This window comes from Camellia sinensis, chromosome 4 (assembly GCF_055761805.1).
Source record: "Camellia sinensis isolate YWXY chromosome 4, ASM5576180v1, whole genome shotgun sequence".
In the NCBI taxonomy this organism is placed as follows: Eukaryota; Viridiplantae; Streptophyta; class Magnoliopsida; order Ericales; family Theaceae; genus Camellia; species Camellia sinensis.
In genome coordinates, this window is record NC_138964.1 from 64,746,357 (window position 1) to 64,818,445 (window position 72,089).

At 39.4% G+C, this 72,089-nt stretch overlaps 2 protein-coding genes across 2 annotated transcripts; one reads left to right on the forward strand and one right to left on the reverse strand.

Annotated features, from left to right (window-relative positions):
- The first annotated feature begins 33,440 nt into the window (after positions 1–33,440).
- LOC145823810 (uncharacterized) lies at positions 33,441–36,863 on the forward strand. Its single transcript, XM_082923331.1, has 3 exons — positions 33,441–34,787; positions 35,335–35,755; positions 36,815–36,863. The coding sequence occupies exons 1-3, from the start codon at positions 33,698–33,700 to the stop codon at positions 36,861–36,863; spliced, it is 1,560 nt and encodes a 519-aa protein (XP_082779457.1). The 5' UTR covers positions 33,441–33,697.
- An 823-nt stretch (positions 36,864–37,686) lies between these two features.
- LOC145823811 (uncharacterized) lies at positions 37,687–42,054 on the reverse strand. Its single transcript, XM_082923332.1, has 9 exons — positions 41,098–42,054; positions 40,868–41,008; positions 39,380–40,229; positions 39,080–39,166; positions 38,678–38,981; positions 38,498–38,582; positions 38,320–38,409; positions 37,946–38,197; positions 37,687–37,830 (listed from the first exon to the last, which is right to left on the reverse strand). The coding sequence occupies exons 1-9, from the start codon at positions 42,052–42,054 to the stop codon at positions 37,687–37,689; spliced, it is 2,910 nt and encodes a 969-aa protein (XP_082779458.1).
- Positions 42,055–72,089: the final 30,035 nt, after the last annotated feature.

Sequence of the window (72,089 nt, forward strand, 5' to 3'; positions counted from 1 at the left end):
CTAAATCAACATTTTGACAACAATTTCCAAAATAAACAACATTTCTCATTTTATTCACAAAATTCGTCATTTATATATAAATGAACAATTTTCAAAACCTCCATTTATTTTGGTACACAAAATAAATATGACGACATCTTCCAAGGATTTTCATCATCTTTCAAAAATACCCAATTTCTAGGTTTTCTCACCAAAACCATTCATCTCCAAAACATTTAGAAGAATCTCCCCAAAATCATCTTTCTTTAATCCATATGGTTCAAAACCCTCAATTTCTATTTTAAAAGGAAAAGAAAATAAACTCTCTTTCAAAATTACGCATCTTCTTGAAATCAACAATCAATTTCTCAAAGCTAATCAAAGGATGATTTTGAAAATCATCTAGATCTTGCAAAAATATATATATAACTCAAAGGAAATCCCTACCTTAAGTGTAGAAGACGGCCAAGCAAGATCGAAACTCCAAAGATGACGAAACCAACTCTTACTTGGATCAACACGAAGCTCTTGAAGCCCTCTACCTTATTCTCAAAGGCACTAGGGTCAAGAACACAACGGATCTAGATGAAATCTTAGAGAAAAGGTGTATTTTAGAGCGAGAGTATGAAAACCTGCATTTTGGAGAGTTTTAGAGAGAGAGAGAGTGAGCTGCAAAAGTATTCTAAAATATCTCACTCACGATCTGATATAAACAGGCTCGCTCGAGCAAAGGAGTTGTCGCTCGAGCGACTAGACACAACAAGTCGCCTCGCTTGGGTGCAAGAAGCGTCGCTCGAGTGTAGAATACAAAGCTTCAGGTCTGTCACCAACGCAGATGCACGCTCGAGCGCAAGAAGTCTCACTCGAGCAAAGAAACAATTTCACAAGGCTCGATCGAGCGCAAGAAGACTCGCTCGAGCGAAGAAGCCAAATTCTGGGCAACAACATTCTAGACCAACTAACAACCAACCTGTTCCAAACACACCCAACATAATCCAAAACTCAAATACAAAATGTTAAAGGAAGGAAATAAGACATAGACAACAGTATACAATCACGGAATCCGAGTCCGGAACACAACGAAAGTCAAGGTAAAAACCTGGGTTGTTATAGGAGAGGAAGAAGAGGAGGAGATCAAGGAAGTTAAAATTTTCCTACCATTTCACTACCCCATTTCAATCCTACAACTAAGTAAAAAAACCCTCTCAACCCACTCATTTTTTTTTAAGTTAAAATTTCAAATTGTGTTCCTAGCAATAATTATAGATAGAATTTTATTTATAGTTGTATATAAATTTTATGATGTGTATATCAAATATTTGAAGATATTGATAGTCTTAAAGTCATGGTATTATTGTGGAAATAGGCTTGCATGTGTAGTTTATACCTTTAAAGAGAAGATTGAAGATTTTTTGTTTTCGCCCTTAAATCTGTCAAACAGTTGTACGAACTTTTAGTTAATTTTATACTCAAACTTTTGAGATGATTTCTTCTACAAAGTTGTTGAAAATGATTTCTAGTTTATCCAGGAATTGTTTGAACAGTTATTGATTTTATACGAATTTATATAAATTTTTAACCAAATCTGGAACTATAGACAGATTTTACTATATGTTTGAAAAATCATTAAAAATTCTATGTTAAACCAAATCTGGTAATTTCTAAATAAAAATTGAAATTTGAGAAGTCTAGTTTCATAATAAATTTTTAGATTATGGAATTGATTTATAAATTTAAGTATATAATTAATTTAAGAAAATGTGATAAATCTGTGTCATAAACTTTCTTGGAATTTTTCAGAATTATTTATAATTTATTTTTGAAAAATACTTTCTGAAAAATGACCATAACATGTTTATTGAGTATTTTATATGTTCATATGAATTTTAGAGTTGTATAAATAATTTATTTATAATTTTAATTACGAGATATACATTCTGAAAATTTATGGCGGATTGAGGAAGAACCAAAATTATCTCTTCAATTGTTTAATTGGACTAAAATTTAATATTGTAGCGATCCCGGTTTTGATCCTTCTTCATGTTTTTCCACTTCGACTGGGCCGATCGGGGATCGAGCTGAGAATGTTTGGTTTCAGAAGTTTGACCCATTTGCAAAAGTACTGGGTTAGTGTATTTGACGCTCGAGCAGGACATTCCACACTCGAGCGGACCATGTAATATCAGTTCGTGAATCTGATATTTCAGATCACTTTTTCAGTCCTCTCTCTCTCTCTCTCTCTAAAACTCTCCAAAATTCCAGATTGGGAGCTTCTGTCTCTAGAAGTCATCTTCTCTCTTTTTGATTTCTCCAAATCCATTGGATTTAGACCTAAGTTCTTCACCAAAGTTGGTTATCATCTCAAGGGCCTCGTTGTGTGCGGTGAATATTGAGTTTCGACACCGTTGATTTTGGGGGTTTCATCTCATTTCTTCTTCAAAACTTGAGGTAGGGATTTTCTTAGAGTTATATGTATATTTTTGCAAGATCTATATGATTTTCGAAATCATCTTTTGATAGCTTTGAAAATTGATTGTTGATTCAAGAAGTTGAGCGATTTTGAAAATGGGTTTGTCTCTTGTTCTTTTAAAATGATCTTACAGGTTTTAATCTTCGTTGATTGAAGAAAAGATGGTTTTGGAAAGTTTTCTTTCAAAGGATTTGAGTTTTATAGTTTTGATGAGAAAACTTAAAATTTGGGGATTTTTTTAAAAGAGTCTGAAAATTCATGAATGATATTGTTGTATTTATTTTGTGTGTCAAAATAAATGGATGTTTGGAAAATTTCTTATTTATATTTATATAAATGATGAATTTCAGGGAATATGAGAATTGTTGTTTATTTTGGAAATTATTGTTCAAAACGTTGAAATAGTCTTGAAATGACTAATTGTTGAGGATACTTGAGAATAAGGAATTGTGTTATTCCTTGGATGATGAATTGGAATAAAAGTATTTATATTCATCTTGTGTTATTGGCATAACAATTCATTTGATTACATTAAACTTTGAAAGTTGATTTGAAAACTTGCATTGAGAAAAGAATGTTGAGAAACAAGTTTTCATGAAATGGTTTTCGGGTAAATATGTTGGTAAGTCTTGATAGGTGGTGTAGATGATATTGAATAAGTTGGCCTGAGAGTCTGAAGTGAAAGACAAAAAACCCGCCCGGATAGGTGTCGAGCCTTCCGGTTAATACCGGTAAAAATGACAATTTGGTAATACTTGTATAGTCTACTTGCAAACACCAACCTAGGGATTACCAGAGGTGTATTTACCGCCCTTGAAATAAATTGTTAAGTTTTGAACAATTGAAATTGCATGACATCATTGAGCATAATGGTTTTCAAAAGATGAAAATGTGATTTATCTTCAAAAAGGGGCATAGCATGACATGTGCATTTCATCTCTTGAGACTTGTATAAAATCTATATACTTTGTTAAGGATTTCCTACTAGGCTTTATGCTCACCCTACGGGATTTTTGTACCGAAAAAGATGTGGTGATGCCGCCTAACTAAAGGTGAGGAAATGTGTGTTGAGAGTGCGAGACTCTCATTTTACTATGACTCTATGTGTAAGCCAAGGGTTGTATGTATGTGGGTTTAAATAACCGTTTTGTATAACCAGCCTTAAGCCTTGGAAACTTGTAAACCCTTGGGGTATTTATTTGTTTATTTACTTGTTGTTGGATTAATGTATTATTGTATGAAGAACTATTGTATCATGTAATGTAAGTTTGGAGATTTATATTCGTTTTTTCCTTAAAAGAGCCATGATAGTTGTATTATCATTTGGGCTAGAAATTTGGGGCGTTACAACTTGGTATAAGAGCTACCCGGTTTGAATACTTGGAGCTCGTGGGAAGTGGTTGTTTAACCACAATGGGTTCGTTTAGCATGCTTAGGAAGTGTTATGCATTTTTGTGACTATGTGATTACATGTTTATGTGACTAAATGGGTATGGGATTGGACTTTTGGGATGTTGTTTGCGCCTGTTAAATTCCTTGAGGTCTTATTAGAAGGGTACTTGATCAATACTCATTCTACTAAGAATTCTTGGTTTTTCATGGGATGAATCTCATCATAAGAGTATAATCCGTATGTGTTTACATGACTAAGTGCTTATGTGGAGTTAAATTGAATTGTGTATATGGTAGAGAAATATGGAATTGTTGTAGTCAAACGTGTGAGTCAAGTTACAGGCACATATGAGTTAATGTGCTAAATTATTTCTCTTGTGTCCTTTATTAGGATGTCAGGAAGGGGTCAAGTCCGTGGTGGTAGAGGCGGGAGGTGTGGTAGGGCTCGCCGAGGTGTGCATGAGGTACCGGTCCATAGGGTTCCAGTACACGAAGAAGGGTTCGACCAAGCTAATATGGCCGAGCAAGCAGGCCAAGCTAATGTGGCCAAGCACGTGGGACAAGCGGGTCAAACCGCAATGGGGGCACTAGCTCAAGAAATGGCAGGGGCTTTAAGAGAGTCAATGAATTTGTTGAGGGTGAAGAATCAAGCCCGAGAGAACACCGCGGAGTCAAGGGCGAGTTTCCTTACTAGAGAGTTCTTGCGGGCCAAACCGGATGAGTTCCATGGTGGTCACGAGCCCAAAAAAGCGAATGAGTGGCTCGAACAAATTGTGAAGACATTTGAGATGCTTTACATCGAAGATAGTGAACTAAGAGTGACTCTAGCAAGTTACTACCTTAAGGGAGACGCGGGTCAACGGTGGAAATATGCCAAGGGTAGAGTGGAGCCGACATAGGAAGCCTTTTGCGGTTGCTTTCCAAGATAAGTACATACCTCCCACTGCTAGGGAGAGATTGAAGCAAGAGGTTAAAGACCTCAAACAACTCGACATGCTCGTGGCCGAGTTTGAGCCATTTTTCGCTAGTTTGTCCAAATTTGCACTAGAGTTGGTGGCAATGGAAGAGCACCATTGCATTGAATTTGAAAAGAAATTGAATACAAAAATTATGTTCAAGCTTGTCGAAAATATGATTCGGGAATATGACCGTCTTGTGGAGACGGCGACACACGTAGAAATTTCCATACAAGCCGAGGAGGAGAGGCTTCGGCGTTCAAGGTCTAGGGGCCAAGAGTCTCAAGGAGACTATAGGCAGAACAAGAAGAGCAGGAACACCTATCCATCCCAGTCCCAACCACAGCAGTCTAGATCCACTTTTCCTTTGCCTAGTGTGGGTCCGAAAAAAAGTGCATCGAGTAGCTTCTCGTGTTTCAAGTGTGGCCAACCAAGTCACAAATCCTTCTCATGCCCACAGAAGGGAGGAGGGCAGTTAATGTTACCACCACCTAACCAATCTCAAAGTCTGTCTCAGCCTCAGAATAAAGGTCAAGGGTTTAATTGTTATCAGTGTGGTCAGCCAGGGCATATGAAGAGAACTTGCCCACAGTTGGGAGGCATATCTAGCACATCAGGGTCGAGGCAGACTCCGAGCCACAAGCAGGCTCAATCAATTCAAGCTTCGCGAGTTAATCAGGAAGCCGCTTCGGCTCAGTCAGTACAACAGGCCTATGCTCCGAGAGGGGAGCAAGTCAATCAGGGGCCACAAGGGCATGTGTATGCTGTTACCGTGCTAGAGCAGTTGCCAGAATCCTCAGTTGTGAGAGGTATTTTTGTTGTGTATAATTCTTTGGCTAATGTATTGATAAACACAGGTGCGCCTCATTCATTTATATCTATTGCATTTGCTTCTACATTGGGGTTAGAGGTAGCACGGTTAGTGCCTCCACTCAGAGTAGAGTCACCCATTGGGGGTACAGTTGATTTAGACCGAGGTTGTCGTGATTGTGAAATAGAAGTTGTCGGGCGTCGACTTTCATTTGCTTTTGTGTTACTAGATATGTCGAGTTTTGATGTCAGTTTAGGCATGGACTGGTTGTGTTCTTATCAAGCTGTGATTGATTGTTACCATCAGAGAGTTACAGTGTGCACTTCGGGTAGTGATCATTTCTATTTTCTAGGGAATCGTGTTGATAGAGCCTTGTCGTTAGTTGTTGACCCTCGTAGTAGGAGCAAGCCCAGTGGCCTTCTTGCAACTCTCTTGGATAGTGAGAGTGACAGGACTCGTGTTGAGTTACCAAGGGTAGTTTGTGAATACCGGATGTCTTTCCAGAAGATCTTACTAGTTTACCACCTCACCGGGAGATCGAGTTCTCCATTGAATTAGTGCCTGGCACGGCACCGATTTCCATGTCATCGTATAGATTTGCACCCGGCGAATTGCAGGAGTTGAAGATTCAACTCCAAGAACTTTTAGACAAGGGCTTCATTCGCCCTAGTACATCGCCTTGGGGAGCGCTGGCTCTCTTTACGAAGAAGAAGGATAGGTCATTGCGGTTGTGTATTGATTACCGCAAGTTGAATAGAGTTACAGTTAAGAACAAGTATCCTCTACCCAGAATAGATGATTTGTTTGACCAACTTAGAGGGTCTCGTTGCTTCTCAAAAATGGATTTGAGGTCGGGGTACCATCAATTGAGAGTCCGGGAGCAGGACATTCAGAAGATGGCCTTTCGTACTCGTTATGGCCACTATGAATTCCTTGTAATGCCATTTGGGTTGACCAATGCATCGGCTTCCTTTATGGATTTGATGAACAGAATTTTTCAGGAATACTTGGACCATTTTGTGGTCGTCTTTGTGGACGACATCTTGATTTATTCAACCTCTAAAGAGGAACACGAGACTCACTTGCGAGTAGTGTTGGGTTTACTTAATGAGCACCAATTGTATGCCAAATTTGAAAAATGCGAGTTTTGGTTAACAGAGGTGAAGTTTTTGGGGCATGTAGTGTCTAGAGAGGGAGTGACTGTGGACTCCTCAATGATAGATGATGTACGGGATTGGAAACAACCCAAGAATGTTTTTGAAATCCAAAGTTTCTTGGGATTAGTGGGGTATTGTCGACGTTTTGTTAGGGACTTCTCTAGACTAGCTGCACCTTTGACTAGGTTCACTAGAAAAGGTATCAAATTTGTGTGGAGTGAGTCTTGTGAAAAGTCATTCCAAGAACTTAAGACTACATTGACTACTGCACTGGTTTTGATAATTCTAGAAAGGGGTTTAAATTACATTGTCTATTGTGATGCATCCGAGGATGGACTTGGTTGTGTCTTGATGCAAGAGAGAAAAGTTGTGGCCTACGGATCACGACAATTGAAAACTCACGAGAAGAATTACCCCACCCATGATTCAGAATTAGCAGCGGTGATTTTTTCCTTGAAAATTTGGAGGCATTACTTGTATGGTGAGAAGTTTGAGGTTTTCTCCGATCATGAGTCTAAAGTATTTGTTTTCTCAAAAAGACTTGAATTTACGACAACGGAGGTGGATGGAATTTATGGAGGATTATGACTTTGAATTACACTATCATCCGAGGAAAGCCAATGTGGTGGCCAATGCTTTGAGTCGAAAATCTGTGAGTAGTTTGGCAAGTATGGCCATTCGGGAATGGGATATGCTAGATGTTATTGGCAAGTTTGATTTGCACTTGGGTGAGTCTGGAGAGAGTGCTACCTTGTTTAATTTGAATGCTCAACCTACCTTGGTTAGTAAGGTCATAGAGGCACAACGAGGAGACCATGATGTGGAATCAATCCGTGTTAAGATTTCCAATGGGAAGGAAGAGAAAGGTTTGAACGTTCACTCGGATCTGAGTGTACATTACCTAGATCGTTTGTTTGTACCAGAATCTTATTAAGAGGAAGTACTTTGGGAGTTTCATCACTCATGCCTTGAGGTACACCCGGGAGGCACTAAAATGTATCATGATCTTAGTCGTCAGTTTTGGTGGAGGGGTATGAAATGGGATGCCGTTTTATTTGTATCGAAGTGCCTTACTTGTCAACAAGTGAAGGCCGAACACCAAAGACCAGCGGGTTCGTTACAACCCTTACCAATAGCCGAGTGGAAGTGGGAGCGTGTTACCATGGATTCTGTAGTTGGGCTTCCTTGAACACAACGAGGCAATGATGTCGCTTGGGTGATTGTTGATAGGTTGACTAAGTCTATCCATTTCGTTCCGATGTGCACCAGCGACTCAGTTGAACACTTGGCAGAGTTGTACATTAGAGAGATAGCTTGACTTCATGGAGTCCCTGTGACTATTGTGTCGGATAGGGATCCTCGTTTTACTGCCCGGTTATGGCAAACCCTTCAAGAGGCATTAGGAACTAAGTTGACTCTTAGCACTGCTTATCATCCTCAAACCGATGGACAGTCGGAATGTACTATTCAGATTTTGGAGGACATGCTTAGAGCTTGTTTCCTTGATTTTAAGCGGCCTTGGGAAATGCACGTACCATTGATTGAGTTTGCTTACAACAATAGTTACCAAGCTAGTATTGGGATGGCACCATTTGAGGCCTTGTATGGCCGACCTTGTAGATCACCGATTTGTTGGGCCGAAGTGGGTGATGCACCGTTATTGGCTCCGGAAATTGTTAGAGAGACAACCGAGAAAGTTGTTCTCATTCGGAAGAGGTTAGCTATGGCCCAAAGCCGACAAAAGAGTTATGCCGATAAGAGGAGATGACCTTTATCTTTTGAAGTTGGTGACCATGTGTTTCTAAAAATCTCACCAAGGCAGGGTTTGATGAGATTTGGTAAGAGTGGTAAATTTTCTCCAAGGTTCATTGGGCCTATTGAGATCTTGGAGCAAATTGGGGAAGTGGCACACCGGTTAGCTTTACCGCCACAACTTTCGGGAGTTCACAACGTATTTCATGTATCTATACTTAGGAATTATGAACCCGACCCTTCTCATGTTCTTGATTGGGTTGACTTGGAGGTAGATGAGGATGCCTCTTACGAAGAACGACCAGTTCAAATATTAGATACCCGGGAGCAAGTGCTACGGGGCAAAACTATATCGTTGGTAAAGGTGTTGTGGAGACACCATGGGGTTGAAGAAGCGACGTGGGAACAGGAGGCAGAAGTCTGCTCCATATATCCGAATTTGTTTGAAAATGCTTAAGTTTCTTTTCTTTGTAATATTCCCTAGTGTTGAGGGAAACATATTTAAAGTTGTTAACCACATGTTAATATGTGCGTTGTTGTTTTAAGCATAAGGTTGTTAAGAGTTGCCATTACTTTTTAGGAAATTTCATGTTTATGCATATTTGGGAGGTTGTTGTTAATGAGATAACCATGGTGGAAATGGTGGAATTTGGTTGAGAGTTAGTATTATGATTGGAAAATGAAATAGCGTGGCTTTGATCGCTAGAAGACCCTTTGTTTGGGTAGTTTGATTTAAAATTTCAGGGACGAAATTCTTTAAGGGGGGAAGGTTGTAGCGATCCCAATTTCGATCATTTTTTCATATTTTGCCACTTCGACTGGGCCGGTTAGGGATCAAGCAGTTGTTTATACGCTCGAGCGGAATGTTTGGTTTTAGAAGTTTGACCTGTCTACAAAAGTACTGGATAAGTGTATTTGATGCTCGAGTGGACCATGTTATATCAGTTCGTGAATCTGATATTTCATATCACTTTTTCAGTCCTCTCTCTCTCTCTCTAAAACTCTCCAGAATTCCAGATCGGGAGCTTCCCTCTCTAGAAGTCATCTTCTCTCTTTGATTTCTCTAAATCCATTGCGATTTAGACCTAAGTTCTTCACTAAAGTTGGTTATCATCTCGAGGGCTTCGTTGCGTGCGGTGAATAATGAGTTTCAACACCGTTGATTTTGGGGGTTTTATCTCATTTCTTCTTCAAAACTTGAGGTAGGGATTTTCTTAGAGTTATATATATATTTTTGCAAGATCTATATGATTTTCGAAATCATCTTTCGATAGCTTTGAAAATTGATTGTTGATTCATGAAGTTAAGCGATTTTGAAAGTGGGTTTGTCTCTTGTTCTTTTAAAATGATCTTATGGGTTTTGATCTTCGTTGATTGAAGAAAATATGATTTTGGAAAGTTTTCTTTCAAAGGATTTGAGTTTTATAGTTTTGGTGAGAAAACCTAGAATTTGTAGATTTTTTTAAAAGAGGCTGAAAATCCATGAATGATATTGATGTATTTATTTTGTGTGTCAAAATAAATGGATATTTGAAAATTTTCTTATTTATATTTATATAAATGATGAATTTCTAGAAATATGAGAATTGTTGTTCATTTTGGAAATTATTATTCAGAACGTTGAAATAGTCTTGAAATGACTAATTGTTGAGGATACTTGAGAAGAGGGAATTGTGTTATTCCTTGGATGATGAATTGGAATAAAAGTATTTATATTCATCTTGTGTTATTGGCATAACAATTCATTTGATTACATTAAACTTTGAAAGTTGATTTGAAAACTTGCATTGAGAAAAGAATGTTGAGGAACAAGTTTTCATGAAATGGTTTTGGGGTAAATACGTTGGTAAGTCTTGATAGGTGGTATAGATGATATTGAATAAGTTGGCCTGAGAGTCTGGAGTGAAAGACCGAAAACCCGCGCGGATAGGTGTCGAGCCTTCCAGTTAATACCAGTAAAAATGACAATTTAGTAGTACTTGTATAGTCTACTTTGTGATGATCGGGATCCTTTTCCCTCTCTTTCTTTTCCTTCTTTTGGTTCGCTCACTTTTGTTCTTGTTGGGTTGGCACCCCCGGAAATCATTTCCAAGTTAAGACTCTTGTCCTTGCATGTGGGTCGGTGTTGAAGTTTCTTGTTTCGGGAGGTGTGGAGTCAGGTCCGGAGTGCCCGAGGGCGAAGCAGAGAAATTTCTAGGCTGCTGGGCAGGGCATGGGTACTCTGGCGAGTAATGATCTCGGCTAATAACAAGACATCGGCAAGTAGGGAATAATGACCTCGGCTAGGAAGGACAACACTTGACTAAGCTGTGCCACACCTTGGCCTAGATGTGCCACACCTCGGTCTAGGTCATACCTCTCTGGGACAAGATCACTTAGGTGCAAAGGTAACATCTCGGCCTAGATATTTCACACCTTGGCCTTGGTGATGAACACCTCAGCCTAGATGATGACATCTCGGCCAGTATGTCAAGGCGAAGGTAGAGGTCAAACAAGGTGGTTCCAAGGAAGTTCTAGACTAAAGACGCCCTCGGCTAAACTCGCACCAAGCAGGGTACAAAACATGCTGTAACACTTAAACGAACAAGGACAAGACTCGAAATGCAAGTTTACAAGACAGAATCACATGAATGCATATGAGTATGGTTAGGATAGCGTGAGGGTTATTACATCCTACCCCCCTTAAAGAAGTTTGGTCCCCAAACTTGAGTTACCTTGGTTCGAGAATAACTCCAGGTATCGGACTTTCATTTCCTCTTCCATTTCCCACGGAGCATCCTTGCCGTAATGCTCTTTCCATTCAATCTTCACCATCGGTATTGCCTTATTTCTCAATCGCCTCACTTGTCTATCGATGATGCGTATCGGCTCTTCTTCATAGCTTAAGCCTTCATCAACCACAATCCCGAAATGATCGATCACGTGTAGTGGATCCCGTATATACTTTCTCAACATCGAGATATGAAACACATTATGAACTTGACTTAATCTCGTGGTAAAGCAAGTCTATAGGCAACCGTGTTAACTTTCTCAAGGATTTCAAACGGTCCAATGTAACGGGGTGCCAATTTACCCTTCTTCCCAAATCTTGAAACTCCTTTCATCGGCGAGGTTTTCAGGAACACATGATCGCCTACTTCGAACTCTAACTCCTTTCTTCTCTGGTCGGCGTAGCTCATTTGTCGGCTCTGAGCGGTTCTGATTCTCTGTTGGATAAGCTTAATCTTTTCGGTTGTCCTTTGAACTAAATCTGGGCCGATCAAAGCTTTATCTCCTACTTCGGTCCAACATATCGGCGATCTGCACTTTCTCCCATACAAGGCTTCATACGGCGCCATGCCAATGCTAGCTTGGTAGCTGTTGTTGTAAGCAAACTCTACTAATGGCAAATGCACTTCCCAGCTTCCCTTGAAGTCCAATTCACACAGTCTAAGCATATCTTCAAGTGTTTGAATTGTCCTCTTTGTTTGGCCATCGGTCTGCGGATGAAAAGCTGTACTAAACCTCAATTCAGTTCCCAAAGCCCTTTGTAAACTCTGCCAAAATCTAGAAGCAAATTTTGGATCTCGGTCTGACACGATGGACATCGGCACACCATGAAGTCTAACGATCTCATTCATATACAACACAGCAAGTCGATCAGCACTGAACAAAGTCCTAACCGGCAAGAAATGCACTGACTTAGTTAACCTGTCGATTATAACCCAAATCGAATCCTTTCCTTTCTGTGTCTTCGGCAACCCAGTCACGAAGTCCATGGAGATGTCTTCCCATTTCCACTCAGGAATCGGCAAAGGTTGGAGAAGTCCTGCTGGCCTCTGATGTTCCACTTTCACTTGTTGACAATACAAACACTGAGACACGAACTCGGCTATCTCTCTTTTCATATTCGGCCACCAAAAGGTCTGTTTCACATCTTGATACATCTTGGTGTTCCCTGGATGAACCGCAAATCTAGATCCATGAAAGTCTTGCAAAATCCTTCTTTTCAATTCCGGGACGTCGGCCACGCACAATCTTCCTTCAAACTTAAGGACTTTGGCCTGGTGGTAATCTCATTGGCTACCTTCTTCAGGAATCCATCCTCCATTTGCCTTGCCTTTACTTCCCCAATAGTAGTCGGCTCCACTGAAATCATGGCCAGGCATGCCAAACCTCCCACTGACTTCCTACTCAAGGCGTCGGCTACCGAGTTTGCTTTACCTGGGTGATACTGAATCTGCATGTCGTAATCCTTCAATAATTCAAGCCATCTTCTCTGCCTCAAATTTAGTTCCTTTTGGGTGAACAAATACTTCAAACTCTTGTGGTCCGTAAAAACTTGGCAAGAGGCTCCATACAAGTAGTGGCGCCAAATCTTCAAAGCAAACACCACGGCTGCTAGCTCAAGATCATGGGTTGGATAGTTCTTTTCATGAAGTTTCAACTGACGAGATGCATATGCTATGACTCTGCCCCCTTGCATCAATACACAACCCAAACCCTTATGTGAAGCATCACTGAAAATCTGAAATTCCTCATTACCTGACGGGAGTACAAGAACTGGTGTCATAACTAACCTCATCTTCAACTCTTGGAAGGCTGATTCTCTATCATCGGTCCATTCATATGTTGTTCCTTTCTTAGTTAGTTGTGTCAATGGTACTGCTATCCTTGAGAAGTCCTTCACAAACTTTCTGTAACAACCTGCCAAGCCCAGAAAACTACGAACCTCGGACACGTTGGTCGGCGTCGGCCAAGTCACAATGGCCTCAATCTTGCTCGGATCAACTGATATACCCTCTTCATTAATCACATGCCCCAAAAATGAGATGCTGGAAAGCCAAAACTCGCACTTACTCAACTTGGCGTACAGCTTCTTGTCTCTCAAAATTTGCAGGGCAAGCCTCAGATGGTTCTCGTGCTCAATTGTACTCTTGGAATAGATTAGTATGTCGTCAATAAAAACAACTACGGACTCATCTAGATACGGCTTAAAGACTCTGTTCATCAAGTCCATGAACGCTGCAGGAGCATTGGTCACTCCGAAAGGCATTACCAAAAATTCGTAGTGGCCATACCTTGTCCGAAAAGCAGTCTTCTCAATGTCCTCGACTTTAACCTTCAGCTGGTGGTAGCCGACCTAAGGTCAATCTTGGAAAAGACTCGTGCCCCTTGTAATTGATCAAGCAAATCGTCAATCCTAGGCAATGGGTACTTGTTCTTGATGGTTACCTTATTAAGTTCTCTGTAATCAATGCAAAGGCGAAGTGTGCCATCCTTTTTCTTAACAAATAAAACGGGTGCTCCCCACGGTGAAGTGCTCGGCCTAATGAATCCCTTATCTAACAATTCTTGTAACTGTAGCTTCAGTTCTCTAAGTTCAGCAGGGGCCATCCTATAGGGTGTTTTGGAGATAGGTTGCGTTCCCGACACGAGGTCCACAGTAAACTCTATTTCTCTATCGACTAAGTGGCCAGGCAGCTCATTTGGAAAGACGTCGGGAAATTCCTTAACAACTGGTATGTCGGCTAACTCAACACTTCCATTCAAATCACTTAGTATACTGCACAAATAACCCTGACACCCTTTTGGGATCAACTTATAGGCTTTCATGGATGAGATTAAGTAGGGTGGGGGTACTACTCCCTTACCCTGGAAAAAGACCTCGGTTTTGTTTGGGGCCTTCAATGTAACGCTCTTAGTAACACAATTAATGGATGCATGATGCGCTACTAACCAATCCATTCCCAATATGACATCGAAGTGAGTCATGCTTAATGGCATCAAATCAGCTAATAATTCTACATCCTCAATCACCACAACACACGCCCTATATATGGATGCAATAATTATAGTTCCCCCAGATAGAGTAGATACAGATAGCACATAATCAAGGGGTTCTAACGGTCTGCTCAACTTCTCGGCAAATTTAACAGATACAAATGAATGCGTAGAGCCCGAATCAATCAAGACGTATGCAACTTGAGAGCAAATTGAGAGTGTACCTGATACTACCGTTTCAGCATTCTGGGTGTCTCCTGATACTAGAGCAAAAACTCTGCCCTGTCTCATTTGTGTCCTTCTGACATTGCTTCCCTGTGCAGAGCCCGAGGTGCTCCCATTTTTATTACCATCATCAGCTCTTGCCTTTGGACAGTCTTTCACGCGGTGGCCTATCTCGCCACATTCAAAGCAGGCTCCTGTCGCCCAGCGACAAACCCCGATATGCGGCTTCCCACAACTCGCACACGTCGGCTTAGCATTACCATCCCGATCTGAGTTGCTGGAACTGCCCCCATTTGCCTTCTTCTTGGCATTAAATGACATCCGACGACCTTCATAGTTCTGTCTCTTCCTCTGAATCTCTCCTGAACTTTGATATCGGTTTAGGTTAGCTTCTGCCAAGATGGCCTTGTCTAACACCTCGACGTAAGTTGGCATATTGAGCATGTTAACCCGATCCTAAATTGGTCCACGTAGTCCACTTTCAAACTTCCTGGCTTTCCTATACTCATCACTGACCATATGTGGCGCATACCTCGCCAATTCGGTGAAGGCACGGTCGTACTCTGCCACTATTATGTTGCCTTGTGTCAGAGTCTGGAACTCTGTGGTCTTGCGATCTCGAACGCTAAGTGGAAAATGCTTGTTGTAGAACAGTTCTAAAAATCTAGCCCAAGTTAAACCAGGATTAGCCTCCCGAATCATCATCCACCACCTTCGAGCGTCGTCGTCTAACGTGAATGCTGCTAATGTCACCTTCTGAGTGTCGGTGCTAGGAAAGATCTTGAACAGCTTTTCCATTTCCAAAACCCATACCTCGGCCTTCATCGGCTCTATGCCCCCTGCGAATCTCGATGGGTTCATCTTCTTGAACTCTTTAATCAAAATCATCGTCCCTTCCCTATACAAGGCTAGCTGTGGAGGCACTTGGGGCACTAGAAGAGGTGGAGCTGCATGTCGACCATCCGTCTGTTCGGCCGGTGTAGATGTAGCACTTGCATTCTATTGCCTCATCTGCCCCAACTCACGAGTTAAACCTTCAACTAGTCTCTCTAGTCTGTCCAATCTATCCTCTGGTTGATCTCGGCCAACTGATGGTATACCTCTCCTCATGATGCTATGACTAGGCAAAATGCAATCTTAAAACAAACTGAACCAAGAATCATGTATGCAAATAACAAATGGTTATGTCGAGATGATGCGCACCTTGTCAAGTAACAAGCAATATGATGCAATCCTAAAATCATTCTAAGAGACATCCTATGCTCTTTAGGACTCAACGTGTGTGAATAACGTACTATAAGGATCTTGTGCTCTGATACCAATCTGTCACGACCCCAAACCGCCCCTAATAGTTTAGTGCCGTGATGGCCAGTAATCCGAGATTACCGAAGGCCAACTTTCAAAATTCACACACAAACAGAGTATAATTATATATGGGGCTCACAAGTGCGGAAGCAATAATCTTAAAATACAAGTGGTCCATAAGAGCAGTGCGTAAGTTACATGGAATGGCATACAACTTTACATAACATTACAACTTGGATACAAATACAATAAAGTACAAAATACATTTACATCTTGATCAAAAGGCTTCTCCAGCCGACATGTGTAAATTACAAGCATTATAAGCCAAGAAGCATAATTTTCAAGACGGCCGACATGAATACAAGTTAGGCCGACATAACCAAAAACCCAAAACAAGCTTGCGAGTCACACCTAGGCGTCACCGCCTTCCTGCTCATCACCTACATATATATATAGAGAGGGTGAGCTTGGATACTCAGTGAATGGTATAAGAAATAAAGGGGTTTGCATGACTGGTATTCAAGATCTTTATCAAACAATACATAACATAGTTGATACAAGCCAAGGGATGAACCAAGTCCATCTTCCAAGTCTGTCAAGTTTCAAAGGATGATTACTAACATCATTATAATACAAGTGATGACATCTCGGCAAACAAAACCCACGCGGTAAACCGTCAGTGGCAGACAAGACAAGACAAGGCAAGACAAGGGAGATATCTCAATTCAATGGTGTCGTTGCATTGTAGTCCCCGGACACTAAGGACTTGTGCTACTAATGCTTAGAGTCCCCTAGCACGTACGAACTTCCAAACTTTGTGCTACCAATGCTTATAGTCCCTTAGCACGTACGGACTTCCAAACTTTGTGCAACAAATGCTTATAGTCCCTTAGCACGTATGGACTTCCAAACTTTGTGCTACAAATGCTTATAGTCCCTTAGCACGTACGGACTTCCAAACTTTGTGCTACAAATGCTTATAGTCCCTTAGCACGTACGGACTTTCCAAGAATGTCATCAAAACAAGATATGTATATATTTTTCAATTAGGAATAACCATTCATGCTTACAAATACTTTCCAAAACGAAGCAAAACAAGACTTTATCAAAGCATTATAACATAGCTTTATTAAAAATACCACTCACTTAGTTCTTCAAACGTCGGGGTCAAGGCAAGTCCAAACCCTACAAACACATGGCAAAGTCTGTTGAATGCACTCTCAAACAAGTTTCATATGCATGCAGATGATCTCGGCATTCCTTAAGACTAGGTCAAATCAAAACAAACACAGTTCTTTATCTCGGGGAAATCATGCTGGGCAACTGCCAGGTCTAGGCCGAGGTCCCACACCTCCTTGCCGAGGTGTTGCCTCGATGGCCACATTTAGCGAAATGAGTCGGGAAAAATCTGGGTTTTCCTTTCTTGAAGAACTTGAGCATGAGGGAGATGAATGCAAAGATCGTGATTTGCTATTACAACATCTGAGATTTCATGCTATGAGTTCAAAAACATGGACCTGGGTACCCATATTCAAGGATCTAGTGAGAATAAACACAAAAACAAGAAACTTAATGCAACTTTCAGATCAAACAAGACCTTTCTTTCAAGAACACATGAACACCCTTTTCTCTTTCTAAAACCAACTTTAAATCCATGCATGACATGGAAAACGGGTTCGATCATGCAATGCAGCTAGATGATCAATAAGAATGATAAGAGTAAATCAAGAATCTAACCTCAATACGCGAATCTAATGGTTTGATCTCTAGGAATCAAGTTCGAAAACCCACTCTCTCACTCTAAAATTCTTCTTCTTCTTCTAGAGCTTCTCTCTCCTCACAAACAAAGACATATAGCAAAATGATACATTTCTAAGTCTACTGGCTGACTTAATCCTCTACAGAGGCACGTGGCAGCGGTTGGTTGGTGCTACACAGAAAGGTGGCTGAATGACAAGACAAAACTATGACAAAGTGTGTTCAACAAGCAAGACGGCATGGGCACTCTGGCGAGTAATGATCTCGGCTAATAACAAAACATCGGCAAGTAGGGAATAATGACCTCGGCTAGGAAGGACAACACTTGACTAAGCTGTGCCACACCTTGGCCTAGATGTGCCACACCTCGGTCTAGGTCATACCTCTCTGGGACAAGATCACTTAGGTGCAAAGGTAACATCTCGGCCTAGATATTTCACACCTCGGCCTTGGTGATGAACACCTCGGCCTAGATAATGACATCTCGGCCAGTATGTCAAGGCGAAGGTAGAGGTCAAACAAAGTGGTTCCAAGGAAGTTCTAGACTAAAGATGCCCTTGGCTAAACTCACACCAAGCAGGGTACAAAACATGCTGTAACACTTAAACGAACAAGGACAAGACTCGAAATGCAAGTTTACAAGACAGAATCACATGAATGCATATGAGTATGGTTAGGATAGCGTGAGGGTTATTACACATGACTATTGTGCGAAATGAGAAATTTTAACTATGTGTTGGAGACGTATGGGTACCTTGTGGAAGAACATGGTAAGGAGGAAATGAAAATGTGATGTTGAATATTGTTGTGGGCATGTCTTTGAATATATAGGGATGCTATGAATTAGTAGTTATTGCATCATATTCTCATTGTTTTATTGTCGTTATTACACATCTTGACATGAGTTGGAAACACATTTATTTTGAGAAAGATCATTGTAATGAGAACTAATGGAAATGTTGATGGGGTAAATACGGTGGTAAGTCCGGATAGGGGGTGTAGTTGAACTTATTAAGTTGGCCTGAGTGTTCTTGGTGAAAGACCAGAAAGCCGTGCGGATAGGTGTTGAGCCTACCGGGTAATGCCGCTAAAAATGACAGTTTGCTAGTACTTGTAAAGTCTACTTGCAGACACCAGCCTAAGGATTACCAGTGTCGTATTTACCACCCCTGTTGATTTAAATATTGGAAGTTTGAAATTGATGAGTTTACTAAATATTATTGAGAACATGGCGAATTTAAAGTTGTGCATTGAATATTATTAAGAACTTAATGATTTAGAAATAGTGCATCAAAATAAAATTTTCCTTCATTATTGGCACTTGCATGGCATTACAAATGCATTTTTAATCGTTGATGGAATTGGCATAAGTGTATATACTTTGTGAGGAATCTCTACTAGGCTTTATGCTCACCCTTATGGGAATTGGTGCAGGTAAAAGTGTGGTGACTTCACCAAGCTAAGGGCATGGAAATGTTTGAAGAAGAGTAGTCTAACTCTTATTTTGTTGTTATAGCGATCCCGGTTTTCCCTTTACTGTTCTGTTGTATTCCGGACTCGGTTCCGTGGAGTTGGTAGTTGTATCTGTCTTGTTGTTGTCCTTTAATTCCATTTGTTTGAGTTTTAGGATGTGTTGGGCATGTTTCGAATAGGTGGGTTGAACCTTGGTCTAAAATCTTGTTGCCAGGTTTTTGGTCGTTCCGCTCGAGCGGACCTTGTTGCGCTCGAGCGGAGATTGCACACTCCCAGTATTTCGTGTCCCTGCAAAACTTCTGCAGGTGTGATTTTTACGCTCGAGCGGGTTTCTTTACGCTCGAGTGGTCGCGCTCGAGCGGTTACTCTGGCGCTCGAGCGGGTTGTACTTTTTGGTGTAAGTTCTGGGAGGGGGAAATCTATGCTCAAGCTGACTGGTTTTCTAGCTCGAGCGGATGTACTTTATTCTTGTGTCTTGGCGCTCGAGCGAGCCTTCTTGCGCTCGAGCGTACCTAGTTTTTTGTTCTTGACGCTCGAGCGTTGTGTTCTCCGCTCGAGCGGGAATGTCGTATATCAGTTGGCAGCTGGGCATTTTAAAATCACTTTTTACATTCTCTCTCTCTCTTACTTTCTAAAAAGATATTTTGAGAGCTCCTCTCTCTAGAAACTCCCTTCTCTCTAGGGTTTGATCTAGTTAGAGTGTCCCCCTATCCTCTGGCTTTTGTAAAAAGTGTGTTGATCGTCGAGGGCTCCATTTTGATCCGTGGATCTTTGAGTTTGGAGCATTTTGGTTTTCTTCAACTTCCCCGTTTGAGCTCTAACTTCGAGGTAGGGATACCCTACTCCTCTTTATGATCTTTGTCTTTGAATTTTAGTATTTCGATATGTTGGGGGTTGTTGGGTAATTTTGAGAAAATTTGGGTCTTTTGTGTAATTTTACAAAAGATGGGGTTTTATTTATAATTAAACCTATATGCATGTTTGGCATGGAGAAATGATATAGATGATGACTATGGATAAAAGTGGAACCTTGGAGTTGTTATGTTAATTATGGGAAAATGCCCTAATTAGTTGGATAAATTAATTTGTATAATTAATTTTGAGAAATGAGGAATTGAATTGAGAGTATTCAAATTGAAAAAGATTATAGGATTAACGGGTGTAGTTGGATTCACTTAATCACTCACCCAGGTTGAATGTTGATAATATATCCATTTGTGCATTTATTTCCTGTTTAGAAATAACTGTTTTGGGCTATCGGTGGAGGATAGTCATGATTGTTGTAGACAATGCATGATGATTAGGCAAACTGAAACTAATCGATTGAGTATGCTATCGAATATAGCGGTTGGAATAATACAACGACTTTATGTATTGGTTGCTTATGCATATGATCTATGTTTATATACATTGTGTGTGTGGGGGAGGAGATAGGGGATGTACTCCACGGTTTAGGGGAAGATAGGGGATGGACCTCTAAACTGGATTTCTTGTGACATTGATACAGCACTACAATGTGTATCAAGTGTTGATTATGAAAGTGTTTACATTGATTTGATATAGCACTAAAATGTATATCGTTATCAATTGTGAAGTATAGAAGTGTTTCTATGTTATGTTGATACAACACCAAAATGTGTATCGTTCGTATAGTATGGAAGTGGGTTATGTGTTATTGATACAGCATCAAATGTGTATCCATCATGAATTTTGAAAGTGTTTTAAAAGATGAGTCTTATTCTCATCAAGTTATTTGGCTAAGTTTTGAGCCTTGTTTTCAAACTCAAAGTTGAAAAAGAAATGAGAAATGAAATGTAACATGGACTTAAATGTCATGAAACCAGAATGTGATATAAGTGAGTGTATCGGTGTTGACCATCTATCAACTGCTAATCTTTTAGTCATTGTTCATAGTTGGTTTAGCGTATTTCTGCTGGGCTGTGGCTCACCCTTTATGGGACATCATTTTCAGGTACAGGTAGCATGCCACCTCCAAGGACATAGCTTGGGAGGCTAGAGGCAGACAAACTCCTTTTGTTGTTTGCTTTCTTTTGATGTATTACATGTAAATTCAAGCCAAGGGCTTAATATGTATTGAGTTAGTACTCTTCTTTTGTAACTAAGTGTTAACTTGGAAAGCTGTAAGCCCGTAGGGCATTTGCTTTTGTTGTTAACATGTAATACTTTTGTAAGAACTATTCAGATAAATGGAAAGGTGGTTGATTTCTTTGTATCGATGCATGTCTAAAGAGATAAATTTTATGTATTATTTTGAGGGCGTTACAACTTGGTATCAGAGCGTACCGGGTGGTACGTGGGAAGTGATTAGTATCACAATGGGTTTGTCTCGCTTGTTAGAGATTTATGTGTGACATTATGTGTTTATTTGATGACATGTTTATGTGACTACTTGGGTATGGGATTTAGTTTCTAGGATGTTGATTGGATCCTTGGGTTTCTGTGAGTCTTGTTGGAAAAGCACTTGATTAATGTTGTTTCTAACCGGAACTCTAGTAACGCCTCGGGACTATCATTATCCGGAAATGGAATTCGTAAGTGCTTATGTGTTTATGTGCTTACATGGAGTGAATTACAGTTGTCCATGTATTAGGACGCGAGTGTTTAGTTTTGGCACATTTATGAATGTGCTAACGTTCTTTGTTACCTTTATTAGGATGTCAGGACGAGGACGTGGTAGACGTGGCAGACGTGGTAGGCAGGAGATGCCTTTACCGGATGATATTCCGGCACAGCAAGAGGGGGTTGGCCAGGCCAATGTGGCCGAGCCAGCAGGTCAGGAGGCTATGGGCGCTTTAGCCCGAGGGATAGCCGATGCTTTGAATGAGTCTGTGGGTATTTTTTGAGCTGAGAATCCAGTTCAGGCTCCAGTTCAGGCCCAGGTTGTTGAGGCAGGGCCTTCCTTCTTGAAAAGGGAGTTTTTCTGGTCCAACCCGGACGAGTTTATTGGGGATCCGAAGGAGCCACTGAAGGCTGACGAGTGGTTAAAGCAAATGAGTAAGACATTCGAGATGCTTGGCATCGAGGACGGAGCGTTGAAAGTGACCTTGGCATCCTTCTAGCTTAAAGAGGGTGCGGGTCAGTGGTGGAAATACATGAGGAGCCGTATTGCTGGCACGTGGGAGGCTTTTGTGGAGGCCTTTCAGGAGAAGTATTTGTCTCCAGCAGTCAAGGAGAAGCTGAGAGACCAATTCTGTCAGCTTTTGCAATTGAGTTCTTCAGTAGCCGAGTATGAGGTTGCTTTTACTAGCTTGTCCAGGTTCGCGCCTGAACTTGTGGCGTCCGAGGAACGCCGATGTATCGAGTTCGAGAAGAGGTTGAGGCGTGCCCTCAAGATAAGAGTTGGAGGTTCGATGATCCGAGATTATGGGCGCTTGGTTGATGCTACAGCGCATATGGAGATCATGATGCAGGAAGAGGAGGGACAGAGAGGCTCCAAGAGGAGCCAAGATGGTCAGGGTGATGGCAGGAGACAGAGGGGTGCTAACCCTCAGCAGTCTCAGGGTGGTGTTGCTAGGTCGACCTTTCTAGTGCCGAGTGCAGGCTCGGGGAGAGGTAATCAGGGGGAGTTCACCTGTTACAAGTGTGGTCAGTTGGGCCACAAGGCTTCAGTTTGCCCACAGAGGGGAGGAGGTCAGAGAGCTGCTTCATCTTCAGCTAGACCGCAGAGCCAGAGTCAGGGCAGGGGTCAGCCCTTGTCTTGTTATCAGTGTGGTCAGCCTGGGCACCTGAAGAGGTTTTGCCCACAGTTGAGTGCCACTTCGGGCGCGTCTGGTTCAAGGCAGATGCAGGGTTTTCGGCCAGCTCAGTCTGTGCAGGCCTCGAGGGCCAATCCGGGAGCTTCGTCGTCCCAGTCAGTGCAGCAGTCGTTTGCTCCGAGAGGTGAGCAGTTGGATCAGGGGCCTACAGGGCGCGTGTATGATGTTACCGCACAGGACCTAGTACCGGCTCCATCGGTAGTGAGAGGTACCTTTCTGTTTTGCAACTCAGTTGCTAGTGTATTGATTGATACGGGTGCATCTCATTCTTTTGTATCTGCTGCATTTGCATCTGTTTTGGAATTGGAGTTGGCACAGTTAGCATCTCCTATATGTGTAGTATCGCCTGTTGGTGGTGAGTTGATCTTGAAACAAGGTGTTAGAGGTTGTGATATAGAGGTCGCCGATCATAGGCTTCCTTTTCCTTTTGTTGTCATGCCCATGAAGGGTTTTGATGTTATTTTGGGTATGGACTGGCTATCGTCATACCGGGCTGTTATTGATTGCTACCGCCAGAGGGTCACAGTTTGTACCTTGAGCGGGGAGTGTTTCTATTTCTTGGGGGATCGGGTTGGTAGTGTGTTGCCACCAGTGTATGGTCCGCGAGGGCGGAGTGAGCTTAGTGGTCTACTTGCTAGCTTTTTGAGTGGTGAGTGTGATGAGACCCAGATTGTATTGCCGAGGGTGGTTTGTGAGTATTCAGATGTTTTTCCCGAGGATCTCGTTAGTTTGCCACCTCACCGAGAGATAGAGTTCTCTATTGATTTAGTGCCCGGCACAACGCCGATTTCTATGGCACGTTACCGTTTTGCCCCAGCCGAGTTGAGTGAGTTGAAGATTCAGCTCCAGGAATTGCTAGATAAGGGTTTTGTTCGCCCTAGTGTTTCGCCGTGGGGAGCACCGGCCCTCTTTGCTAAAAAGAAAGATGGTGCCTTGAGACTGTGTATAGACTACCGGAAGTTGAATCGGGCTACGGTCAAGAATAAGTAACCTATGCCCCGTATAGATGATCTGTTTGACCAGTTGAAGGATTCCCGTTGTTTCTCTAAGATAGACTTGAGATCGGGTTACCACCAGTTGAGGGTCAGGGAGGAGGATATTCTGAAGACGGCATTCCGTACGCGGTATGGCCATTATGAGTTTCTAGTGATGCCATTCGGGCTTACTAATGCACCGGCAGTCTTTATGGACTTGATGAACTGGATCTTCTGAGAATTCTTGGATCGATTTGTAGTCATTTTCGTGGACGACATTCTTATCTATTTGCCTTCTGAGGAGGAGCACGAGGAACACTTGAGAGTGGTGCTTGAGTTGCTTAGAGCCCATAGGTTGTATGCTAAGTTTGGGAAGTGTGAGTTCTGGCTAGGAGAGGTCAAATTCTTAGGCCATGTGGCATCCGGGGAAGGGGTGTCTGTTGATACATCCAAGGTAGAGGCAGTGCAAGATTGGGCACAGCCTAAGAGTGTGTTTGAGATCCGCAATTTTCTAGGATTAGCTGGGTATTACCGTCGGTTTGTGAAAGATTTCTCCAGGCTAGCTTCGCCGTTGACTAGATTGACGCGAAAAGGGGTCAAGTTTGTGTGGAGTGAGACTTGCGAAAAGTCGTTCTAGGAGTTGAAGGTTAGATTGACCACCGCTCTAGTTTTGATTATTTCGGAGAGAGGGTTGGGTTATGCGGTTTATTGTGATGCCTCACGAGAGGGTTTGGGTTGTGTGTTGATGCAAGAGGGGAAAGTGGTAGCTTATGGCTCACGTCAGTTGAAAATACACGAGAAGAATTACCCCACACACGACCTAGAGTTGGCAGCAGTGATCTTTGCCTTGAAGATTTGGAGGCACTACCTTTATGGTGAAAGGTTCGAGGTGTTCTCGGACCACAAGAGTTTGAAGTATCTGTTTACACAAAGAGACTTGAATTTGAGGCAGAGGAGATGGATAGAGTTCATTGAGGACTATGATTTTGAGTTGCACTATCACTCGGGAAAGGCCAATGTTGTGGCCGATGCCCTTAGTAGGAAATCCATTAGTGATGTAGCTTGTATAGCCATCCGGGAATGGGAATGTTGGGTGCACTTGGCGAGTTTGATTTGCTTCTGGGCGAATCTGTTGAGGTTGCGGCCTTGTTTTCTGTTGTTGCGCATCCTACACTTGTGACACGAGTGTTAGAGGCACAGAGAGGTGATCTTGAGGTAGAATCCCTCCGAGAGAAGATCTCCAGTGGGAAAGTTGAGAAGGGTTTGACGGTGTATCCCGACCTGAGTGTGAAATACAGAGACCGTTTGTTTGTGCCGGAGTCTTGCTGAGAGGAAGTACTCTGAGAGTTCCATCATTCACACCTTGCGGTGCATCCGGGAGGCACTAAGATGTATCGGGATTTGGGTCGCCAGTTTTGGTGGCGGGGTATGAAGAGAGATGTGGCTGTTTTCGTATCGAAGTGCCTTACTTGCCAGCAAGTGAAGGCCGAGCATCAGAGGCCAGTGGGTTTGTTGCAACCCTTGCCTATTGCCGAGTGGAAGTGGGAGCATGTCACTATGGACTTTGTTGTAGGTCTTCCGAAGACTCAGCGGGGTAGTGATGCCATTTGGGTGGTTGTAGACCGGTTGACTAAGTCAGCGCACTTCATTCCTATGCGCGTGAGAGATTCGGTAGATCATCTCGCCGACTTGTATATTCGGGACATAGTGAGATTGCACGGGGTCCCAGTGACGATCGTCTCAGATAGAGATCCTCGTTTTAATGCTAGGTTGTGGCAGAGTGTACAGAGTGCCTTGGGCACTAAGTTGACCTTTAGTACGGCTTATCATCCTCAGACTAACGGGCAGTCCGAGCGTACTATTCAGATCCTTGAGGATATGCTTCGAGGTTGTGTCCTTGACTTTAGTGGGACGTGGGAGAGGCACTTGCCCTTGGTGGAGTTTGCCTACAACAACAGTTTTCAGTCTAGCATCGGTATGGCACTGTTTGAGGCCTTGTATGGCCGACCGTGTAGGTCTCCAGTTTGCTGGGCCGAGGTGGGTGATGCACCTTTGTTGGGTCCGGAGTTGTTGTGGGAAACTACGGAGAAAGTTGAGCTTATCCGTAGGAGGCTTATTACAGCCCAGAGTCGTCAAAAATCTTATGCCGACCGTAGGAGGCGACCTTTGGTATTCGAGGTGGGTGATCATGTCTTTCTGAAGATATCACCTAGGCGGGGATTGATGAGGTTTGGGAAGAGTGGGAAGTTGTCCCCTCGGTTTATTGGCCCTTTTAAGATCCTTGAGAGGATTGGCGAGGTTGCCTATCGTTTAGTTTTGCCGCCGCAGTTGTCCGGAGTTCATGACGTGTTTCATGTGAGTATGCTTCGGAAGTATGAGCCAGATCCTTCGCATGTATTGGATTGGAGCGACTTAGAGGTTGATGAGGATGCCTCGTATGAGGAGAGACTGATTTGGGTCTTGGATAGGCGGGATCAAGTCTTGCGAGGCAAGACCATTCCCTTGGTAAAAGTCTTGTGGAAACATTACGGAGTGGAGGAAGCCACTTGGGAACGTGAGTTGGAGGTCCGAGAGAGATATCCGGATCTATTTATGGATGTTTGAGCATGTATTGTATATTTTGTTGTATTGTTGAACCTTAAGAGTATTGAATATATCTTAGGTTGTAAAACATGGTTTATCTTTTGATTTAATGGAAGTATTTTGAAACTTGCCTCAAAATGGAAGTTTAATGTAACATTGCGTATGTTGGATGTATTGTAGAAATGGAAATATATCATGAATACTGAATATGATATAGAATTGTGGAATGTAGTATTGAAATTTGTGGAATTTCAGGAAATGCATAACTATAATGCATATTGTGAAAATGTTTGTAAACTGCCTCTTGAAAAGAGATGAGATGACCGGTAATGGGTCGAGTTGTTAAAATTCGCATTGTGATAATGTTGGGAATCGAGAAAATCTTGTTTTTGAAAAACTTGTATTTAATTTCGAGAACGAAATTCTTTAAGGGGAGGAGGTTATAGCGATCTCGGTTGTCCCTTTACTGTTCTGTTGTATTCCGGACTCGGTTCCGTGGAGTTGGTAGTTGTATCTATCTTGTTGTCGTCCTTTAATTCCATTTTTTTGAGTTTTAGGATGTGTTGGGCATGTTTCGAACAGGTGGGTTGAACCTTGGTCTAAAATCTTGTTGCCAAGTTTTTGGTCGTTCCGCTCGAGCGGACCTTGTTGCGCTCGAGCGGAGATTGCTCACTCCCAGTATTTCGTATCCCTGCAAAACTTCTGCAGGTGTGATTTTTACGCTCGAGCGGGTTTCTTTACGCTCGAGCAATCGCACTCGAGCGGGTACTCTGGCGCTCGAGCGGGTAGTACTTTTTGGTGTAAGTTCTGGGAGGGGGAAATCTACGCTCGAGCGGACTGGTTTTCGCGCTCGAGTGGATGTACTTTATTCTTGTGTCTTGGCGCTCGAGCGGGCCTTCTTGCGCTCGAGCGTACCTAGTTTTTTGTTCTTGACGCTCAAACGTTGTGTTCTCCGCTCGAGCGGGAATGTCGTATATCAGTTGGCAGCTGGGCATTTTAAAATCACTTTTTACATTCTCTCTCTCTCTCTCTTACTTTCTAAAAAGATATTTTGAGAGCTCCTCTCTCTAGAAACTCCCTTCTCTCTAGGGTTTGATCTAGTTAGAGTGTCCCCCTATCCTCCAGCCTTTGTAAAAAGTGTGTTGATCGTCGAGGGCTCCATTTTGATCCGTGGATCTTTGAGTTTGGAGCATTTTGGTTTTCTTCAACTTCCCCGTTTGAGCTCTAACTTCGAGGTAGGGATACCATACTCCTCTTTATGAGCTTTGTCTTTGAATTTTAGCATTTCAATATGTTGGGGTTGTTGGGTAATTTTGAGAAAGTTTGGGTCTTTGTGTAATTTTACAAAAGATGGGGTTTTATTTATAATTAAACCTATATGCATGTTTGGCATGGAAAAATGATATAGATGATGACTATGGATAAAAGTGGAACCTTGGAGTTGTTATGTTAATTATGGGAAAATGCCCTAATTAGTTGGATAAATTAATTTGTATAATTAATTTTGAGAAATGAGGAATTGAATTGAGAGTATTCAAATTGAAAAAGATTATAGGATTAACGGGTGTAGTTGGATTCACTTAATCACTCACCCAGGTTGAATGTTGATAATATATCCATTTGTGCATTTATTTCCTGTTTAGAAATAACTGTTTTGGGCTATCGGTGGAGGATAGTCATGATTGTTGTAGACAATGCATGATGATTAGGCAAACTGAAACTAATCGATTGAGTATGCTATCGAATATAGCGGTTGGAATAATACAACGACTTTATGTATTGGTTGCTTATGTATATGATCTATGTTTATATACATTGTATGTGTGTGGGAGGAGATATGGGATGTACTCCACGGTTTAGGGGAAGATAGGGGATGGACCTCTAAACCGGATTTCGTGTGACATTGATACAGCACTACAATGTGTATCAAGTGTTGATTATGGAAGTGTTTACATTGATTTGATATAGCACTAAAATGTATATCGTTATCAATTGTGAAGTATAGAAGTGTTTCTATGTTATGTTGATACAGCACCAAAATGTGTATCGTTCGTATAATATGGAAGTGGGTTATGTGTTATTGATACAGCATCAAAATGTGTATCCATCATGAATTTTGAAAGTGTTTTAAAAGATGAGTCTTATTCTCATCAAGTTATTTGGCTAAGTTTTGAGCCTTGTTTTCAAACTCAAAGTTGAAAAAGAAATGAGAAATGAAATGTAACATGGACTTAAATGTCATGAAACCAGAATGTGATATAAGTGAGTGTATTAGTGTTGACCATCTATCAACTCCTAATCTTTTAGTCATTGTTCATAGTTGGTTTAGCGTATTTCTGCTGGGCTGTGGCTCACCCTTTATGGGACATCATTTTCAGGTACAGGTAGCATGCCATCTCCAAGGACATAGCTTGGGAGGCTAGAGGCAGACAAACTCCTTTTGTTGTTTGCTTTCTTTTGATGTATTACATGTAAATTCAAGCCAAGGGCTTAATATGTATTGAGTTAGTACTCTTCTTTTGTAACCAAGTGTTAACTTGGAAAGCTGTAAGCCCGTAGGGCATTTGCTTTTGTTGTTAACATGTAATACTTTTGTAAGAACTATTCTGATAAATGGAAAGGTGGTTGATTTCTTTGTATCAATGCATGTCTAAAGAGATGAATTTTATGTATTATTTTGAGGGCGTTACAGTTGTGATATTTTTGTAAGCCAAGGGCTAATGTGTTTGCGTCCGAGAGACCAATATGTGTAACCGGGCTATTGCCTTGGAACTTGTAAGCCCTTGAGGGCCTTATTCGTAATGATTTAATGATGTCTTTTACATGCTATAGATTCATGTACTACTGTGTAAATATAGGTATAACGGCATGTGAGAATACTTTGGTAAACATTTGGAATTATGTAAATGAAATTGGTTAATATCTCATTTTGGAAGTGAGTTGATATAATAGTTATGTGGGATTTGTTTTCGGGGTGTGACATACTTGCAGACACCGACCTAGGGATTACCAAAGGCATATTTACCACCCTTGAAATAAATTGTTAAGTTTTGAATAATTGAAATTACATGACATCATTGAGCATGATGGTTTTCAAAAGATGAAAATGTGATTTATCTTCGAAAAGGGACATAGCATGCCATGTGCATTTCATCTCTTGAGACTTGTATAAAATGTATATACTTTGTTAAGGATTTCCTACTGGGCTTTATGCTCACCCTACGGGATTTTTGTGCAGGAAAAGATGTGGTGATGCTGCCTAACTAAAGGGGAGGAAATGTGTGTTGAGAGTATGAGACTCTCATTTTACTGTGACTCTATGTGTAAGCCAAGGACTGTATGTGTGTGGGTTTGAATAACCATTTTGTATAATCAGGCTCAAGCCTTGGAAACTTGTAAACCCTTGGGGGGTATTTATTTGTTTATTCACTTATTGTTAGATTAATGTATTGTTGCATGAAGAACTATTGCATCGTGTAATGTAAGTTTGGAGATTTACATTCGTTTTTTTCTTAAAATAGCCATGATTGTTTTATTATCATTTGGGCTAGAAATTTGGGGCGTTACAAATATTGTGCTAGTATAATCTTGTAAATTAATAATCCATACATGTGTGTGATTATAGTTTCATTTTTTTTTTTTTTTTGTATCTACATTATCATTTCATACCATGGTTTAAATTAACTGTTTATTTAAATTTTGTATATTGATTTATTAATGTGTGGCATGTGTAATATTTTATGTTGGAAATTTTAATGAGTTGGTAAAACATTATTGGTGATTGAAATTTGAATTATTTGTGATTAATAGAAAAACTAATTGAAATGATTAACGGTATATATAAAGTTAACAATCGAGAGTTAATATTAGTAGTTCAGGGTGAGCCATAGTTTTTAATAATTTTTATATAATTGTGTCGCGAAACCCTAAGATGGCACGAGACTTATTTGAACCGTTATCGGTATTTGGTTTGGGGATAAGGGTGGATGTGCTGATGGCACACAGGGAGGTTATATGCTCCTGGCAAACCATTCCCTTGAGGTAGACTACGAATGCCACGACTTGGGTATATAACTCTAGGTGTGGGCATCCTTGGTAGTTCTTGAATATTTGACCAAGGGGGGTTTTCAAATTAAAAGTGGCCATGGCTTAGTGGTTGGTAAGAAAATCTCTTTGGTGAGATTTTGAGTGTTACCTAAACTATTAAAATTGCCGAAATTATTATAATGTTTGTTACATTTATCATGCTATTATTTTTTGTTATTATTTTAATTGTTATGATCTGATTATTTTCTCTTAAAAAGAATGGTATGTTGATTATGTTTTCTTACTGTGTTACAAAACTCAAGACATATATTTTGTTGCCCTGGCGTTTTATGCCAGATTTTGACGAGCAAGGAATGGAAGCTGAGGTTGGAGCTGCTACTAATGTAGAACCTTGGCTAACATGAAGTCAAGACCTTATCAAAATAAAATTTTACTATCTCTTGTATTAGTAATTAAGAATATTGTAACGTTGTATGCAGACTCGAAATTTTCTTTTGTTGTTAAACTTTGACTATGTGATAATTTAAATTTCCCTAATTAGATGTTAAAAATTTTATTTAGCAAGTTATTTTGTTATTTAAATTTTATGATGTTCCAAAAAAAATTGGGGCATCACACAAGCATTATCTTAGACGGTTGTAACTACTAAGGTATTTATATATCTGTTTAATTTTTATTTCATATTATTAACTTGTGGCACATGCTATAGATTTAGAGTTAGGACTTATGAATGTATAACGGCATGTGTTACCTTCTGTACAATGAAATCATATGAATAAAAGATAATTATTTCAATATTTGTTGTAATTTAATTAATATCGTGAGATGAATTATGGACAAGTTTGATTGATAGGATTAGAGTATGGGATTGAGATTATTAATTCGTGTGCCCAATAATCCTGTGTTTGTTTTGAAATTTTGTTTTAGGATTATTAATCCTATGGATAATTAATCTAACAAGTTGTAGGATTATTAGTAATGGGGAAGGGGTGGGATCATATATCCTAAGTTGGGAAATAAAATAAAAAGACTCTTTTACTCTTGACTAAAAATTAAAATACTTATTATTTTTATTTTATATTTTAGAAGGCTAAAAATAATTTTAAAAAATTTAAAAATATTTTTGATATTTATTTTATCAAATTAGTTTATATTTTAAAAAAAAATTAAAAACAAACCAAACATGGCTTTGTATTTTGTATTTTTATTTATTTATTTATTTATAATTTTTTTCAAAACCATATTTATGAAGAAATTTTGATAAAGTAAAAATTGTGAAGAAACATTGATGGAGAATAAGATTAGAAAAAAAAAATATAGTTATAATTCTATATTCATATGTTTTTTTATGCAATGCAAATCAAACAATAGACAAGGGAATAATTTATCTTACTAATCTAATTGGATAGTGAATATTATACTAATTTAATAGAATTATTAATACTTTTACTATTAGTCTTATGAATCAAACATGATGTATGATTATTATTTTTGGAGCGTTACTTTTTGCCGCATCATGTGCGGGCTTTACAATAATACGATGTACCTTCATAAGAAAGACAGTCCATACTTTTTCATATACTAAATATATCATCTATTAATGATTTAGAGAATATAACCTGATCGCAAACTATTAATTAACCCTTGACAATCAGTTTGAATGATCACTGCTTTGATATTCCTAAATTATTAGTTGTGTCCATTTATTGTTTCTTGTTTCAGTTTATATGGTCTAATTGAAGACAATATCTACAAATCAACAATAGTGAAAATTTAATCTAATGGGTAAAACTAATAATTTAAGAATTTGAAAATTTTAAATTGTACAATGAACCCCTATTTCATGTTCACACTATATTAGACAGCTTACCCTTTACGACTAAACACCTATTCCTCTCTATCCCCTCATCTCAAATAATGAATAAAACAAAATATGTTTTTGGTTGTATAGTTTAAAGTAAATTACAAAGGCCTCCCTTAAAATTTGAAGAAAACAAGCCCTCTTTTATGTTTGGGAAAATTGGCCTAAGGTCCCTCCTCTACTTTTGATATGAGGAGAGGTCCTTTATAATATGTTTTGATGGCTAAGGTCCCTCAAATTTATTTTAGGTTATAAAGTACCTAAATTACCCTTCCTTTATAACATAAATTTGTTTGAATATTATATGGTTGAGTTAACTGATACATTTTGGAAACCGAATTTGAAGGGGAGATTTTGTCGGAGTTTTCGTCGAAGATTTCAGTGGAGATTTTATGGTGGAGATTTCGTCGGAGATTTCAGTGGAGTTGACGAGAAAGATTGCTACGATCGTGTAGATTTTGTTGGAGATTTCGTCAGAGATTTCAGTGGTGTGATAGTGTATTGATCGCGTAGATTTTCAGTGGAGTTGAATCAGGTTTGTTTTCGATGGAGATAGCACATGCATTTTGATATTTGTTTTGAATTTTTGTGTAGAGAGAGGCCAGCTTGATAGAGTTGATTTTTATTTTTGGAATTAATTTTTTATTATTTGTTTTTTAATCAATTTGAAAGAGTGTTGACAGTGTGTTGATCGCGTAGGTTTTTGAGTTGAGTTGAATTAGGTTTGTTTTCGATTTAGATTCCAAATGTATTTTTATTTTTGTTTAGAGAGAGGCCAGCTTGATAGAGTTGATTTTTATTTTTGGAATTAATTTTTCATTCTTTGTTTTTTTGATCAATTTCAGATAGTGTTGACAGTGTAGGTGATTTTGATGTTTAGAGTTCATTTTTGGTGCTCTGTTTTTTATCAACATGCTGATGAATTATAGTTGTGTTCTATGTTTTTTCAAACCAGAGAAATTTCATTTTCTGCACTATTGTTTGTGTAGTCCAGAGGAAATTATAAGTGCATATGGACATATTATTAGAAGTTTGTAATGGCGATAGAATATGAGAAAGTGAATGTAAGTTCATAAATTTCTCTATACCTGTATTTGTAGTTCAGAGAAAATTGTAAGTTTGTTACTCACTTTCAGTTTGTAGTTCAGAGAAAAGTATTTTTCTGGACTTGTATTCTATGTGATTTTTTTTCTATAATTGTGTTTAATTGTTAGCAGTAAATTTCTCTGTGATTCATTAAGTTTCTGTGATTTTGTTTTTTATCATCTTGAAGGTGAATATCAGTTTGTAGATGTCTTTGGAGTTTTATTTTAAGTTCAGAGAAAATTATAATTTTTAGAAATTTCTCTGGACATTTATGTTGTTATTGTGAAGTGTTTGTGTGATTTTTTTTGTTGTTTTTTGTTTCAGTTTTAATGGACAGTGCAGTGTTGTTGCTGTGCAAATATGGGAATGATACTATTGTCATTAATGTTTCATGCGAATTGAATTTTGAGGAATTGGTTGGCATTTTGTGTAAAACATGGGAGAATTTGAAACCTGAGACTATGTGTATTTCATATTCTATTTTGGGCCATCCGAATTGTATGGTTCGAAATAATATTGATTTTCTGAATATGTTGAGGGTTGTTTGTGCACGCGGTGTTGATATAGTTGATGTTTCAGTTAGTAGATGTAGTACTTCTGATGAAGAGGATGAAGTGGGGTCTAATTGGGTAGATGTTGTGGATGGTGAGTGTGATAGGCTGGTGGATGTTGAAAGGAATTCACTCTCTAAGTTTTGTTCTCACCAAGAAAAGGTGTTATTGTCGGCTAGTTGGCGGAATAATATTACGAGTGTTGGACAAAAGTTTGAGGGTGGTGTGGTTGAGTTCCGTACTTTTTTATGCAAGTATGCTATTGAGGTTGGTTTTCAGTTTACGTATGTTAAAAATGACAAGCTGAGGGTTACGGCAGAATGTGCATATAAGGAATCAAGGGGATGTATGCGGCGTGTACATGCTTCTGTTGAAAAAACAAATGGGTTCTTCTACATAAGGACTTTGAACAATGAACATACGTGTGGTGTGGCGGTTCGTACGAGTAAACATTCGAGGATGACTTCCAGCTTGGTTTCTGGGCTGATACTTGAAGAGGTAAGTGCAAAACCTTTAACTCGTCCAGTGGATGTTGTGAAAGGAATGAAAGACAAGTATGGGGTCTCAATTAGTTATAACTGTGGTTGGTTGAGTGTTGAGAAAGCAAAATGTAGTACATATGGGGATTCTTGTTTGTCATTTGATCAATTACGGTGGTATTTTGATGAGGCATTGAAGAACAATCCAGGGAGTCGTTTTGAGTTAGATTTTGAAGATAACAAGCGTTTCAAAAGAGTGTTTGTGGCTTTTCATGCATGCATTGCTGGTTTCAAATATTGTCGGTCATTGCTTTTTCTTGATGGAACATTTTTGAAAGGACGATACAAAGGAGTTATGCTTGCTGCAACGGGGAAAGATGGGAATGAAGGTAATTGTAAATATATCTATTTTTATCTAAGTATGTGAATTTTCTATACATGTAGGAATTGAGTGAATGTGAATTTTCTCTGGTTTTGGCCACTGTGTGGATTTTCTATTGTTGTGGCCACTGTGAGAATTTTCAATGGATTTTTGTCAGTGTATGAATTTTCTCTGGATGTTGTCATTGTGTGAATTGTATCTGTAGGTGGTCACTAAGTGAATTTTCTCTGTATATTATGATTGTGTGAATTTTCTCTGTAGCTGGTCACTAAGTCAATTTTCTCTGGATGTTGCCAATGTGTAAATTTTCTCTGGATGTTGGCAGTGTCAAACTTCTCTTGTTGTTTTATTGTTCTATTTTTCTCTGTTGTTTTGTAGGTGGTCACTAAGTGAATTTTCTCTGTATATTATGATTGTGTGAATTTTCTCTGTAGCTGGTCACTTATTCAATTTTCTCTGGATGTTGCCAATGTGTGAATTTTCTCTGGATGTTTATTGTTCTATTTTTCTCTGCATGTGTGTACCTAATATGCTTGTTCCTATTTGTTTTGTAGGTTTTTTTCCTGTAGCTTTTGCTGTTGTTGATGCTGAGAATAAAGACAATTGGTGTTGGTTTCTTGAACATTTATATGGAGTATTAGGATCAGAAAGGGTGATAAGTTTCATATCAGATCGACATTGTGGAATTGTGGAGGGAATTGCTAGGTTTTTCCCTAACTGCTTTCATGGATTTTGTCTGGAACATCTAAAGAGAAATTTGAGGGATAAGTTGTCATGTGGAAACACAAATTTGGTTAGGGAGACGATTGTGTCCAAGTTTTCAGAATGTGCATATGCTCCAACAAAGGCATCATTTCATTTCAAGTTAAATGAGTTAAAAAGTGAGGGAGGAGACATTGTGAGTGTTTTCTTGAGAAGTTTACCATATGAAAATTGGAGTGATGCATATTTTACAGGGAAACATTATGGTGAGATGTATTCAAATGTTGCTGAGTCATTCAATTCATGGATACGAGAAGCTCGGCACTTGCCAATAACAAATTTGGTGGACATGATACGGTTGCAAATCATGAATATGAGGTCTGATAGGAGGCTGCTCTCTAGTAAATGGAATAAAATTTTGTGTCCTCGTATGGATAGTGTGTTGGAGAAGTCTTTTTTGGACGGGAGGACATGGAATGTGAGTTTATCATCTGATAATGTCTTTGAAGTGCATTGTTTTCCTTCGGTTATGGTTGATCTTGGGTTGAGAACTTGTTCATGTCGAAAATGGGAAATAAATGGGTATCCATGTCAACATGCTGTTGCTGCAATTTTTAGGAGTGGAAAGAATTTGAATTCATTTGTTGAACCATTTTTTCATGCTGATATGTATCGTCAAGCATACTCCTTTTCGATTGGCCCAGTTCCAACTGTTGAAAAACCTGTGTGTAGCATTGAAGATGCTATGATTTTACCTCCATTGAGCAAGAGACCTGCTGGGAGGCCGAAGAAGAACAGAATTGCTTCTACTGGAGAGTTTAAAAGGGTGATTAAGTGTAGTCGTTGTGAGAGTATTGGTCACCATAATAAGAGGACATGCAAGGAACCTTTGTTAAATAGTTGAGGATTATACATTTTATTGATGGAATAATACATTTGATGATTACTTTGTGTATTTTGTTTTGTGAAATTTATTTTTTGGACAGTGTATATAATAATATCAATCAAATTCATCCAGAGAAATTTTTCAATATGAGTTAAAGTGTGTTTGTTGATATATACTATAAGCAGTGGGTTTGTAGTACCTGTCAAATTCATCCAGAGAAATTTTCCTATGGCAGAGAAAATTCTGTGTGTTGTGTTTTGAAGCTTCATATTCATCCACATAAATTTGACAATGGCAGACTAAAGTACTGTGTGGATTGTGTTTTTTCAATTTGATAATTGTTTTGTACTAACACAGTGCATTAGAGATTGAATGATCATATAGGCACCTTCTTTGGTGAGATATGAGTTAAATTTATCTGTAAATTTCTGGTAGCTTCATATCAGTCATTTCAAGAAATGTGCACAGCAGACAGCATTCAAAAAATTTCTCTGAGTTGAGAATTTCTCTGGACCAGGAAAGAATTTCTCTGGACTCACTTGAACTCAGAAATTTGTGTCAAAGCCAGAGAAATTTTCATCCAGAGAAATTTTTCACCAACAGAGAAAACTATATGGGCATTGTGGTCTGAAATTTGAAATTCATGCAATGAAATTTTCCAGTGGCAGATAAAATTACTGTGTGCTTTGTGTTTTGTTGAGTTTGATGATTGTTTTGTACCAACACAAAGTTTTACAGATTACATGATCATATAGGAATCCCCTTGGGACGATACAAGTTAAATTTCTCTGTGAATTTCTGGTAGTTTATACCAGAGAAATTTCTGCAGACAATTTTCTCTGGCAGACAATTTTCTCTGGCAGACAATTGTTGAAATTTACATTAGTCGAAATAAAAAAAAAAATGAAATTTAGATTAGTCAAGAAAGGATATATACATATACGTCAAGGATCATCATTCCTTCAATGTATGAACAAGAAAGGATATATACATATATGTGAGACAATTTTCTCTGTGTGGATATGTACATTGTCTTCCTTTCACTAGTTTCACTATTACATTTGTGGTTCTTCTGGGGGTATTTCAATTGGTTCAGTCCATGACCTGCCAACTTCGGTCACAAATCTCTCTATGAGTTCTGCCCTCATCAACCTTATCTCTTGTGTGGATAATTTGGATTTGATAGGTTCATGCTTGCTATATTGTTTCATTATATAGCAGACGAAGAGGCCACAATCCAGACTGCATACAAATTATAGGTATGGTTAGTTTTAAGAAACATGCAACTGAAATTATCTTATTTATAGATGTATGAAACTTACGAATCACTTTCTTGTTGTGGAGCATTGTTGACATACTCAAAGTCATAACTTGTGTTTTGTGAGTTAATTAATTTGAAAGAGGGTTGTGATTGAGCGTCTCTTTCAAGACAAGCTTTCAGAAAATTCTCCACGTAATCTTGCTGCAAAAAAATAATTTTTATATAAGAGAGAAATTTACGGACAAGTCAATGGGATTCTATGAAAATTATCATCACATAAAGATGATGATGGATCAGAGAAATTTGCACTCGTTACCAATTGTTTTGCATCTTTGACATATTTGTCTTCTGCATCATCCCTCCTTGGCCTCAATGAGTTGTAGAACCTCCATAAATTGTCTTGTTTGTCCAGGACAAGCAAGGTCCAGTGATTTCCATGTGTGGACTTCTCATTACCTCCAGTATTTATTGGGAAATGGAGGAACCTATAGTTCCTCCATGCTGTTTCAATATGCTTGTCAAATAAGGACACTCGAAAACTTTGATTTTCTGTCATGTTGATGAAATTCTGTGCTCAGAGAAAATCAAAAAATGGTTTGTTAGTGACACAACTGACTTCAAGAAGTATATTAAGAAGAGAAAGTAGAAAGTAAATTCCAGAGAAAATCAAATAAAATAGTAGTAACATACTAAGCACATGGATGTGAAAAAAAATGAGGTTGGTTGTTGTTTCTCTCTGATTTGGTCAGCCAAAAGGATCTCTCCATAGCCATCAATGACCTGAAAAATATGATTTATAATTGTAATATTGTTTTATAAAGGCTGATGGAACATTGCAGAGAAATGTTGATGAAAGGGAAAGACTTACATTGTTGGCAATTTCTTTTTGCTTTATGAGGTTTCCAATGTCTTCAAAGGTAATGATATTCAACTCACTTGTCCAAATTAAAGCTCTACAAGATGACAAAGAAGGGATTGAATTGTTGTTAATGCAACATAAGTTTGTAATTTGTTGTTTGTTATGTTCTATTTTGTTTGTTGTACTTACTCAAGCCCAGACACATTTGATATGTGCTGCAAGATGTCTTTTATATGATCTTTTATCAATCTTGAAATGGGAAGAGTTTGTGGAAAGACCCAAGATTTTGTGATGTTTATAGGTTGAGGCAAGACGTATGCATCAGCATCAAGCACTTCTTTGTCCTTTGTGCTTTGCTCAACTTGTTTTGCAGCTTGTTTTGAAGCTCTAGTCACTTTCGCAACTTTCGGATATTGGAATTCTGGATCATGCTGCTTTTCCTTCCTTTCTTTTGCCTTTAAATTTTTTATCATTGAGGTTGGATCTTTTTTGACTGTAGGCAGTGAAAATATTAGGAAAAGTGAAATTTCTCTAAAGCAACAGATGATATTTCAATATGTAAATTTATTTAATTCAATATTTTGTAGTTACCATAGAGTTTCTTCTTTTGTTTCGGTTGTTGTTTGTGTGGGATTTGCTCTTGTTGGGTTGTTGGTTGTTGTTCCAGTTGCATTCCAACTATACACAGTGAAAATCAAACAAGCCCCAAAAATGGAATAAGAAAATATACAGAGAAATGAAATGAGCAGTAGAAATATAACTAATGTGTTGAGAGAGATATAACTTCCAGAGAAAATTACCAATGACAGAGAAAATTATAATAAATAGAAATTTCTCTGAGTTATGATGGCACAAGGACATAACTTTTTGTGGCTCAAGATTTTCACTGACCTTGTGGTTGAAGTTGTGTTGGTGTTCGGTATGGTTGTGTTGCTAGTTGGACAGATAGTTCTTGAACTTGTTCATGCAATTTGGCATTTTCAGTTTCAAGCTCCGAATTTGAACACCTCAACTGTTGAATTGTTTTTGCATCGTCTGCTTTTTCAACCTCCAACATCCTTAGTTTCATTCGGATTGTGCTTTCTTTTTCTTGAAGTTCTGAGTTATGTGATGTCAGGATTCTTATTGAAATATCCTTTTCAGCAAGTAATTCCATCCAATTTCTGTCTTCTTCTTTTTTAGATTGAGACAGTGCCTTCAGTCTTTGACGTAGATCAGCAATTTGGGCATCCTTTGATTCCTCAAATTCTTCAGGCTGATGCATTGTTGAGCCACAAATGCCATCATGTTGTTGGTCCATCTGCTCATTATTTTCTTCTTCATCACTTTCATCCTTGTTCTCTTCTTCTTGTTCATCTTCATCTTCATCTTCTTGTTCACTTTCTTTCTGTTCATTTTCTTCTTCATCACTTTCTTCATCATGTTGTTGGTCCATCTGCTCATTATTTTCTTCTTCATCACTTTCTTCATCATTTTCTTTCTGTTCATTTTGTTCTTTGTCTTCTGGTTCTATTTCTTCACTTTCTTTGGTGGTTTCTTCTTCTGTGCTGCTTGCTTGATGTTCTTGTCCATTGCTGGTTTCTTTGGTGGTTTCTTCTTCTTTTTGTTCATTCCCTCCATCTTCAGATGGATCTTGTAATTTCTCCTTGAATATGACAATTGCCTTTTTTAATTCTTTCTTCGTCTTTTTGCCAAGACAAAACTCCTCAGATGGGTTTTTGACTAGCTGCTTGTTATCAATCTGTAACAGGAGACTCTTTTATTAGAGAAATGTTACAAAATTCACTCAGAGAAAAAATTCAAATAAGGAAAATAAAATTCATCTAAATGATACTAATTGGAAACAAACTTCAGAGAAAATTGTATTGGGCCAGAGAAAATTAGAGGCATGGAGTTAATTGTATGGGGCAGAGAAAATTATGAAACAGTGAAATAAACAGTGTTTATAAGTTAATGTTTTACTATATTTGTGTCAGAGAAATTTGAATTCCAGTGAAAATTCATTAGAAGGGTAGAAATAAACAGTGTTAATCAAAGATGCAAGGCACACAAGTTATGGGCAGAGAAAATTACACACAAGGAGATAAAATTTGATGGGCCAGAGAAAATTATGTGACAAAGAACATAATTCAGATATTAGAGAAAATGAATCAGGGCATATAAGTTAATGTGTTACAATTGTGGTCAGAGAAATTTGGATGGGAGAGAAAATTGATTACAATGGCAGAAATAGACCAGTGGTTAACAAAGAAGAAAACAGAAATTAATATTTCAGAGAAAATTAATCTTAATCAATCAATGCACAAGGAGGGAAACAAAGCAGTAGTCAGAGAAATTTTTGAAATTTCACTGAGATTTCGGTAGCAATAGGAATCTAACCTGTCGAGGTGCAAGAGAGTGGACTGGTGTCTTCTGCAGCTGTTTCGTCAAGGTTTGAAGGTTCCACTTGGCACATCTTGGGAAGTCTGTTGTGTTACTGTCTTCTGAGTCAATGATAGTTGCATGTTCACATAGCCAATACTGTGATGAAAATGAAAGTAAATAAAATTTTGTAAACGCACAAATTTGTAAGTATGATAACTGCAAATTTGAATGGATATTATACTTACCAGCAATGCAATGACACACCCCGTAACTTTTTCTGGAGTTCTATGCAATGCCATGATAGAATCAATCAATGTTGATGTGATTGCTTCCGGCCAATCATACTGTTTCATTGATTCAAGAGGTTCCACATACTTTATAAAAACCCAACCTATTGAATTCCCACTTGTTGCAAAAAATAGGGTGAGACACAAGTACAATGTAACAATGATTGCTACATCTTTGAAGTCAGTTGGTTGCTTGCCTTTCATTGCTTTGACCAAGGCATTTTTAAGAACAGGACCAGTGAGCCTTGTGTCCTTTTGGAATCTTCTCCTGAGGAATGCAGATTTTGGCTTTTTAGAGTATCTTAATGACATGGCTCCTTTACCTCCTTCCAAACCAAAAATCAAGGTCATGTCATTTGTTGTAAAGGTCAGGTTCTTCTTCCCAACTGTGAATGCTTTTGTTTTTTCATTGTAACATTGGATTATGGCAACTACATCATCATCGGATTTCCTAGATTTCTTTGGATCCATCCTTCCAGTGGTTAGAGCTTGAATCAAATACCAGAATGGGGTCTTTTGAAGCTCTAGAAGATGTTTTGAACTGAATTTAAGTGTTTGAAAGAAGGAGACGACAGATGAGAGGTTGGATCGGAATTGAATGCTGTAGTGAGCTCTCTTTCTGTGGAGTTTAACAGGTTTTTTCCCCCTTGAGCTTGAGTCTTTTGAAGTTGGGGTACTCATCTGGATGCTAGTTGCTTCATCAGCTTGGACTTGTGTGTTTTGGGAAGGAGTTTGTGGTGTTTTAGTGCTGGTTTTTGATCTTAGAAGATAAGAGGACTGAGAGAGTTGTTCTTGCTTCCTTGGTGTTTCTAGTGTTTTGCTGCTGGTTTTTGATCCTAGTCCATAAGAAGACTGAGACAGTTTCTGTTTTTTGCTTGGTGTTTCTGGTGTTTCGCTGCCTTTACGTTTTGCCATTTCTAGACAATGATTAAAGCATAGAGATGTCAACATTAAATCCCAGAGAAAAATGGAAATGTCAGAGAAAATTACAGATAAGGGAGAAAATTGGAGATGCCAGAGAAAATTACAGATAAGGGAAAATTACAGAAAATTTGACATGTCAGAGAAAATCAACACAGCATCATAAACATGGGAGAGAAATTTTCAATAATTGTTTAAATTACAGATAGAAGTAAACATACCAGAGAAAATGAATGATAGAAAAAAGTAAACATGGCAAGTGAAAGAAAATTTGCATTCCACAATTAGCAAAGATAAAATAAACAAAGTAATGTAAACATGGCACTGAGAAGTATACCATATTGAAATCAAGAATTGAACAAAATAAACATACCAGAGAAAAATGCACATTCTGGAAAAAATTACACATTCTTGAGGAAATTTCCATTCCAGAGAAAATTTCAATTCATAATATTAAAATGCAAGAAAAATTTACATACACAAGCAGAGAAAATTAACCATGATAGAGACACTCAATGGAGGAAAGTGGTGCGATGTGGTCAGAGAAAATTATAAATACCAGAGAAACTTAGACAGGGGCAAGAGTGTAATTGACATTGCAGAGAAGGATACATATTCTAGAGAAATTTACAAAGCAGAGAAATTCATAGACAAAATGACAAAACATATTCAAGAATAAGATTAAAATTCAGAGAAATAACTTTTTCTCAAAGTACATATGGCAGAGAAAATTCCAAGAAGAAACATTCATTCCAGTCCACAATATTAAAATTCCAGAGAAAATTTAAAATGACAAAGACACAAGGAAGGAAAGTGGTGCGATGTGGTCAGAGAAAATTGTAAATACCAGAGAAACTTAAGACAGAGGCAAGAGTGTAATTGACATTGCAGAGAAGGATACATATTCCAGAGAAATTTACAAAGCAGAGAAATTCAGATACAAAATGACAGAAACATATTCAAGAATAAGATCAAAATTCAGAGAAATAACTTTTTCTCAAAGTACATATGGCAGAGAAAATTCCAAGAAGAAACATTCATTCCAGAGAAAATTATAAATACCAGAGAAACTTAAGACAGAGGCAAGAGTGTAATTGACATTGCAGAGAAGGATACATATTACAGAGAAATTTACAAAGCAGAGAAATTCAGATACAAAATGACAGTAACATATTCAAGAATAAGATCAAAATTCAGAGAAATAACTTTTTCTCAAAGTACATATGGCAGAGAAAATTCCAAGAAGAAACATTCATTCCAGTCCACAATATGAAAATTCCAGAGAAAATTTAAAATGACAAAGACACAAGGGAGGAAAGTGATGTGATGTGGTCAGAGAAAATTATAAATACCAGAGAAACTTAAGACAGAGGCAAGAAAGCAATAGACATTCTAGATTAAGATAGACATTGCAATTAAAAATACATATTACAGAGAAATTTACGGAGCAGGAAAATTTATAGACAGAATTACAGAAACATGTTCAAGAATAAGATAAAAACACAAAAAATTGTTGTGAAAATAAACTTGCCAGAGAAAATTGAAAGAAGAAAATTACATTAATCAAAAATCAGAGAAATTTAAATGCCAGAGAAATTTACAGATAAAATCAAACAAACATGTTGAAGAATAAGTTCAAAATACACAGAAATAAATTTTTTCAAATGCAGGTAGCTTTTTATTACGAAATTGAAACCCTAATTTATGAAAGGTTATTATAAAATGCTATTAACTGTGTTTCCAGAGAAAATCTAGTTGTATTGTAGAAAAACTGACCAGAGTTAGGATGAAACTTGAATGATGAGCTGATATGGTCCGCGATGAAGATGCGACGTGACGAAGATGGACTGAGATGATGATGAGCCGTGAAAACGAAGCTTTAACGTAGGTCAGAGAAATTTGTGAGGAAGGAATGGGAATGATTTTTGGAGAGGATAACGAAGCTGTAATGTCGATGGTGCAGATGATGTTGAAACTCTAATTCTGCTGGTCTCCTGTTCGTGAAGATGCTGGATGTTTGGAATGTAACTGAGACGTCGGAATGAGTTTGGTTCTGTGTTGATTTTGGCGAGGGTATTTTGGTCCACAAAATAATTAAAAACGCGCGCCAAGTTGTTTCAGGGACGTGAGGCATCACTATCTTTTTGTGTGTCCTTTAGCCTCTAAATTGTTATTATTAAGGACCTTAAAAAAAATCCCCTTTATGTTTTTACTTTCTATTATTAATATGGGAAGTAGTTCTGTCTAATTTACTGTTGAATTACAAGTGTGATAATCGGTCCGTAAAATACATTATAGGCCTCATTTTAATAATTTGAATCATACGATTTGTAAAGTTTTTTTATAGTAGATCATTAAGAATAAAATTTAGATTAATGCCATATTTATATATATATATATATATTATTGGTCTTTAAAAAAATGAATGGACAATTTTAAAAATATATTTATCATTCATTTTTTTAAACAAATATAATGAAATCATATAGTTGTCAATATTAAATGAATCTAATTTTTTTAAATTATCAAAATAGGATATGTGGTGGCTCTATAAATCCCAACAACACCCCTCTAGTAAAACTGTGGACGGGAGAGAATCCTTCTCCATTAAAACTAAGAGACACCGAAATTGTTTTCATTTTTCTTCTCCAATAAAATTGAGAAACACCGAAATTGTTTTCATTTTTTTTTTCACTGTTTTCATACATTAATTGAAGCTATCTAATAAGCATATATATATGGTTTTCAAAATATATTTGGGTGGCATGCATGTCAAATCCAGTATGCTTAGGAAATTCAGTAACCGTAGCAATCTTTGATTTGTGTCATGTAGTTGCGGTGCATTTCAATTTGATCTAAGTGGCGTAGCATTTGGAGCCATGGAAAATTTTGGACAAAGCAAGCTGATGCATTACACAATGCTGGGAAGTTGTCAATACAATATCAAAGGTTACAATATATACTTGATGAGTGTACTGTTAAATCTGTAAAATATAAATTTTTATTTTTATTTTTATTTAAAAATAAATATGTTGTGTGCTATTTAAGTAGTAAAGATATTGTTTCCTATACTGAAGATCTTGGATTGGAACTGTCACGTCTCGAATTTTAATTACTCGGAAACATTACCAAGAGCCTGAAATTTAGGTCCCTTTTTTTTTTTAAACAATTATCTATTACCCTTGAGTAATAGAAACATAATAGTACATGTCTCTCTCATGATGAATACAGCAATAATAATAATACATGCCAAGCTCCTGCTACGGAGTTACAATTAAATAATTACAAACATCAAAGTACAATGAGATCACACACAAGAGATACATAAACTTCCTAATCCTTCAACCAATCAATCTGAATTCTCTTCCTGTAAAAAAAAAGAAATGAAACAACAAGGGGTAAGCACAATTGTCCAATAGGAATCTCATAGTTCTACAACAATAACCATCCTATAGATAGAAATGATCATGCATGCAGGGTGATACCACATAGTAGGTGACGTTTTGTAATTTCAAAATATCATACGTAAAGTATCTTTTTCTCGAAATTTATTTGAACATTTAAGAAAACCTTCGACCATCAAAACTATCATTTTTATCAAAAAATCATAAATCCTTTTTAGAAACAAATATGTGTAAGGAACCACATCATTTCATATTTATTAACCCATTCCAAAATATTCCTTATTAAATTTCCATTTTAACATTTCTCTTTTTATTCCCATTCTCCCCTTTTACGAGTTACATTTATTATAACTTCATAACCTCAAGTTCAAGTTCCCTTAATACTCCAAAACATCTCACATACATACTATTCCCACCAATCTATTCATATTTGTTGTAACTCCTCAATGTAGAAATCCAAATCTCTTTTATATTCAATAATTGTTATCCTACACTCAACTCCTATACATCTAACAACTACATCACATCCACACTTGCATTAGCAACTATAATTCAATATATCACAACTGCATCATATCCACATGTGTGTTATCAATCTTAATTCAACATATCACAACGATAATAAACCCTTTTTAATTCAATTTCTTCAAATAATTTCTATATGCATTCCCTTTCCATGCCAAATTACACATCAATTGTAATTTCATAATTCATCTCAATTCACACATATTATCATCGACTCAACACATTTCTCAACCCATTCCACCTTTTGCCAATTTGATATGGCGGGACAGCGGGCACTCAATCCATAACACTTTACAACTTCTGCTGGCTATTATACGGCGAGAAGTGAACTCCCAAAAACCATTTTCTCAAAAGCCATTTTCTTCCAAAAATCACATTTTTCCAAAGACCATTGTTCAACTTTTTAAAACCATCCCCCACATTTGTCGGCTATTATACGGCAGGACGTGGGCACCCAAAACATTTTCGAAAACCATCCGTTTTTTCATTTTTGCCGGCTCTTCTACGGCAGGACTATGTGGACATCCAAAAATCATTTTTCCCACATTCATCTAGCGATAAGCTTACACTGGGCAATTAGGCACCTTGAATTCAAACCATCCCCACATTTGCCGGCTATTATATGGACAGTCGTGGGCACCGAAAAATCATTTTTCAATTTTTAAAACCATTCCCCACATTTGCCAGCTATTATACAGACGGTAGTGGGCACCAAAAAACCATTTTTCAACTCCCCGCGCGGGTACTGTAGCGATCTCGGTTTCAATCCTTCTTTCATGTTTTGCCACTTCAACTGGGCCGGTCGGGGGTTGAGCTGCCCGGTCAGCTCGCGAGGGTCCAGAGGACAGTGCTCCTTGGCGGGTCCTAGGGCAGCGCCCTGGTGGGGTTGAGAGGCAGCGCCCCCAAAACAAAAATGCAAAATGCATTAGAAGTTGCTTGTTCGCTCGAGCAGCCATTTATGTGCTCGAGCGGAAAATGTTTAGTTTCAGAAGTTTGACCTGTCTGCAAAAGTACTGGGATAGTGTATTTGACGCTCGAGCGGGGCTTTCCATGCTCGAGCGGACCATGTATTATATCAGTTCGTGAATCTGATATTTCACATCACTTTTGTATATCTCTCTCTCTCTCAAAAAACATTTCCTCTCCCTTCTCTCTACATTGCCTACTAAAAACCTCACAAGATCTTTGATTTCTTCAAATCCTTTGGGATTTGGACCTAAGTTCTTCATCAAAGTTGGTTAGCTCCTCGAGAGTTTCGTTGTGTGCAGTGAAGATTGAGTTTGGATACCATTGATTTTGGGGGTTTCATCGCATTTCTTCTTCAAAACTTGAGGTAGGGATTTTCTTAGAGTTATATATATATATATATATATTTGCAAGATCTAAATGATTTTCGAAATCATCCTTCGATAGCTTTGAAAATCTATTGTTAATTCAAGAAGTTTAGCAATTTTAAAAGTGGGTTTGCCTCTTGTTCTTTTAAAATGAACTTATAGGTTTTGATCTTTGTTGATTGAATAAAAGATGATTTTGGAAAGTTTTCTTTCAAAAGATTTGAGTTGTATAGTTTTTGTGAGAAAACCTAGAATTTGGAGATTTTTTTTAAAAGACTGAAAATCCATTAATGACATTGTTGTATTTATTTTGTGTGTCAAAATAAATGGATGTTTGGAAATTTTCTTATTTATATTTATATAAATGATGAATTTCAGGGAATATGAGAATTGTTGTTCATTTTAGAAATTATTGTTCAAAACGTTGAAATAGTCTTGAAATGACTAATTGTTGAGGATACTTGAGAAGAGGGAATTGTGTTATTCCTTGGATGATGAATTGGAATAAAAATATTTATCTTCATCTTGTGTTATTAGCATATCAATTCATTTGATTACATTAAACTTTGAAAGTTGATTTGAAAACTTGCATTGAGAAAAGAATGTTGAGAAACAAGTTTCCATGAATTGGTTTTGGGGTAAATATGGTGGTAAGTCTTGACAGGTGGTGTAGATGAAATTGAATAGGTGTCGAGCCTTCCACTTAATACTGGTAAAAATGACAGATTCTAGGTGTCGAGCCTTCTAGTCAATGCTGGTAAAAATGACAAATTGGTAGTACTTGTATAGTCTACTTGCAGACATCGACCTAGAGATTACCAGAGTTGTATTTACCGCCCCTTGAATTAAATTAATAAATTTTGAATAATTGAAATTGCATGACATCATTGAGTATGATGGTTTTCAAAAGATGAAAAATGTGATTTATCTTCAAAAAGGACATAGCATGGCATGTGCATTTCATCTCTTGAGACTTGTATAAAATGTATATACTTTGTTAAGAATTTCTTACTGGGCTTTATGCTCACCCTACGGGATTTCTGTGCAGGAAAGGATGTGGTGATTCCGCCTAACTAAAGGCTAGAAAATGTGTGTATTGAGAGTACAAAACTCTCATTCTACCGTGACTCTGTCTGTAAGCCAAGAGCTGTATTTGTGTGGGTTTGAATAACCATTTTGTGTAACCAGGCTTAAGCCTTGGAAACTTGTAAACCCTTGGGGGTATTTATTTGTTTAATTACTTGTTGTTGGACTAATGTATTATCGCATGAGGAATTATTTACATTAAGAAATGCAAGTGTGAGATTGTATAATTGGCTTTCCTTTAAAAGGGCCATGATTATTGTATTGTCATTTGGGTATGAAAATTGGAGCGTTATAACTTGGTATCAAAGCTACCGGGTTTAAATACTTTGAGCTCGTGGGAAGTGGTTGTTTAACCACAATGGGTTCATTTAGCATGTTTAGGAAGTGTTATGCATCTTGTGACTATGTGATAACATGCTTATGTGACTAAATGGGTATGGGATCGGACTTTTGGGATGTTGTTTGCGCCTATTAAATTCCTTGAGGTCTTATTAGAAGGGTACTTGATCAATACTCATTCTACTAAGAATTTTTGATTTGTCGTGCGACGAATCTTATCATAAGAGTATAATGCGTATGTGTTTACATGACTAGGTGCTTATGTGGAGTGAAATTGAATTGTGTATATGGTAAAGAAATATATGGAATTGTTGTAATCGAACATGTAAGTCAAGTTACGAGCACATATGAGTTAATGTGCTAAATTATTTCTTGTGTCCTTTATTAGGATGTCAGGAAGGGGTCAAGTCCGTGGTGGTAGAGGCGGGAGGCGTGGTAGGGCTCGTCGAGGTGTGCATGAGGTATCGATCCATAGGGTTTCGGTGCAAGAAGAAGGGTTCGGCCAAGCTAATATGGCTGAGCAAGCAGGCCAAGCTAATGTGGCCGAGCACGTGGGACAACTGGGTCAAACCGCAATGGGGGCCCTAGCCCGAGAAATGGGATGGGGTTTGAGGGAGTCTATGAACTTGTTGAGGGCGGAGAATCAAGCCCGAGAGAACACCGTGGAGTCAAGGACGAGTTTCCTTACTAGAGAGTTTTTACGGGCCAAACCAGATGAATTCCATGATGGCCCCGAGCCCAAGAAAGCAGATGAGTGGCTCGAACAAACTGTGAAGACGTTCGAGATGCTTCATATAAATGATAGCAAGTTGAGGGTGACTCTAGTGAGTTACTACCTTAAAGGGGATATGGGTCAGTGGTGGAAGTATGCCAAGGGTAGGGTGGAGCCATCATGGGAAGCCTTTGTGGTTGCTTTCCAAGATAAGTATTTACCTCCCGCCGCTAGGGAGAGATTGAGGCAAGAGTTCAAAGACCTCAAACAACTCGATATGACCGCGGCCGAATTCGAGGCAATCTTCTCTAGTTTATCTAGGTTTGCACCAAAATTAGTGGCAACGGAAGAACACCGTTGCATTGAATTCGAGAAAAAGTTAAAAACCAAAATTTTCTTTAAGATTGTTGGGAACATGATTCGGAACTATGACCGCCTTGTAGAGTCGGCGGCATACGTTGAGATTTCCATACAAGCCGAGGAGGAGAGGCTTCGGAGTTCAAGGCCTAGGGGCCAAGAGTCTCAAGGAGACTATAGGCAGAATAAGAAGAGCATGGGTACTTTTTCATTCCAGCCACAACCACAACAGTCAAAATCCACTTTTCCTTTGCCTAGTGCGGTTCCAGGAAAAAGTACATCTAGTGGCTTCACGTGTTTCAAGTGTAGCCAGCCAGGCCTCAAAGCCTTTTCGTGCTCACAGAAGGGTGGAGGACATTGATGTTGCCACCACCACCACCTAACCGATCTCAGAGTCAGTCTTAGTCTTAGAATGGAGGCTAGGGATTTAATTGTTATCAGGTGGTCAGCCGGGGCATATGAAGAGAACTTGCTCTCAGTTGGGAGGCGCATCTGGCGCATCAGGATCGAAGCAGACTCAGAGCCACCAACAGGCTCATTCAGCTCAGGCTTCACGAGCTAATCAGGGAGCCACTTCGACTCAGTCGATACAACAGGCCTATGCTCCGAGAGGGGGACAACTTAATCAGGGGCCACAACGGCGCGTGTATGCTGTTACCGTGTCAGAGCAGTTACCAGAATCCTCAGTTGTGAGAGGTATTTTTGTTATGTGTAATTCTTTAGCTAATGTATTAATAGACACGGGTGCATCTCATTCATTTATATCTACTGCATTTGCTTCTGCATTGGGGTTAGAGGTAGCACAGTTAGTGCCTCCACTCAGGGTAAAGTCACCTGTTGGGGGTACAGTTGATTTAGACCGGGGTTGTCGTTATTGTGAAATATAAGTTGCCGGACATCGACTTCCATTTGCTTTTGTGTTGCTAGATATGTCGAGTTTTGATGTCATTTTAGGCATGGACTGGTTGTGTTTTTATCAAGCTGTGATTGATTGTTACCGTCAGAGAGTTACAGTCTGCACTTCGGGTGGTGATCGTTTCTATTTTCTGGGGAACGGAGTTGATAGAGCCTTGTCGCCAGTTGTTGACCCTTGTAGTAGGAGCAAGCTTAGTGGCCTTCTTACAACTCTCTTGGATAGTGAGAGTGACAGGGCTCGTGTTGAGTTACCAAGGGTAGTTTGTGAATACCCGGATGTCTTTCTAGAAGATCTTACTAGTTTACCACCTCACCGGGAGATCGGGTTCTCTATTTAATTAGTGCCTGGCCCGGCACCGATTTCCATGTTACCGTATAGATTTACACCCGCCGAATTGCATGAGTTGAAGATTCAACTCCAAGAACTTTTAGACAAGGGCTTTATTCGCCCTAGTACATCGCCTTGGGGAGCGCCGACTCTCTTTGCGAAGAAGAAGGATGGGTCATTGCGGTTGTGTATTGATTACCGCAAGTTGAATAGAGTTACAGTTAAGAACAAGTATCCTCTACCCAGAATAGATGATTTGTTTGACCAACTTAAAGGGTCTCGTTGCTTCTCAAAAATAGATTTTAGGTCGGGGTACTATCAGTTAAGAGTCCGGGAGGAGGACATTCAGAAAATGGCCTTTCGTACGCATTATAGCCATTATGAATTCCTTGTAATGCCTTTTGGGTTAACCAATGCGCCTGCTTCCTTTATGGATTTGATGAATAGAATTTTTCGGGAACACTTGGACCTTTTTGTGGTTGTCTTTGTGGACAACATCTTAATTTGTTCAACCTCCGAGGAGGAACATGAGGCTCACTTACGAGTAGTGCTTGAATTGCTTAAGGAGCACCGTTTGTATGCCAAATTTGATAAGTGCAAGTTTTGGCTCACCGAGTTGAAATTTTGGGGCACGTAGTGTTGTATAGCGATCCCGGGTTTACCCTTGTTATACCGTGATCCGGACATGTGTCCGTGGATGTTGGTAGTTGTTTATTATCTTGTTTACATCCTTTCTTACTTTGTATTTGAGTTATAGGATGTGTTGGGCGGGTTGGTTACAGGTTGGTTGAGTTAGAAACCAAAACTAGTTGCCCAGATTTTTGGCCTGTACGCTCGAGCGGAGGTGTTGGCGCTCGAGCGTAGATTACATCCATCCAGTATCTTGTTGTGCAGTGTTGTGAGCTCGAGCGTAGGGTTGGGAGCTCGAGCGGAGGCCTGGTTCTGCAAAAGTGCTGGGCGAGTGCATTCTGCGCTCGAGCGGGAGGTTGGCCGCTCGAGCGGAAGTCTGTGAGTGGCCGCTCGAGCGGGGTGTTTTACGCTCGAGCGGAAGACTGGGTTAAAGTCCTGAAATTGTGACTTTTCAAATCACTTTTTCACTTTCTCTTCTCTCTCTTACTTTTTCAAAATCACCATTGTTGAGCCTCTCACTCTAGACTCTACCTTCTCTCTAGGTTTTGATCTAGTAGGAGTGATTTACTCACCTTTGGCCTTTACAAAAAGGTTGTTGATCGTCGAGGGCTTCATTTTAATCTGAAAATCTCGGGTTTTGGAGCACGTTGGGTTTTGTCGTCTTCTCCTTTGGGACTCCGAATTTGAGGTAGGGATAACCTACTCCTCTCTATGGGTTTTGTCTTTAAATTTTGGTATTTTGAGATGTTGGGCTTGGTTTAGTAATTTTGTGAAAGGTTGGGACTTTTGTGTAATTTTACAAAAGTTGGGGTTTTATTCATAATAAACCTAGATGCATGTTTGGCATAGAAAAATGGAATGATTGTTGAATCATTGATGAAAATGGAACCTAAGGGTTGAAATGGTAATTATGGAAAATGACCTAATTACATTGTTTAATTAATTGGGATAATTAATTGGTGAGAAATGAGGAAATGAAATGTTGATTGAATATCCATTTGTGCATTTATTTTCTGTTTTAGAAATAACTGCTTGGGGCTATCGGTGGAGGATAGTCGAGATTGTTGTAGACAATGCATGATGATTAGGTAAACGGAAACTAATCAATGGAATGTGTCATGGAACTTGACGGTTGATAGAATACATTAATTGTGTGTATTGTGTGATTGTATATAGAACCAATGTGTTTATATACGTTATGTGTAGAGGAGGAGATAGGGGATGTACTCCGCGGTTTAGGGGAAGATAGGGGATGTACCTCTAAACCGGATAGGTATTTGGAGGAGATAGGGGATGTACTCCGTAGACAGAGCTCATATGCTTGTCTAGAGAAGTGAAGATAGAGCTCATATGCTTATCTTTGTGAAGTGAAGTGTGGATACAGCTTGTATGCTTATCTGTGGATATTGTTGATATACATATCTGTTGTAGAGTGTGGATACAGCTTGTATGCTTATCTGTGGATATTGTTGATATACATATCTGTTGAGAATGTGGATATAGCTTTTATACTTATCTGAATGTGAGATATAGTTTTTATACATATCTGTGGAAATGATAATAGAGCTAGCATGCTTATCTGTTGAAAAAGGGAAAATGAAAAGTAATTGGGACTTGTAAGTCATTGACATAAATATGTAATTTATGTGATTGTATCAGTGTTGACCAACTATCAATTGCTAATGTTTTAGTCATTGTCCATGGTTGGTTTAGTGTATTTCTACTGGGCTGTGGCTCACCCTATATGGGAATATCATTTTCAGGTGCAGGAAGCATGCCACCTCCAAGGACATAGCTGGGAGGCTAGTGGCGGGCATAGTTTTGTCGTTTTACTGTTGATGTATTACATGTAATTTCAAGCCAAGGGCTTAATGTGTAAACGAGTTAGAACTCTTTGTTGTAACCAAGTGTTGACTTGGAAAGCTGTAAGCCCGTAGGGCATTTTGTTATGAGGTTAACATGTAATACTTATGTCTTGGAATTCTAATGAATGAAAGGAATGCATTTAGTTTAAATGTAAATGCATGTCTTACCTGATGGGTTTATTGTTATTATTTTGGGGGCGTCACAACTTGGTATCAGAGCGTACCGGGTTCGAATACTTTGGGTACGTGGGAAGTGATTAGGATCACAATGGGTTTGTCTCGCTTGATAGAGACGTAGATGTAGTACCATATGCTATGTAGTTATTTGATAACATGCTTATGTGACTATGTGGGTATGGGATTTAATTTCTTGGATGTTGATTGGATCCTTGAGTTTCTGGGAGTCTTGTTGGAAAAGCACTTGATCAACGCTGTTTCTAACCGGAACTCTAGTAACGCCTCGGGACTATTATTATCCGGAAATGAAATTCGTAAGTGCTTATGTGTTTATGTGCTTCTGTGGAGTGAATTACAGTTGTCCATGCATTAGGACGTGAGTGTTTAGTTTCGGCACATTTATGAATGTGCTAACGTTCTGTGTTACCTTTATTAGGATGTCAGGACGAGGAAGAGGTGCTAGGCGTGGTAGACCTGCGAGGCAGGAAGTACCGTTACAGGGTGAGATTCCGGCAGTGCAGGAGGGAGTTGGGCAGGCCAATGTGGCCGAGCCAGTAGGTCATCAGGCTATGGGTGCCTTGGCCAGAGAGATAGCGGGAGCTCTGGGTATTCTTAGAGCTGGGAATCAGGCAGCTGAGGCAGGGCCTTCCTTCTTGAAGAGGGAGTTCTTTCGGTGTAATCCGGACGAGTTTATCGGGGATCCTAAAGAGCCGCTTAAGGCAGATGAATGGCTCGAACAGACAACGAAGACGTTTGAGATGCTTGGCATCGAGGACGGAGCACTGAAAGTGACCTTGGCATCCTTCCAACTGAAGGGAGATGCGGGTCAATGGTGGAAATACGAGAAAGCTCGTGTTGGTGGTACTTGGGAGGCGTTTGTGAATGCTTTTCAGGAGAGGTTTTTATCAGCAGCAGCTAGGGAGAAGCTGAGGGATCAGTTTAGCCGGCTTAATCAGCAGGGCTTGTTAGTGGCCGAGTTTGAGGCTACTTTTACCAGTCTGTCTAGGTTTGCACCTGAACTGGTGGCGTCTGAGGAACGCCGTTGCTATGAGTTTGAGCGGAAGTTGAGGCGGGGCCTCAAGTTGAGAGTTGGTGGGTCTTATATTCGAGAGTATAGACACCTAGTGGATGCTGCAGCTCATATGGAGCTTATGATGCAGGAGGAGGATGAGGGTCAGAGAGGCTCCAAGAGGAGCCAGGATAGTCAGAGTGATGGCAGGAGGCAGAGGGGTTCTAACCCTCAGCAGTCTCAAGGTGCAGTCTCTAGATCGACCTTTCCAGTGCCTAGTGTAGGCTCGGGGAGAGGCAGTCAGGGAGAATTCACTTGTTACAAGTGTGGCCAGCTGGGTCACAAGGTTTCTGTTTGCCCGCAGAAGGGTGGGGGTCAGAAAGCTGCTTCTTCTTCAGCTAGACCGCCGAGTCAGAGTTTGGGCAGGGGGCAGCTTTTGATTTGTTATCAGTGTGGACAACCTGGGCACATCAAGAGGTTTTGCCCACAGTTGAGTGCCACTTCGGGAGCGTCTGGTTCTAGGCAGACGCAGGGTTTTCAGCCAGCTCAGTCTGTGCAGGCCTCGAGGGCCAATCCGGGAGCTTCGTCATCCCAGTCTGTGCAGCAGTCTTTTGCTCCGAGAGGTGAGCAGGTAGACCAGGGGCCTACGGGGCGCGTGTATGCTGTTACCGCGCAGGACTTAGTACCGGCTCCATCAGTAGTGAGAGGTACTTTTCTGTTTTGCAACTCAGTTGCTAATGTGTTGATAGACACGGGTGCATCTCATTCTTTTGTATCTGCTGCATTTGCATCTGTTTTGGAATTGGAGTTAGCACAGTTAGCATCTCCTATTTGTGTGGTATCGCCTTTGGGTGGTGAGTTGATTCTGAAACAGGGTGTTAGAGGATGTGATATAGAGGTCGCCGACTATAGGCTTCCTTTTCCGTTTGTTGTCATGCCCATGAAGGGTTTTGATGTTATTTTGGGTATGGACTGGTTATCGTCATACCGGGCTGTTATTGATTGCTACCGCCAGAGGGTTACATTGTGTACCTTGAGCGGGGAGTGGTTCCATTTCTTGGGAGACCGGGTTGGTAGTGTTTTGCCACCGGGGTATGATTCGCGAGGGCGAAGTGAGCTTAGTAGTCTACTTGCTAGCTTTGAGAGTGGTGGGAGTGGTGAGACCCAGCATGCATTGCCGAGGGTGGTTTGTGAGTATTCGGATGTTTTTCCCGAAGATCTTGTTAGTTTGCCACCTCACCGAGAGATAGAGTTCTCTATTGATTTAGTGCCTGGTACGGCGCCGATGTCTATGGCACCTTACCGTTTTGCTCCAGCAGAGTTGGTTGAGTTGAAAGTTCAGCTCCAGGAATTGCTAGATAAGGGCTTTGTTCGCCCTAGTGTTTCACCGTGGGGAGCACCGGCACTCTTTGTTAAAAAGAAAGATGGTGCCTTGAGATTGTGTATAGACTACCGGAAGTTGAATCGGGCTACGGTTAAAAATAAGTACCCTATGCCCCGTATAGATGATTTGTTTGACCAGTTGAAGGGTTCCCGTTGTTTCTCTAAGATAGACTTGAGATCGGGTTACCATCAATTGAGGGTCAGGGAGGAAGATATTCCTAAGACGGCATTCCGTACGCGGTATGGCCATTACGAGTTTCTGGTGATGCCATTCGGGCTTACCAATGCACTGGCAGTCTTTATGGACTTGATGAACCGGATTTTCCGGGAGTTCTTAGACCGATTTGTGGTCGTCTTCGTGGACGACATTCTTATCTATTCGCCTTCTGAGGAAGAGCACGAGGAACACTTAAGAGTGGTGCTTGAATTGCTTAGAGCCCATAGGCTGTATGCCAAGTTTGGGAAGTGTGAGTTCTGGCTGAGGGAAGTCAAATTCTTAGGCCACGTGGTATCCGGGGAAGGGGTGTCTGTTGATACATCCAAGGTTGAGGCAGTGCAAGATTGGGCACAGCCTAAGAGTGTGTTTGAGATCCGCAGTTTTCTGGGATTAGCTGGGTATTACCGTCGGTTTGTGAAAGATTTCTCCAGGTTAGCGTCACCGTTGACTAGACTGACTCGGAAGGGAGTCAAGTTTGTGTGGAGTGAGGCTTGTGAAAAGTCGTTCCAAGAGTTGAAAGTTAGATTGACCACCGCTCCGGTATTGATTATTCCGGAGAGAGGGTTGGGTTATGCGGTTTATTGTGATGCCTCACGAGAGGGTTTGGGTTGTGTGTTGATGCAAGATGGGAAAGTAGTAGCTTATGGCTCACGTCAGTTGAAAATACACGAGAAGAATTACCCCACACACGACCTAGAGTTAGCAGCAGTGATCTTTGCCTTGAAAATCTGGAGGCACTACCTTTATGGTGAGAGGTTCGAGGTATTCTCGGATCACAAGAGTTTGAAGTATCTGTTTACACAGAGAGACTTGAATCTGAGGCAGAGGAGGTGGATGGAGTTCATCGAGGATTATGATTTTGAGTTGCATTATCATCCGGGAAAGGCCAATGTTGTGGCCGATGCCCTTAGTAGGAAAACCATTAGTGATGTAGCTTGTATAGCCATCCGGGAATGGGAGATGTTGGGAGCACTTGGCGAGTTTGATTTGCTACTGGGCGAATCTGTCGAGGCTGCGGCCTTGTTTTCTGTTGTTGCGCAGCCTACACTTATGATTAGAGTGTTAGAGGCACAGAGAGGTGACTTTGAGGTAGAATCCCTCCGAGAGAAGATCTCCAGTGGGAAAGTTGAGAAGGGTTTGACGGTGTATCCCGACCTGAGTGTGAGATACCGAAACCGTTTGTTTGTACCGGAGTCTTGCCGAGAGGAAGTACTCCGAGAGTTTCACCATTCGCGCCTTGCGGTGCATCCGGGAGGTACTAAGATGTATCAGGATTTGGGTCGCCAGTTTTGGTGGCGGGGTATGAAGAGAGATGTGGCTGTTTTCGTATCGAAATGCCTTACTTGCCAGCAAGTGAAGGCCGAGCATCAGAGGCCAGCGGGTTTGTTGCAACCCTTGCCTATTGCCGAGTGGAAGTGGGAGCATGTCACTATGGACTTCGTTGTAGGTCTTCCGAGGACTCAACGGGGTAGTGATGCTATTTGGGTGGTTGTAGACCGGTTGACTAAGTCGGCGCACTTTATTCCTATGCGCGTGAGAGATTCGGTAGATCATCTTGCCGATTTGTATATTCGGGACGTAGTGAGATTGCACGGGGTCCCAGTGACGATTGTCTCAGATAGAGATCCTCGTTTTACTGCTAGGTTGTGGCAGAGTTTGCAGAGTGCCTTGGGCACTAAGTTGACCTTTAGTACGGCTTATCATCCTCAGACTGACGGGCAGTCCGAGCGTACTATTCAGATCCTCGAGGATATGCTTCGGGGTTGTGTCCTGGATTTCAGTGGGACGTGGGAGAGGCACTTGCCATTGGTAGAGTTTGCCTACAACATCAGTTTTCAGTCTAGCATCGGTATGGCACCGTTTGAGGCCTTGTATGGCCGACCGTGTAGGTCTCCAGTTTGTTGGGCCGAGGTGGGTGATGCACCTTTGTTGGGTCCGGAGTTGGTTAGGGAGACGACGGAGAAAGTTGAGCTTATCCGTAGGAGGCTTGTTACAGCCCAGAGTCGACAAAAGAGTTATGCCGACCGTAGGAGGAGGCCTTTGGCGTTTGAGGTAGGTGATCATGTCTTTCTGAAGATATCACCTCGGCGAGGTCTGATGAGGTTTGGGAAGAGTGGGAAGTTATCCCCTCGGTTTATTGGTCCTTTTGAGATCCTTGAGAGGATTGGTGAGGTTGCTTATCGGTTAGCCTTACCGCCGCAGTTGTCCGGAGTGCATGACGTGTTTCATGTGAGTATGCTTCGGAAGTATGAGCCAGATCCATCACATGTGTTGGATTGGACTGATTTAGAGGTAGATGAGGATGCCTCGTATGAGGAGAGACCGGTTCGGGTCTTGGATAGGCGGGATCGGGTCCTGCGTGGCAAGACCATTCCTTTGGTGAAAGTCTTGTGGAAACATCACGGAGTGGAGGAAGCCACTTGGGAACGTGAGTTGGAAGTCCGAGAGAAATATCCGGACTTGTTTGTTGTTATGTAATCTTATATTTAAATTTTACATCTTGTTGAACTTAAGAGCTTTGATACATGTCTTAAGTTGTGAAACATTGAAAATGTTTTGGTTATTGGAAGTATGTTTTGGAACTTGCCTAATATGGAAGTTGAAAGTGACATTATATGTGTTAAATATATTGTTGAAATTGGAAGGATAGTGCATAATGTTGATGCATGTTGAAAGTACATATGTTGTTTACATATTGTGATATGTCTCTTGTTAAAGGGATGGAATGACCGGTAATGGGTCGAATTGTTGAATGTTAAAATGTAACATTGTTTAAAATGGAGGAAAACTTGTTTTGAAAACTTGTGCTTAATTTCGGGGGCGAAATTCTTTAAGGGGGGGAGGTTATAGCGATCCCGGGTTTACCCTTGTTATACCGTGATCCGGACATGTGTCCGTGGATGTTGGTAGTTGTTTATTATCTTGTTTACATCCTTTCTTACTTTGTATTTGAGTTATAGGATGTGTTGGGCGGGTTGGTTACAGGTTGGTTGAGTTAGAAACCAAAACTAGTTGCCCAGATTTTTGGCCTGTACGCTCGAGCGGAGGTGTTGGCGCTCGAGCGTAGATTACATCCATCCAGTATCTTGTTGTGCAGTGTTGTGAGCTCGAGCGTAGGGTTGGGAGCTCGAGCGGAGGCCTGGTTCTGCAAAAGTGCTGGGCGAGTGCATTCTGCGCTCGAGCGGGAGGTTGGCCGCTCGAGCGGAAGTCTGTGAGTGGCCGCTCGAGCGGGGTGTTTTACGCTCGAGCGGAAGACTGGGTTAAAGTCCCGAAATTGTGACTTTTCAAATCACTTTTTCACTTTCTCTTCTCTCTCTTACTTTTTCAAAATCACCATTGTTGAGCCTCTCACTCTAGACTCTACCTTCTCTCTAGGTTTTGATCTAGTAGGAGTGATTTACTCACATTTGGCCTTTACAAAAAGGTTGTTGATCGTCGAGGGCTTCATTTTAATCTGAAAATCTCGGGTTTTGGAGCACGTTGGGTTTTGTCGTCTTCTCCTTTGGGACTCCGAATTTGAGGTAGGGATAACCTACTCCTCTCTATGGGTTTTGTCTTTAAATTTTGGTATTTTGAGATGTTGGGCTTGGTTTAGTAATTTTGTGAAAGGTTGGGACTTTTGTGTAATTTTACAAAAGTTGGGGTTTTATTCATAATAAACCTAGATGCATGTTTGGCATAGAAAAATGGAATGATTGTTGAATCATTGATGAAAATGGAACCTAAGGGTTGAAATGGTAATTATGGAAAATGACCTAATTACATTGTTTAATTAATTGGGATAATTAATTGGTGAGAAATGAGGAAATGAAATGTTGATTGAATATCCATTTGTGCATTTATTTTCTGTTTTAGAAATAACTGCTTGGGGCTATCGGTGGAGGATAGTCGAGATTGTTGTAGACAATGCATGATGATTAGGTAAACGGAAACTAATCAATGGAATGTGTCATGGAACTTGACGGTTGATAGAATACATTAATTGTGTGTATTGTGTGATTGTATATAGAACCAATATGTTTATATACGTTATGTGTAGAGGAGGAGATAGGGGATGTACTCCGCGGTTTAGGGGAAGATAGGGGATGTACCTCTAAACCGGATAGGTATTTGGAGGAGATAGGGGATGTACTCCGTAGACAGAGCTCATATGCTTGTCTAGAGAAGTGAAGATAGAGCTCATATGCTTATCTTTGTGAAGTGAAGTGTGGATACAGCTTGTATGCTTATCTGTGGATATTGTTGATATACATATCTGTTGTAGAGTGTGGATACAGCTTGTATGCTTATCTGTGGATATTGTTGATATACATATCTGTTGAGAATGTGGATATAGCTTTTATACTTATCTGAATGTGAGATATAGTTTTTATACATATCTGTGGAAATGATAATAGAGCTAGCATGCTTATCTGTTGAAAAAGGGAAAATGAAAAGTAATTGGGACTTGTAAGTCATTGACATAAATATGTAATTTATGTGATTGTATCAGTGTTGACCAACTATCAATTGCTAATGTTTTAGTCATTGTCCATGGTTGGTTTAGTGTATTTCTACTGGGCTGTGGCTCACCCTATATGGGAATATCATTTTCAGGTGCAGGAAGCATGCCACCTCCAAGGACATAGCTGGGAGGCTAGTGGCGGGCATAGTTTTGTCGTTTTACTGTTGATGTATTACATGTAATTTCAAGCCAAGGGCTTAATGTGTAAACGAGTTAGAACTCTTTGTTGTAACCAAGTGTTGACTTGGAAAGCTGTAAGCCCGTAGGGCATTTTGTTATGAGGTTAACATGTAATACTTATGTCTTGGAATTCTAATGAATGAAAGGAATGCATTTAGTTTAAATGTAAATGCATGTCTTACCTGATGGGTTTATTGTTATTATTTTGGGGGCGTCACATGTTGAGTGAAGGAGTGACTGTAGACTCCTCAAAGATAGACGCGGTACAGGATTGGGAACAACCCAAGAATGTTTTTGAGATTCGGAGTTTCTTGGGGTTAGCAGGGTACTATCGACGCTTTGTAAATGATTTCTCTAGACTAGTTGCACCTTTGACTAAGTTGACTAGGAAGGGTGTTAAGTTTGTGTGGAATGAGGCTTGTGAAAAGTCTTTCCAAGAACTTAAGACTAGATTGACTTTAGCACCGGTCTTGATAATTCCGGAAAGGGGTTTGGACTACACTGTCTATTGTGATGCGTCCGGGGATGGACTTGGTTGTGTCTTGATGCAAGAGGGAAAAGTTGTGGCCTACGGTTCACGACAATTGAAAACTCACGAGAAGAATTACCCCACCCATGATTTAGAATTGGCGGTAGTAATTTTTCCCTTGAAAATTTGGAGGCATTACTTGTATGGTGAGAAGTTTAAGGTTTTCTCCAATCATAAGAGTCTAAAGTATTTGTTTTCTCAAAAATACTTGAATTTACAACAACGGAGGTGGATGGAATTTATGAAGGATTATGACTTTGAGTTACACTATCATCTAGGGACGGCCAATTTGGTGGTCGATGCTTTGTGTCGAAAATCTATGAGTAGCTTGGCAAGTGTGGCCATTCGGGAATGGGAAATGCTAGATGTTATTGGCAAGTTTGATTTGCACTTGGGTGAGTCTGGAGAGAGTGCTACCTTGTTTACTTTGAATGCTCAACCTACCTTGGTTAGTAAGGTCAGAGAGCCACAACGAGGAGACTGTGATGTGGAATCAATCCGTCTTAAGATTTCCAATGGGAAGGAAGACAAAGGTTTGAATGTTTACTTGGATCTGAGTGTATGTTACTTAGACCGTTTGTTTGTAACAGAATCTTGTAGAGAAGAAGTACTTCGGGAGTTCCATTACTCACGCCTTGCAGTACACCCGGGAGGCACTAAAATGTATCATGATCTTAATCGTCAGTTTTGGTGGAGGGATATGAAACGGGATGTCACTTTATTTGTATCGAAGTGCCTTACTTGTCAACAAGTGAAGGCCGAACACCAAAGACCAGCGGGTTTGTTACAACCCTTACCAATAGCCGAGTGGAAATGGAAGCGTGTTACCGTGGATTTTGTAGTTGGGCTTCCTAGAACACAACGAGGGAATGACGCCGTTTGGGTGATTATTGATAGGTTGACTAAGTCTACCCATTTCATTCCGATATGCACCAGTGACTCAGTTGAACGCTTGTCAGCGTTGTACATTAGAGAGATAGTTCGACTTCATGGAGTCCCTGTGACTATTGTGTCGGATAGGGATCCTCGTTTTACTGCCCGGTTAGTTGGGCTTCCTAGAACACAACAAGGCAATGACGTCATTTGGGTGACTGTTGATAGGCTGACTAAGTCTACCCATTTCATTCCGATGTGCACCAACAACTCAGTTGAATGCTTGGCAGAGTTGTACATTAGAGAGATAGTTCGACTTTATGGAGTCCTTGTGACTATTGTGTCGGATAGGGATCCTCGTTTTACTGCCCGATTATGGCAAAGCCTTCAAGAGGCGTTGGGAACTAAGTTGACTCTTAACACCGCTTATCATCCTCAAAACGATGGATAGTCAGAACGTACCATTCAAATTTTGGAGGACATGCTTAGAGCTTGTGTCCTTGATTTTAAAGGGCCTTGGGAAAGACACTTACCATTGATTGAGTTTGCTTACAACAATAGTTACCAAGCTAATATTGGGATGGCACCATTTGAGGCCTTATATGGCCGACCTTGTAGCTCACCAGTTTGTTGGGCCGAAGTGGGTGATGCACCGTTACTGGGTCATAAATTGTTAGAGAGATAACCAAGAAAGTTGTTCTCATTCGGAAGAGGTTAGCTACGGCCCAAAGCTGACAAAAGAGTTATGCCGATAAAAGGACCTTTATCTTTTGAAGTTGGTGACCATATGTTTCTAAAAATCTCACTAAGGCAGGGTTTGATGAGATTTGGTAAGAGTGGTAAATTATCTCCAAGGTTCATTGGGCCTTTTGAGATCTTAGAGCGAATTGGGGAAGTGGCATACTGGTTAGTTTTATCGCCACAACTTTCGGGAGTTCACAACGTATTTCATGTATCTATACTTAGGAAGTATGAACCCGACCCTTCTCATGTTCTTGATTGGATTAACTTGGAGGTAGATGAGGATGCCTCTTACGAAGAACGACCGGTTCAACTATTAGATACCCGGGAGCAAGTGTTGTGGGGAAAAACTATACCGTTGGCAAAGGTATCATGGAGACACCATGGGGTTAAAGAAGCGACGTGGGAATGGGAGGCGGAAGTCCACTCCAAATATCCGGATTTATTTGAAAATGCTTAAGTTGCTTTTATTTGTAATATTCCATAGTGTTGAGGGAAATGTATTTAAAGTTGTTAACCACGTGTTGATATGTGCGTTGTTGTTTTAAGCAAAAGGTTGTTCTTTAAAGGGGGAAGGTTGTAACGATCCTGGTTTCGATCCTTCTTTCAAGTTTTGCCATTTCGATTGGGCCGGTCGTGGGTCGAGCTGCCTGGTCAGCTCGCAGGGGTTTAGGGGGCAGCGCCCCTTGGTGGGTCCAAGGCCAGCGCCTTAGCGGCGGTCGAGCTGCCCGGTCAGCTCGCGAGAGTCTAGGGGGTAGTGCCCCTTGGCAGGTCCTAGGGCAGTGCCCCCAAAATGAAAATGCAAAATATATTAGAAGTTGGTTGTCCGCTCGAGCGGCCGTTTATGCGCTCGAGCGGAGAACGTTTAGTTTCAGAAGTTTGACCTGTCTGCAAAAGTACTGGAATAGTGTATTTGAGGCTGGAGCGGGGCTTTCTACGCTCAAACGGACCATGTATTATATCAGTTCATGAATATGATATTTCACATCACTTTTGTATATCTCTCTCTCTTAAAACATTTTCTCTCCCTTCTCTCTACATTTCCTACCAAAACTTCACAAGATCTTTAATTTCTTCAAATCCTTTGGGATTTGGACCTAAGTTCTCCATCAAAGTTGGTTAGCTTCTCGAGGGTTTCGTTGTGTACGGTGAAGATTGAGTTTGGACACCGTTGATTTTGGGAGTTTCATCTCATTTCTTCTTCAAAACTTGAGGTAGGGATTTTCTTAGAGTTATATATATATATATATATATATTTGCAAGATCTAGATGATTTTCGAAATCATCCTTCGATAGCTTTGAAAATCGATTGTTAATTCAAGAAGTTTAGCAATTTTAAAAGTGGGCTTGTCTCTTATTCTTTTAAAATGAACTTATAGGTTTTGATCTTTGTTGATTGAATAAAAGATGATTTTGGAAAGTTTTCTTTCAAAAGATTTGAGTTGTATAGTTTTTGTGAGAAAACCTAGAATTTGGGGATTTTTTTTAAGGGACTAAAAATCCATGAATGATATTGTTATATTTATTTTGTGTGTCAAAATAAATGGATGTTTGGAAAATTTCTTATTTATATTTATATAAATGATGAATTTCAGGGAATATGAGAATTGTTGTTCATTTTAGAAATTATTTTTCAAAACGTTGAAATAGTCTGGAAATGACTAATTGTTGAGGATACTTGAGAAGAGGGAATTGTGTTATTCCTTGGATGATGAATTGGAATAAAAATATTTATCTTCATCTTGTGTTATTGGCATATCAATTCATTTGATTACATTAAATTTTGAAAGTTGATTTGAAAACTTGCATTGAGAAAAGAATGTTGAGAAACAAGCTTCCATGAATTGGTTTTGGGGTAAATACGGCGGTAAGTCTTGACAGGTGGTGTAGATGAAATTGAATAGGTGTCGAGCCTTCCAGTTAATACTGGTAAAAATGACAGATTCTAGGTGTCGAGCCTTCCAGTCAATGCTGGTAAAAATGACAAATTGGTAGTACTTATATAGTCTACTTGCAGACACCGACCTAGGGATTACCAGAGTTGTATTTACCGCCCCTTAAATTAAATTGATAAATTTTGAGCAATTGAAATTGCATGACATCATTGAGCATGATGGTTTTCAAAAGATGAAAAATGTGATTTATCTTCAAAAAAGACATAGCATGGCATGTGCATTTCATCTCTTGAGACTTGTATAAAATGTATATACTTTGTTAAGAATTTCCTACTAGGCTTTATGCTCACCCTACGGGATTTTTGTGCAGGAAAGGATGTGGTGATTCCACCTAACTAAAGGCTAGAAAATGTGTGTATTGAGAGTACAAAACTCTCATTCTGCCGTGACTCTGTCTGTAAGCCAAGGGCTGTATTTGTGTGGGTTTGAATAACCATTTTGTATAACCAGTCTTAAGCCTTGGAAACTTGTAAACCCTTGGGGGTGTTTATTTGTTTAATTACTTATTGTTGGACTAATGTATTATCGCATGAGGATTTATTTACATTAAGAAATGCAAGTGTGGGATTGTATAATTGGCTTTCCTTTAAAAGGGTCATGATTTTTGTATTGTCATTTGGCTATGAAAATTGGGGCGTTACAAGTACCAACCACAACATAACCCAACACAACTCAACTCAACCCAACACAACCCAACCCAACTCAACTCAACACAACCCAACTCAACTCCACTTAACACAACATAACCCAACTCAACTCAACACAGCACGACATAACCCAATACAATTCACATAACACACAACAAAATTCAACACAACCAATTCAACACAAAGCTCATATCATCCATACCATTAATAATTTCTTTCCCCCAAGTTTGGTTCACATTATAACATAATTTAAAATATTAACATTGAGGGCTCAATCGCAACTTTTACATAAATTTTCAAACTCTTTATTATTTCAATTAAACTTGTACATGTGTAATTTAACACATTAATTTCATGAATCTACCATCAATTGAAGCAAAACCATTAACCATCTTCATGAGCCAAACTAGGGTTTTTAAGAGAAGTTAAAGCTTTCCACAAAAACACATTTTATTCCAACCCTTCTATTACTTTTACACCCAAACTCATGACCCAAACCATAACCCAACAAGTAAATCCCAACTCTTCAAACCCTAACCCTCAATCTCATTATTAATCACAATATGCATAAAAATATAAACTTTTGTGTTTATATAAAAAAAAATACCACAAATCTATCTATATATGAGAGTTTTGAAAGGGAACTAGAAACCCCTACCTCTTGAAGCCAAGAGATGACGACCCAAAATTCAATGGCGATGAAACCATGAACTAATTAGACCAAAAGGAAGCCTTTGATGAGACCTACAATCTTTCTCAAAGTACCAAGATGAAAAGATCACTCTAGGTGAGTAGATCTAAAGATCTAAGTGAAAAAGTTTGAGTTTTAGAGAGAGAAAAGAGAACTCACGACCTTGAGGAGAAAGGAGAGGAAAAATAATGAGAGAGAAGTGGTTATGGTCTATTTATAGTAGTAGAAAAGTAGCCATAAGGTCAATAAAATAATAGGCCCAAAACCCCCCAAAGGTAGGGCCCATTCGGACCCATAAATCTAAAAATAAACACGTAAGGGTCGACCCCTGGTGTGGTGGTGTCGACCCTTCAGCAAGAAAAGACAATACTGGTAGCAAGCAAGGTGTCGACCCTTGGACAGGAAGGGTCGACCCTAAATTCCAACAACTAATACCCATATTCTGCAATATACAAGGGTCGACACTTCCCAGACTGGTGTCGACCCTTGTGAATAGCAACAAGAGGCAAGTGTCGACACCACCAAGGCTGGTGTCGACCCTAGATTCCAGCAACACTTCCAGAAACTTCACCAACAAGTAAAGGTCGACCATTTAGGAAGACTAGTGTCGACCCCAGAATAGAGTTTCTAAGTTCCCAAGGAACTTTTCGACAAGAACAAGCGCAAACAAACAAACCCAACGAGTTTAAATCGGATCATACTCCTCCAAAACCAACATTCAACAACTCCAAAGACTCCCAAAAATGAAAATAAGGGAATTAAATACACTCTCCAATGGATTAAAGGATGCGGGTGTTACAGGAACCTTTTGCTTGGTTTGTATTTTCTTATGTTTGGAATAATGGAAAATGAAAGTCAATGAAAAATATTTTTTATTATCAACAAAACAGCAAGCTTATTTAGATATGAAATGTTTTTCAATTTTAAAAGTAGTAAGAATTTTCGGAAAATCTTATTAATGTCACTACACTACCATCACTACTCTCACCTCCCCCACCACACCATGATCACCACAGCTACCACCACCGTCATTGTCGCTATCACCGACGCCACCGCCCCACCACCATGTTACCACGTCCACCTCTACCTTCATTCTATCACCACCACCACCACCACCACACATAAAAAAAAAAATTTTCTCCAAAAAATAATGACATTTTCATTTGGCAAGTTGTGAAAAGAAGAAAAAGAAAAATAAGAAAGGTAAATTACATTTATACTAAATTTCACTTTTGTTTATCACCTTTTAATTGTAACAATTAAGTTCTTAGAATTCAACTCGAATTTCAATTTAGTTCTACTGTCACTCCATCATTTAAAATATAAGTAAAACATAAAATTCGATTGGTCAAAATAAAACTTGAGTGAAAGATAAAACCATAAATAAATCAAGAAAAAATTGAGAAAATGTTGAAGGGTGATTTATTTAAAGAAAATTGGTGAAAAGTTCAATTTACGAATTGCATGAGGCATTGGGTCCACTAGATATTTTTTGTTGGTGACAAGTACATGCTATATAGAATATTGTTGTGAGAAGTACATTTTATTATTTTGCAAGACATTTTTTTTTCTAGTTTTTCCCTTTCCTATCCATTCAAATATATTTTTTATTTGTTCAATTAGTTTTGCCCTTTTCTATCTGTTGAATTATTTTTTTATCTGTTCAATTTTTTCGAACCTTATCTATTAAAATTTTTATTCTATCTGTTGAAATTATATCTTTGTGAAATTCTATCTGTAGAAATTTTATCTATTCAGAACCACCCTATCTATTCAATTTTTCTCATTTTTCATTATCTGATGAAATATGTGTTAATTTATTTTTATTATTTATCCAAAAAAATTTCCCCTATCTATTCAGTTTTTTCCCTTATCTCTGTCTCCTCCCTCTTTTTCTCTCACTCATTCTCATCTCTCTCTATCTGTTGATTTCACAAACCAAAACTAACACACACACACACACACACACACTCTCTCTCTCTCTCTCTCTCTCTCTTCTTCATCTTTGTCTCTCTCTATCTATTGGTTTCTATATTTTCTTTATTATCTGTTAATTTCTTTAATCTCTGTTAGAGCACATGAACGCATCTCCTGCTGCAGCTAGAATTAATCGCGACTACGGCCACCATGACAATGGCCTACTATAGTTAGGAAGAGGAAGAGGCGACCCCAAAAGAAACCCCACATTAGGGAAAAGCCAAGTGCCCAATCTCAACCCTCCTATTGACTAATCCCTCAATTTTGCAGCCACTCTACACAGAGAAACCAAAACCAGAGGGAAGAGAGAGAGAGAGAGAGAGAGAGAGAGAGAGAGAGAGAAAGAGAGAGAGCTAATTTAGAGAGAGAAAGAGAGAAGAGAGAGACCTTTCCCCTATATTCATTTGTATTCTCTCTGATCTTGCAAGTCGAGGGATCCCAAACCCACCATGTTCCGCCAACTCACCACTTGCATTTTGTCTAGATCCACGTTCGCCTCTCGTGGCATAGCTGCCAAGGCTCGGCTCTTCTCCACCGACTTACCGGCAGCTTGGGCGGTCGACAAGACGTTCACAACAACAACTCTCAGCAACAACCCTAGTTTTCTCAATCTTTCCCAACCCTCGTTCAAACCAAACAAGCTCTCTGAAATTGGAGTGAATCCCAAGAAATTTGAGTACAAAGCAAAGCCATCGATAAGACAATAGATTTTGATGCCAGAGGTTGTTTGTAGTGGCTCAACTCATCTAACAGCTATTCAGTACGACCTTCCAGATCTCAATCATCAACATCGAAAAACAATTATGCGAATCTGAATCTAGTTATAGTGACACCGTTTCCGCTATAAGAAAGGCTAGGATCTAGAGACAATGATGACGAATTGAGCATCAAACTCCGAGGGAAACCGTAACCAACAATGGAGACGCCTTGTACATCGGCGGCGACGCCTTGTTCTGGTCTCGATTACTACGAATCTCGGTTCAACTTCACTAAGATCGGAAACCCTAACTAGTGATGGAAAGAGAGAGAGGGTTTTGAAAAATGTGATTTTGAACAAATAAGATGAGCGGTTCCAAACGATGCTTGAACTTTTGAGCACAAGAAATATGGACAGTTTGGTCATTTTGCTGAAGCATGTCCTTATGGACATACTATTTTCTCGTGTGGATTTTTGGGCAAAAAATTCAAATTTAAATTTATAACCTGAGCACCTATTTATTTATTATCATTATTTTTTCCTTTTTTAATGCCTTTAAAATCTGTTCATATGGCTATTATGTGACATGTGAGGACTTTTTGTTGAGTATACCTTCTTAGTACAGCATGAGATCCATTTGATTCACTCCAGTTTAGCGTTGGTTACTATTTGTATATACATTTTACTTTTAGAGTGTCAATGGTCATTTGCTCAACAGTTATTGGTAGCTAGTATGTTGTTTCTCAAAATCTAATTGGTGGAAATTGGTGATGGGGTTCATTTGAGGAGTGGGTTGTCTTTTTGGCTATTTTAGCCTGTGATTAAAAAGTCTCGTTTGGGAAAGGCTTTTGGCTTTTTTGGCTGAGAAAGAATGTAATGATTATGGGTTGAATTTGATGTTTTGTTTTATTGAGCTAAAAAGCCTATTTTGTTTTTTTGTGATTATTTTAGCCAAAAAAGTCCAAATCTCAACTTGCCAAACGAGCTCATAGTGTGCTTTGGGAGTCTAAGGGACAACAATACACTTTGTATTGTTATTTGTATAGTGCTATATATTGTCAATTCAATTTCGATGGATTCATTTGGTGAATAGTGTTGTGTGTGTTTTTAAAACCTTAGTGCTCTTCTTGTCACTGCTTTTGGTTGGTGCTTCAAAGTCTTCTCTGTTTGTGGTTTCTTGCTGCTTTGAAGTACTGTTTGGGTGTATGTTTGGCTGCTTTAGTGGAGACTAATTTGGATCTATTATCTTATGTTTTCAATAGCTTGTTTAAATATAATTTGCTGGTCTATTTGGTGAGAAATTTCCTCTGGATTATTTAAATTTTATTTAAAGGTAACAGTGAGACTTTTGTGTTTTGTTTCTTTTATTTTATTTTATTTTTATTTTTATTTTTTTTATAGATAAGTAAGTCATATTATAACCAAAAAAGAAAGATATACAATGAAGTTCAATACCCATCTTTTGTAGGGAGAACAAAAATAAATAAAAGCAAACTACTGCATCAAAATAAACAAACTAAGCCTATAAAAGACAAATACAATATTCATAACAAAAAGGATTCAATATTTCCCTCTAGCACTTTTCAAGTTATGAACTTTCCCTTTGAGTTCTCTTCTGTTATTCTCCTCTGTAGTCTCCCCATTACTGGGGTCACTTGGAGATGGACTCCCTTTATTTTTTAGGCTCTTCATTTGGCACAACAACTCTTGACTTAGTTCTCCATTCCCTAACTCTCCCATATCACACGATTCAAGGACATTAAAGGCATTAGATGTTAAGGGGGTAGAAGACTATGACTCTGTCTTTTTGTTTATCACTGTTGTTGAACCTTGCCCACCATCTCTCCCCTTTTTCTTCACCACATCCCATTTAGTTGGAATTTATATTTTAGTCTCATTGACTCTCCACTCTTGTTTGAAAGAGGGAGGGTTCAAAGTCATTGGCTTTTGAGGGCACAAATTAATGGTATGACCAAAAGTCTTACAAACATCACACCTTTGAGGCTTCTATAAAGCCCCAACTTGAATCTCATACAGGTTACCATAACCAAGATTTATTTTGAAAGACTCAAGGATCTCTTTATTTGTTGGCACTTCAACACATATTCTTGCAAACGTAAGTTTGCGTCTCTTGAAAGTAGGCTCATCCAAATAAAGAGGGTAATGTAACCCAAACCCTCTTCAATCCAAAGCTCCAAAGGAACATTATACAACTTCACCCACAAAGACACACTAAAAAATTCACACTTTGCTAGTTTTAGTACAAGTTGCCATTTTTTAGCAACAATCAATCTAGCCACAACATAATAGCGGCCATCTTCCAAAATTTTGTCCATAGCCTCTTCACTTTTTACTTAAAAAAAAATAAAATTAAAAAAAAAAAACCATTATCAATGGAGACAACATCTTCAAGTAAAATTTCCCAAAGTTTCTTTGCCCAAGTTTTCACATAATGGAAAGAGAATCTTTTATCAATGAAGTATCTAGCGAAGGTATTTTCCTAATGGGAAAAACCTTTTTTTTTTAGATCTCAACAGGGATATTATACATGCCATTTACTAGGTTCTCAATCTTATAATCTCTTCTTTAACTAAAGAGCTCCGAACTTGTAGAGGCTTACCTGATATACCAGGTGTATCACTATCAAGACATTCACCCTTGCCAGATTGTGTGTCTTCCATATGTAGTTCAATTGAATCCTCATTTTTACAAGCTTGCACATTTTCAACACTCTTCTGTTGCTTGGTGCCCATTGCTTCTCTTCTTTGATCAACACTGAGTGAGCCAAGTTTATATGACATTATTATTTCGTTGCCGCCAGTGAGGACACAATGGCCAATTTTGGCCACTGCTCAAGATTAGTTAGCACTCTATTTTGCATGTTCCATGCATTAGGTGTTTGATGCTGCTTGATGATTGCTCAGTTAAGGCTTGCATTTCCACATTTAATCGCA

Bases quoted from the DNA above. Each gene is read 5' to 3' on its own strand.
- LOC145823810 (XM_082923331.1), top strand. From the start codon at position 33,698: ATGGACAGTGCAGTGTTGTTGCTGTGCAAATATGGGAATGATACTATT. The intron at 34,788-35,334 runs GTAATTGTAAAT...TTTGTTTTGTAG, and splicing joins GGGGAAAGATGGGAATGAAG to GTTTTTTTCCTGTAGCTTTT. The intron at 35,756-36,814 runs GTATTCAAATGT...GCTTCATATCAG, and splicing joins GGGAAACATTATGGTGAGAT to TCATTTCAAGAAATGTGCAC.
- LOC145823811 (XM_082923332.1), bottom strand. From the start codon at position 42,054: ATGGCAAAACGTAAAGGCAGCGAAACACCAGAAACACCAAGCAAAAAA. The intron at 39,167-39,379 runs GTCAGTGAAAAT...CACTGTGTATAG, and splicing joins AACACAACTTCAACCACAAG to TTGGAATGCAACTGGAACAA. The intron at 37,831-37,945 runs GTAACGAGTGCA...ATTTTTTTGCAG, and splicing joins TCAAAGATGCAAAACAATTG to CAAGATTACGTGGAGAATTT.